General features: G+C 46.8%; 3 protein-coding genes and 1 pseudogene across 14 annotated transcripts; 3 read left to right on the top strand and 1 right to left on the bottom strand.

Moving 5' to 3' along the window:
* The first annotated feature begins 2500 nt into the window (after positions 1-2500).
* LOC109248127 (E3 ubiquitin-protein ligase RNF138-like) lies at positions 2501-3914 on the top strand (annotated as a pseudogene).
* Positions 3915-5459: 1545 nt separating this feature from the next.
* LOC109248059 (protein SSX1-like) lies at positions 5460-12997 on the top strand. Its single transcript, XM_019417354.2, has 7 exons — positions 5460-5592; positions 6028-6142; positions 6751-6849; positions 9230-9279; positions 10881-11016; positions 11876-11977; positions 12456-12997. Exons 1-6 carry the CDS (start codon positions 5491-5493, stop codon positions 11971-11973), a joined length of 600 nt encoding a protein of 199 aa, XP_019272899.1. The 5' UTR covers positions 5460-5490; the 3' UTR covers positions 11974-11977; positions 12456-12997.
* Positions 12998-26789: 13792 nt separating this feature from the next.
* Positions 26790-39983, bottom strand: SLC38A5 (solute carrier family 38 member 5). 5 transcript variants are annotated; one of them, XM_019417357.2, is made up of 16 exons: positions 39927-39983; positions 34434-34487; positions 34278-34353; positions 33741-33856; positions 33563-33636; positions 32841-32933; positions 32638-32716; positions 30846-30928; positions 30495-30553; positions 30260-30397; positions 29971-30050; positions 29228-29328; positions 28851-28966; positions 27902-28046; positions 27704-27807; positions 26790-27239 (listed from the first exon to the last, which is right to left on the bottom strand). In XM_019417357.2, exons 2-16 carry the CDS (start codon positions 34484-34486, stop codon positions 27138-27140), a joined length of 1419 nt encoding a protein of 472 aa, XP_019272902.1. In that variant the 5' UTR covers position 34487; positions 39927-39983; the 3' UTR covers positions 26790-27137. The 5 variants fall into 5 exon arrangements, with proteins under 5 accessions (XP_019272902.1, XP_019272901.1, XP_019272900.1 ...); XM_019417356.1 differs by lacking the exon at positions 39927-39983 and adding an exon at positions 35917-36005; XM_019417355.2 differs by lacking the exon at positions 39927-39983 and adding an exon at positions 34825-34896.
* A 2202-nt stretch (positions 39984-42185) lies between these two features.
* Positions 42186-51862, top strand: FTSJ1 (FtsJ RNA 2'-O-methyltransferase 1). Of its 8 annotated transcripts, XM_053891658.1 has the most exons (14): positions 42186-42465; positions 43374-43494; positions 44273-44431; positions 44686-44755; positions 44860-44950; positions 45282-45360; positions 46964-47016; positions 47102-47155; positions 47242-47344; positions 47448-47531; positions 48221-48324; positions 48411-48608; positions 48814-48855; positions 51278-51862. In XM_053891658.1, the coding sequence occupies exons 3-13, from the start codon at positions 44311-44313 to the stop codon at positions 48844-48846; spliced, it is 990 nt and encodes a 329-aa protein (XP_053747633.1). In that variant the 5' UTR covers positions 42186-42465; positions 43374-43494; positions 44273-44310; the 3' UTR covers positions 48847-48855; positions 51278-51862. The 8 variants fall into 8 exon arrangements, with proteins under 8 accessions (XP_053747633.1, XP_053747634.1, XP_053747632.1 ...); XM_053891659.1 differs by lacking the exon at positions 43374-43494 and having other exon boundaries at positions 44287-44431; XM_053891657.1 differs by lacking the exon at positions 43374-43494.
* Positions 51863-70326: the final 18464 nt, after the last annotated feature.

The raw sequence follows: 70326 nt of genomic DNA, 5'->3' as shown, positions 1-70326 counted from the left end.
AAGCCATTTAAAAACAGAGCCTTGGGGAGCGCCTGGATGGCGCAGTCGGTTAAGCGTCCGACTTCAGCCAGGTCACGATCTCGCGGTCCGTGAGTTCGAGCCCCGCGTCAGGCTCTGGGCTGATGGCTCGGAGCCTGGAGCCTGTTTCCGATTCTGTGTCTCCCTCTCTCTCTGACCCTCCCCCGTTCATGCTCTGTCTCTCTCTCTGTCCCAAAAAATAAATGAAAAACGTTGAAAAAAAAAATTAAAAAAAAAATAAAAACAGAGCCTTGGGGGGCACCTGGATGGCTCAGTTGGTTGGGCATCCGACTTCGGCTCAGGTCATGATCTCACAGTTCGTGAGTTCAAGCCCCATGTCGGGCTCTGTGCTGACAGCTCAGAGCCTGGAGCTCATTTCAGATTCTGTGTCTCCCTCTCTCTCTGCCTGTCCCTCACTCACACTCTGTCTGTCTCTCTCTCTCAAGAATAAATAAACATTTTTAAAAAATTTTTAATAAAAAATTATTAATTTTTTATTAATAATTAATATTTAATAAAATATTAAATATTTTATAATAAATATTTAATTTAATATTATTTAATTTAATATTTTATATTAAATAATAATTAATATTTAATAAAAATTATTTAAAATTTTTTTTAAAACACAGAGCCTTGGTTTCCTACAGTCCACCAGCTCTCCCAGAGTTAAGCCCCACTGATTTTTAAAGCCAAATGTTATGGAGGCTCATCTTCCTGGTGCATATCTTCAGGGCTGGGGGTACCCAATATGGGACTTGAACCCTTTGCTCCTCACAGAGGACCCCCATGTCTATCATATTCCTCCCACTTGTGGATTGTTACACCAGGGCTTTGGTTCCCAACCAGGTTTCATCTCTGCCTTTCTTACCCTTCTTGATAGGACTTTTTCTTCATATCTTTGGCTGTGGAAGAGATTTTCTGCTAGTCTTCAAGTCATTCTCAGAAAGAGTTGCTTTAAATGTAGTTACAACCTTGATGTGTCTCTGGGAGGAGGTGAGTTAAGGATATTTCTACTCTGCCATCTTTCCCTCTAATAATGATTTCTAGTGTCCAAGTCCAAAGAGGAATTTTAACCCAGGATGGATCATGCCAAGAGTTTCATCCATACTTATTTTAAGTGATGAGATTTGGTACTTTTGAGCTGATAATATTAAATGAGATTGTGGACTTGAGTTGATGTATTGAGAAATTTGGGTATTGGTGATGTAGTACATGTGTTTTGCATGTGGGATGGATGTGAATCTTCTGGGATCAGAGGTCAGATTATGGGAGACTGAATAATTTCACCTCTCCCACCAAAGATATTCTATTTCCTGGAATTTATGTGTGTTACCTACAATACCAACAACAAAAAAAAAGACTTTGCCAGTGTGATTAAGTTAAAGATCATGATATAGGGGGATTATCCTAGATTATTTGGGTGGGTTCTAAATGCATCACAAGTGTTCTTATCAGAGGGAGGCACAGGGAATTTTGTCACCAACAGAAGATAAGAGGGGGATGTGACCATGGAGGTAGAGATTTGAATAATGCAGCCACAGCCAAGGAATGCTGGCAGCCACCAGAAGCTGGAAGAGCAGAGAGAAGATTCTCTCCTAGAGCATCTGGAAGGAGTACAGCCTTGCTGACACCCTCTTTTCAGCTTAAAGAAACTAATTTTAGACTCTGGGAAAATAAATTTCTCTTGTTTTATTCCACAAAACTTTTGGTAACTTGTTACAGGAGCCATAGGAAATTTGGGTGATCATTAGAGATTATGTAGATTATGTTGAAAGTCCCTTGTAATTTTAAGATGCATTCATTCATTCAACTAACCAACAAATATTGAAAGCCATATAAAACAGTAATTAAAAGCACAGACTTTGGACTCAATTCAACTTGGCAGTGAATTGTGTGACCTTGATCAGGCAGCCTAACTCTCTGAGCCCCAGTCTCCACATCTACACAATAGGGATAATAACAGTACTTAACTCAAGGTGAGGTTGTGAAAATTATATGGGATAATGCACACATATGGCTTTGTGCTGGGCACAAGGGTCATTGCCCTGTCCCTGTTCTAAGAGACCTATCATTCTGGGAGGAAAAACTTAGAGAGATCAAGACTTTGGACAGAAAGCACAGGAGGAATTGGGAACCTGTTGGAGGCACTGGTGGTAGGGGGTCGGAACAAATTCCTAGAGAAAGTATCTTCTGAGTCCCCTGAGGGACAGAGCAAGCTGTAATTATATGGATACTCTTTTTAATACTAGTACTATTAAAATAGTACTATTAAGGAGGAAAACATTCCTGGTTATCGGGTCTTCTAGAAAAAGCACATCTTTCAAAAACACCTATCAAAAACAGTAAAAAAAAAAAAAAGTTTAAAATAATTCCTGTCCCTCACTGGGTTTGCACAGGGAGTCATGCAGGCCCCCACTGCCACCTTGGCTGCTGACACTGCTACCACCACCATCATTGCCTTGATCCTTTATCCCTCACCATGGCTGAGGACCTGTCTGCGGCCATGTCCTACACCAAAGATAATTTCTACTGCCCCACCTGTTAGGGGGGGCTCCAAACTGCCATGGGGCCATGGCCTATCAGCACATTCTATAAGAAATGTTTTCTGATTGGGGCACCTGGGCGGCTCAGTCAGTTGAGCATTGGAATTCGACTCAGGTCATGCTGACAGCTCACAGCCTGGAGCCTGCTTCCAATTCTGTGTCTCCCTCTCTCTCTTCCCCTCCCCCCACTATCTCTGTCTCTCTCTCTCTCTCAAATAAATAAACATTGAAAAAATTTTTTAAAGAAATGTTTTCTGATTTTAACAAGAGAGAGCAGAATACGTTGTCCCCTCTGTTATGGAAATGTGACTAGACTTAAGACAGAATGTCCCGAACAAGCCTTAGACCTTGAAACTGTCATGATGAAGTTTTCAGGTAGTTGTAGATGCTGTGCAAAACAGATTAAATCCTGTTACTTGAGATATCATTACAAATTTTATTAATAAGTATCAAGATGGGGGGGGCACCTGGTTGACTCAGTTGGTTGAGCATCCAACTCTTGATTTCAGCTCAGATCATAATCTTGCAGTTCGTGCGATCGAGCCCCCCATCAGGCTCTGTGCTGACAGTTCTGGGCCTGCTTGAGGTTCTCTCTCTCTCTCTCTCTCTGCTTCTCCCCTGCTCATACACTCTCTCTCCCTCAAAATAAATAAATAAATAAACTTAAAAAAAAGAAATATCAAGATAAGGACATCTGGGTGGCTCAGTCAGTTGAGCATCCAACTGTTGATTTTGGCTCAGGTCATGATCCCAGGATCATGACTTCAAACCCTGCATCAGGCTCTGCACTGAGCATGGAGCCTGCTTAAGATTCTTTCTTTCTCCCTCTGCCCCTCTCCCCTGCTCTCTCTCTCTCTCTCAAAAAGGAAAGTTTTCAAGATGAATATTGTGTTTCTTCTATCATTCCAAATTTTCAGATCTCTCAAGATTCAGTAGAGAACATTAATAGGAGTGAAACACTCACCTCTAACAACACAGAGATTTGTCAAGAGAATACAAGCTTTTCTGGGCATCCCATCATTAAGTGTCCCTTTTGTCAAGGATCAAATTTTACCTGACAGCGTTTATGGAATCACTGTAACAATGATCACATAGTTCCTATTTCAGACAGTACCGGTGATATGCCCTATTTGTGTGTCTCTTCCTTGGGGAGCTCCTAGCCAAATAACTATAAATTTTGTTAGTCATCTAATCAAAGACATCAGTTTGATTATGGATAATTTGTTAATCTTCATCTAGAATGAGGAAATCCAATATGAGACTGCTGTTGAAGGATTGACTTATAAAGACTGTAGACATCTCTGTAGCTTTGTACCTGCAAATGCTATCTTTAATGGGACAACTACATGAAGTCTCTGTTTCAATAACTTCATACATATATTAATGAAAGGAATTCAATCTTTTAAAAGTTTAAAATTCTGAAGTCACTAGAGTAGTTCTAGAAAAGACCCCCATACCTGAGGAAGTTGGAGATTGATAGCAAGGATTTGAGGTGATGGTTTCATATTTCGCATTTATTAAAACTAAACTACAAATGCACAGAACAGAGCAGTACGCTGAAGAAAAAGGGACCATCTGAGCATGCGCACTTAAGGGCCTACAGAACCTAGAGCGGCCAACTTTGGCAGAGCACAATCCTGCTTCAAGCGTGAAAATCAACCCACTGTGAAAAAACGGTGCTGTCCCTGGAGCTGGACTTACGAGACCCCGTGACTGACTCCCTTGCCTCGCCTACTTTCTTACCCCCTGATTGGCCAGTTCAAGTTCATTCACTGTTCTGATTGGTTGATTGTCCTTGGGCAGTAGAATTGTGGGATATCATCCGTTGGAGCGACTTTTCGCCTCCGCTTCGCCTCTGAGGGAAGCTTTCTTTTCGGACAGTTGCGGACCGGTCAAAGGTGGGCAGGTAAAAAAGTAACGAATCTCCACAGGGCACTCAAGTAGTTTAATTCTCGCTGGGCCTCCCAACATCCTCAATATCCCTAGGACTGAGAAGTGACTTAAAGCCTTTCAGGGCAATCCCCGTCAGGCAAAGATAAAACTAGTTTTTCGTCTGTGAGACTTTCTAATTGGCCTTCCTGAGGAAAGAACTCCCGTCAGCCTGAGAAACCCCCAAACCAGCTAGATGCCCCTAGATTTCTTTAACCAGAGATAATAGCCACTGCCTAAGTGACTCTTTTATTGACTCCTCTAGGATGGAGCAGAAACCTTCTTTGCCTTAGAGACCCCTGAATTTTCTCTCCCTAAGAGATTCCCAGTGTTGAGGAACACCAGATTGCTGCATTGAAACTCTCCACATTCTCAGCCTAAATGATGGCTGATCGAGTAGTCTTGGAGATTCTAGCTGTCTTCACACCAATAATTTTCAAATAACCTAATAATGGGCTCTAAATCCACTTTATGTTAGCAATCCTCATTTATTTTCAACAGAGCAAAACCCCACATCCCTCTGCCTGAAAACCTAAACCCATCTGTCAGAGACACCATATGGTCTCTGGGACTTACCTCCTCACTCTTTTGCCTCAAAACATGCCCCCTCCCCCCTCATAAAACTAGATGCTCACTTCACTTCTTGCCCAACAAGGTTGTCTTTATATCTTTCCTTCAGGATAAGCCAAACTTCAGGCAAACTACTATCAACAGTAACAAATCCCTTCTCAAAGTCTCAAGGATGCATTAATGCTTACAGAAAACCTGTCATTCCTAACCAGTACTTCTCCCAAAGGTCTCCAGCCAAAGATCTCATTTGACTCTGCCTCCCCCCCAACCCACACCCCCACAGCCATGTCCTTTTTCATGGGCAGATAAGCCCAGGATGGAGAAAAGTAGAACCTAGAACTCTAGGTAACTGACGAAATGTAGCCTACCCTCAGTGCTATCTCCCTTCCTCAGGTCCTTTGGATACATGACTGGAGAGATTTAAGTTATGTCCCTTCAAGATCAAACCATCTCCAGTGCTATGAACAAAGGCAACTCCTTTGCAAAGAAGCCCAAAGAGGTTACCCAGAAATCAGAGAAGAAATGCAAGGTGAGGTGATCTGGAGGGGGCAGAGGAGTGGCCCAGGGGACACTGTAGAGTGACTAGATTTCTGAGAAGGTGAGGTAAGAGGTACTGGAGAAAAGGAGCAGGGTGTCAGGGGGAGATCCAGAGACTCAGGAGCTTCCCATCCTCACTCTCTCCTCACCCACCATCCCTGGAGACAACAGATCTGTGACTTTGCACTGCATTTGGTGACTCTCAGTCCATTCTGGAAGGTGAAAGAGCATGCTACCAGCATTAAGCATCTACTGCATGCCTGGGGAAAGGCTAGGGAATGTTACCCATGACATTAACTGCGAAGGATTATTATCCCCAGTTCACAGATCCAACATTGAGATCCTGTGGCAGAGGAAGAGACCCCAACTGAAGACCAGACATGTTTAGCTGAGTTGCTGTTAGGATTTACTTATTTTTCTTTCCTAGGAATTCGAGGCTATTTCCAAGTTCTTCTCTAAGGAAGAGTGGGCAAAACTTGGATACTCAGATAAAATCACCTATGTGTACATGAAGAGAAACTATGACATCATGACTGGTCTAGGTAACAGGAAGTTCTGGGTACAGACAAGCCTGGGAACACATCACTATCCCCTCAGTCCCTTTACATGCTACGGCTTCTTCCTAGGCTGCAAGTGTCCCACACCTGCCCTTTGTGCAGGGAGAAATCCTAGGGCAACTTCGGGGCATTCTTTTCTTTTTTTTCTTTTCTTTTCTTTTCTTTCCTTTCCTTTCCTTTTTTTTTTTTTTTTAGTGTTTTATTTATTTTTGAGAGAGCTAGCATGAGCGGGGGAGGGGCAGAGAGACAAGGAGACAGAGAATCTGAAGCAGGCTCCACGCTGACACCAGCAAGCCTGATGCAGGGCTCGAGCTCACCAACTGTGAGATCGCAACCTGAGCTGAAGTTGAACGCTCAACCAACTGAGCCACCCAGGCGCCCCTCTGCTCTTTTCTATTCTGTGCAGGGCTGAGGGCCTGGGGTGGCCACAAAGATGCTCAAACATAGATCCCACATGTTTCTCTTCTGCTCACCCTTGTTGGGATTCCCCCAGCTGATGAACTTTACTTTTCCTGCTGCTTCCCAGGATCCCACCCCACATTCCTCTCCTCTCAGGTTGTCTCTTAAAGAACAAATATTTTGCTTCTTTCTAGGTCTCAAGACCACCCTCCCAGCCTTCATGTGTCCTAAAAAATGTGCCACAAAGTCCAGTGGGCATGATTCTGATGAAGACCAGGACTCCGGGAATGAGAGTAAGTGGACAGGAAGGGCCTGGAAAGGGTCTCCTAAAGCCCAACTGCTTTGGGTCCAGCTGCTTGGGAAGGATTCTCAGGAGTTTGCTCTCTCAAAAGTATCATGGCTGAGTGAGAAAAGTAGGATGTAGAAGGTTAAGTAGAGTCAGAGGCCACTCATATAAAATCCTAAAACATGCAAAATGAGAGTATATATTTTTATGGATAATAAGCAAATGGTAAATGTATAAAACCTGAATGAGAATAAAACCCATCAAATTCAGGAATGCAGAAAGAGGGAGGGCAGGGATCAGTGAGGACTGTACAGATGACTTCAGCTGTTACTTGTTTATTGTGTTTTGTTATATATATTTTTAAGTTTTATTTATTTATTTTGAGACAGTGTGTGTGTGAGAGAGAGCAGGGAAGGGGCAGAGAGTGAGAGAGAGTGAGAGAGAATCACAAGCAGGCTCTGCAGCGTCAGCATGGAGCCCGATGTGGGGCTCGAACTCACAAACCATGACATCATGACCTGAGCCAAAATCCAGTCAGACGCTTAACCGACTGAGTCACCCAGGTGCCCCATGTTTTCTTATATTTTGAATAAAGATCTCAGAACAATCTGAAGCAGTTGTGGGATAATGGTAATATCTGACTAGACTCAGTGATAGATGTTCACGTGTTTCCCATATTATTCTCCATAATTTTCTGTACATTTGAAACATTTCTTTTTTTTTAATGTGTTACTGTTCTTGCTCAACACAGTTAATGAATCACAAGACAATTAAGAAAAATATAATTAAAGTGTAAATCCATGTGGAGCACCTGGCTGGCTGTTGGTAGAGCATGCGACTCTTGACCTCGGTGTCATGAGTTTAGGCCCCACATTGGGCATAGAAATTACTTTTTTAGTATATGTGTTGCCAAAGCGAGCACAGAAGTTACTTTTTAAAAAAAAGTATAACTCCACAAAAAACTTCAAGAGTCAATTTCATAATAGGGCCGAGGTATTGGGTAAATATCTTAAGAGAGAGTGATTAATGCATTATATAATATACATATGTGTGTGTGTGTGTATAACGCATTATATGGATTATATAATGACATACAGCTATTTGGTGTTTTTACCCAAACCAAGTAGTCTTTTTGCTCCTAATCCAACCTGATTCTAGGTGTTGAGCTTGGGAGAGAGTTTGAGAGAGCGATTCTCCACACATCGAGCTTTTCTAGTTGTCAGCACAGGTAACACACAGTGAAAAAGGTAGCAGATTCTAGAAATCTGTGTGCATTTGAGCAGTGTGTGTACTCGCTGTAAAGAGGATGAGATATACTCACGTGGTCTCCGCTCTGACGGCACAGTTGTAAGCAGACAGAGTCAGAATGTTCAAACCATCTCCAACAGACCTGTGACTCTCCAGGAAGACAGACCAGATTCCACAAGTTCCCAAAACTACTGTAAGAGGGCTGAAAATCTAGTGCTTGAAAATCTACAAAATTTTTGACACTAAGGGAGTATCTTTTTATTATTATCATTTATTTATTTTTAGGGAGAGAGTGTGTGAATGGGGGAGGGACAGGGAGAATCCCAAGCAGGCCCCGCACCAGGACCACGACATGGGGCTCGAACCTACCAGCTGTGAGATCATGACCTGAGCCAAAACCAAGAGGTGGATGTTTAACTGACTGAGCCACCCAGGCACCCCTGACACTAAAGGAGTATCTTTTTACTGGAAACATTCCAGAACCACTGCTAAATCATCCATGGTTCATCATACACCTAATGACTTGGTTAAAGTATAACTGGCATATTATAAAATTCACCAGGTTTAAGTAGACAGTGATTTTAGTTGTCACACATCTTTAAATGAATGCAATCAATTTAGTTTAATTAATTCAGTTTAATTGGGGGGAGAAGCAAGAAATATGTAGTAGAATAGGATGAGGTAGTGATGGAGTTTAGTTCACATTTTACAAATCATCAGAAGGAAAATTATGAATTATGATGCCATGAATAAGTGTATAATCACAATTTAAAGATAATTCAGGGACACCTGGCTGGCTCAGTTGGTGAAGCGTCCACTTCGGCTCAGGTCATGATCTCACAGTTTGTGGGTTCAAGCTCCACGTCGGGTTCTGTGCTGACAGTGCAGAGTCTGGAGACTGCTTCGGATTCTGTGTCTCCCTGTCTCTGTCTTTCCCTCACCCACTTGTGCTCTGTCTCTTTCTCTCTCTCAAAAATAAATAAACATCAAAAAAAAATTTTTAAGCCAGTCTCAAAATAACTCCTTGACAATAAGTGGATTCATAACCCTTTCCTCAGAATTCCCTGATACTACAGGAGTCTCTGGTGTTTGGGAATGTTTGTCAGCAGAGAAAAACTTCCACTTATCATTTCTTTTAGATGAACCTCTTCAGGAGGATTCTGATGTGCAACAGAGAAAACGCCTGAAGGTGAGTATTTCCCAAATCTAAAGAACCAGAGACTCTTTCTTCCTCCACAGATACGAATATCGGTAAGAGCGGGGGAATATTGAATATTGCCTGACCCTTGCTGCCTCCCTTTCATGATCTGTTTATCACAATTCCTGATGTAGCATCAATAACTTAATAATTAGAGATTGTGATAGCTGATACTTCTGTTGTTTTCATACTGATGTCAGATACTATTTTAAGCAATTCACAAGGATTAATTTCGTTAATCCTCAGAAAACCTCTATGATGTTTTCCTATCATTATTCTCAGATAATAATGAGGATATTAGTAATAAAAACTAATCATAAATATGAGGATGTTGTGGTGCAGATATGTTAAGTAATTTGCCTGAGACCACAGAGGTAGTGGTAGTAGTCTGTACATTTGAAACATTTCTTTTTTTAAAGGGGTGATTGTTCTTGCTAAACACTGTTAATGAATCACAGGACAATTAAGAAAAGCCCCCAAAGGATTTCCAAGCTCAAGAAACTTTTCATGTGTTTATGAAGTTCGAGGGTTTCCCCCAAAGCTTTACCCCACAGAAGCTGATCATGCTTCTGTTTAGACACCCACTCTCGCAAAATGAAATACCAGCGTCCCTCTGCTCTGTGGCAGGGACACTTTCATGTGGCTTGAGAATGGCCTGAGCTGTCAGCCCCTCCCTACTGTGATCTCCTTTGGGGCCTTGTCAGCATCTGAGGCATCTCTGAAGCCTTGATCCCAGCCCAGGGAGTCCCTCAGAGGTACCTGAATGTTCACTGAATAAGTGATTCCACAATTGTAGAATAAACTCTACTTTAGAGGGTAAAGGCATCTGGGACAGTTGAGACGTTTGGAGACAGTTGAGAGAATTCAAAGAAGGATCAAAAAAGAAAGTATTCATTTTCATTATTACCACATTAAAGTGTTTGCAAGCTCAGTACTTTCACTTAGCTTCTTTTACTTTTATTGTTCACTATTTCATAAACGAGGGAACTGAATGAAAGGTAACTTAAGATTGTTGGTCAGTGACACATCCTGATGCAGGCAGAACTGGTATGAGAGCCACCTTGCCTAATTCCACATTCAATGTTCTTGCCAGCATAGGATAGTAGGTGACATCTGGTGCTGCTTTCTTTGCTGTCTATATTAATTTCTGTGAACTATTCCTTTCCTCTCCCTTCCCTGTACTCCTCTCCTCTATACCTTTTTCCAGCAGTGTTTTGTCTCTGTGCATTTTTACATTTATTCTCCTTGCAGCTCTCTACTAGCTTCTATGCAAGAAAGGAGCCCCTCATGGGGATTCTTAGAATGCTATTCTACCCCAACTCTTCTGTCTACAACACTCCACTTACATGGAGCATTTTGCTGTTTGCAAGAAGGTGAAGACAAACGTTCTAGCCCTGGAGACATCCTCATTTAGGCCATTCCTTTTTGTTCTAATCTCCCAGGCTCTTCATAATTTAGGTACAGGTGATATAATGATCTTCCAGGGTTTTAAGACATTAATCAAAGTACTGCATGTGAAGACACTTTGTAAGCTCTAAAGCACTAGAGAAATGCTGTTGATACTGTTTATGTATGACCTTCACATTAAAAAGGTGATGCACAAGAAACCAAAGGAAAAAGATGATTCAGACCCAGTGCCAGTAGCACTTGGCTCTAAGCAGGTTCAGGAACAACAGCGCTGCCCAGGAAAAGCGAGTGCCCCTGGTAAAAAGAGTAAGAAGAAACCAGGTAAGAGGTAGCTATGTGGGAACGACTCCTCTGTTTCCTGGCTATGTTCAAGTATGTGGTCTAGGTATGGGGGATGGATCCTGGACAGGGTTGTAGCCAGACTGGACTGAGGAGCTCACCCAGCTCCAGCTGAGATGTTAGAACATGACTTCCAGGGTCATAGACCTGACTTGTCATTGATATAAAAGCTAAGTAACTAGGGGTGCCTGAGTGGCTCAGTTGGTTGTGTCTGACTCTTGATCTCAGCTCAGGTCATCTCAGGGTTGTGAGTTCAAACCCCATGTTGGGCTCCATGCTGAGTGTGGAGCCTACTTTAAAAAAATAAGAATTAAAAATAAAAGCCAAGTGACTATAGGCAAGTCTTCTAAATTCTTTGAACTCCAGATTCTTAGTCCATAAAATGGAAATAAAGAATCATAGTTCACAAATTGTTCAAGGGCGTTAAATCTAGAAAGCTTGACAATATGAAATGTGGTCAAGTAATTCCATCTGTGATAACCTGGGAATGCATCTTACAGTTGTATCCCCAGCCCTCAGCCTGACACACAATATGCCCTTAACACAAATATGCTGAATGAAAGAAGGTCTGAATGAATGTTCTGGTAAGTAAAGAGGTTGGAAATCTAAGTCTGACAATGGGAAGAGCCAGAAGCTAAAACTGTGGGCATTTGGTGTGTATTGGTCTAACGTCTCAACCTCTCTGAGCCAGAAGATGTGGAAAACAGACTATGTCGAATGCTTGTGGGCACTTGGGAGGGAGGAGGCATCTCCTTATCTGAAAAAAACAAAACAAAACAAAACAGAGACTTATACTCTCCAACCCAACCAACTCTCATTTACCAACTCTTCTCCACCATAGGATCCAAGAAAGGGAAGAATATTTGGGCCAATAGACTGCGCCAAAGAAAGAACCTGATAGCATATGAAGAGATCAGTGATCCCGAGGAAGATGACTAATCCTGTAAGTAACCCTTCAGTCCATACCCACAGCCCTGCAAAATGTACTTGTCTGTTGTAGAACTGGTATCCCATCTTGTCACTTATTCCCCAAGCCATTCCTTTCTCCTAGTCCCTTGGGGGTGCAGCATTGAAGCTAAATGATGAGGTTTCCCATGCTCTTTCTGCTCCCTGCTCAGTATACCCAGGGATCCTCCCTACCTAGAATGATGTGGGCTCCCAAACCCCTGGTCAGCTCCTGATGTGTAGGCCACACTTTCCTGTAGTCTGGGAAAACTCACAAGACAGGTAAGGGGGTCACTATGGCATGAGCATAAGGTTCACTTTGAGGAGCAGTGGGAGATGCATGCAGATGATGAAGTAGGGTAGAATCAGAGTGCTCACGGCCAAGCAGGTGTGGATGAGGAGTTTGGTATTGATTTATCAGACAATAGGAGCTCACTGCCACTGATTCTCCTTCTCTTTCCTTGCCTCAACCTCAGGGATGTACAAGTGCCCATGATAAGAAGCAGAACCTGGTGGCCTTTCATGAACATGGGCATGGCTGTGAATTCCTAGCCATCAGGTGTATAGCAAGTAAAAGAAAGAGTTCACAATAGTGAAAAGCATGATTTTTGTTACTGTGCGCCAAATATTCTGTTAGATATAAGAGTTTTGTTGATGAGTAAAACATATACCTAATACATATTTCTTTCTGTGTATCCATGCACTTATCTTAGAAAATAAGTATTGTATTCTCAGGTAATTCTCTGCATAGAACAGCACTACACTCCTCCCCAGATGTGCAGATGTGACTGCTGAGGGCAGTTTTGGGTGTTTGATTTCACATGTTTTCCTCTGCATTTACACACACACATACGGTACTACTATAAGCATTTCCCACATGCTTTTTCCCCACTACCAGCGTGTCCTGGACAAGTACCATTCATTTTGTTCCTGTTCAGCAGGTGCTCCGTGTTGTAAATCCCCATTATTAATTTACGTTGTATTAGTCATTGACAGTTAATAAACATGTACAAGCTTTTCTCAGTTGTTTGCTCCTTTCGTTCTTCTGCACAGAGCCTTGTGCATATGTGTGAGTGTTTCTTTAGCACGCAGTCTTAGAAGTGTAATTGTCGTGTCAAAGGGCTCATTCATTCAACAAACACCTATTGAACATGTACTGTGTACTGAACACTGCTCTAGGTGCTGGAAAGACATCAGGGAACAAGACAGACAAATGTCCCAGCCCAAATGGAGCTAACATTCTAATGGGTGATGTTTCCAGTTTTTATTTTGATGGACACTATACACCCCAAATTCTGGGGCAGGTGCTGGTTGGACACCTTGGCCTTTGCTCTCTGTAGGATCTCCTTAGTAAGGGGCTGGGATGGTCCATTTGGAAGTCTGTGAGAGGAGACAGAGATAAAACCATCAACTGGGGAATGTAGAAGAATAGAAAAAGGAGTGGTCCCCTGGAGAGCATATGGTGCGCAGGAATGGAAGAGTCTGCTAGTCATGATGCAGGAGAGCAGCAGATGGAAAAATCCACTGGACAAAAGTATGAAATTGCCCATCAAGGGTCTCATGACCAAAGTTTTGAGGGCTGGGGAGGGGATGAAGAGTTGAGAATGGGAGAGTCTCCTCCTATACATACCATTGCAGACCACATAATCAGCTCTGGGAAAAGGAAGAGGGGAGTCTTTGGGGGAACAAACCATTGTGTGGTACATTAAGGGATATTAAGGTTGCCAACAGAGGTCACCAAGGTGACTTGCATTGGACATCAAATACCAGCCCCAGATGGAAGCAGGGTTGGTGCTATTGTAACCATCCACTGCCCATCACCTCAGCCTCCCAGCAACCACCCAGCCTTGGCAGGTCTCTACTCTTCCGCTGAGGCTTCCATTTCCCCTACCTCTGCCTTTGTTCCACCTCTGGACCTGTCTCCTCATCCCAATAGATTTGGATCCAAAGCAGGGAGAAGCCATAAAGCCACAGATGATTGGGTCCTGAGGAGACAGACAAGAATTAAAGGCTCTCCTGGGGGTCTGACTGATCATTATGACTCGAGGCTAAGTCCACATTTGCTGGGCCGGAGTTGGGTCTGCCCTCTCCCATGTACACACTATGACAGCTGCAGGGTTGCTGTCCTCACATCAGCCCTGGGGCTGGGTCTCCTAAAGCCCTGGGAGTTGGTGGACCCTACTCCGGAGGACTTTGCCCTGAGAGATTGAGAAAACCTCAAAGAATCACCATTCATTGGAGCTCTAGACAAGACAGACAGGTGAGGAATAAAGCATGGCCAAGGGTATAGACAGATAGGGATACATACATGAACTCTTTCTGACCAGCATGTTCCCCATGATACAGCCTTCTTCACAGGGGTGACCCTCCCCACAAAGTCAGCTCCTGGGGAATGTGTATTGAGGGCATCCTTGTTTACCTGCTTCTTTGAGAATATTATCCTGTCACTTGTCACACCTCTGGGTGGGACAAGTCCCAAATCCAGGACTTCACATCCCAGGACAAGAACACCATCTGCAGGAATGGGGGAGGTCTGGTTCACTGGGGTCTTCTCAGCCCACCTTCCATAATAACCATATAAAGTGCAATTAATATTCACCATGCATTTAATAGATGTTATATACAAATAGACAGAGATTATACACAGAGACACTGGCAGATGTCAGACTTCTTGCCAGAGTTCCTGTAAATTGCATGTGTGGGATGGATGGGCTTAGAACTCACTGAGACTTCAGACATTAAGGAGAATAGGTGTGGGGGTACCTGGTGGCTCAGTTGGTTAAGCTTCTGACTCTTGATTTAGGCTTAGGTCATAATCTCACCGTCTGTGGGATTGAGCCCCGCTTTGGGCTCCGCACTACTGACAATGCAAAGCCTGATTGGGATTCTCTCTCTCTCTCTCTCTCTCTCTCTCTCTTTCTCTGCCCCTCCCTGCCCTCTCTCTCAAAATAAATAAATAGGTAAACTTTTCAAAAAAGGAGAACAGGTGTGTATTGGAGGGGGAACATGAATAAGCTTCAGGTTCTGTCCCAAGTCTCAGAGTAGAGGACAACATGGATGGCCTTGAGGGGATAATGCTAACTGAAATAAGACAGAGGAAGACAAATAGCATGATTTTACTCATACATGGAATCTAAAACAAAACATAACAAAAAACAAACAACACAAAAACAACCTAATAGAGAACAGATTGATAGTTACCAGGGGGGGAAAGGTGTCGGAGGGTGGGCAAAATGAGTAAAGGAGCTCGATTGTATGGTGATGTATGGTAACTAGACTTTTGGTGGTGATCACTTTGTAGTGTATACAGATATTGAATCATAATATTGGTACACCAGAAACTTATGTGATGTTATATACTAATTTTACCTCAATAAAAAGATTTATTCTCCTTAGGGAGACACATGTACTTGTGGGAACAGTTTTTCAGCCAGTGAAATAGGCCAATGATGCCTTTGACAACATTTTATGTGTTTTACCGTTTTATCTAAATATTACTATCATAAAATGCATGAAAGTTTCATTGTAGGTTGCCTGGTTCAGACTCTCTGTAAGCAGGTAGGGCATGCTGAATATTCCTCTTTGCTTTGGCATGACTAGCCATGGAGCAGACAGACTAGAAATGGTCCCTTCTCACGGAATCTGGCTGGCTCAGCCAGTGGAGCACGCGACTCCTGACCTCAAGGTTGTGAATTCAAGCCCCACGTTAGGGGTAGAGATTACTTAAAAATAAAATTTTTAAAAATGGTTCCCTCTCTACAAATGCATTTCTCTCCTTCATTATTACTATGGAGGGCTGAAGGTACCCCAGGCTCTGATATGCTTCTTTCTCAGCATTCCCTACATGCATCCTAGGGGACTTTCCCATGTAGGAGGTAGGGAGTTCATGGTCATTAGTGTGCCATCTGCCCAGTGTAAGTAAGGGTGTTGAAGGTCCAACTAGCCGTTTAGCTGTGAGTGTAGTTCTTGATTTTTTATCCATTTTACCCTGTTTGAAGTTTCTCCGGATATATTCTTCTCTTCTTGGTTGTTTCCTCCTGCTCATTTTGGCTTCTGGCTCCCTTCCCCCTTGAAACTTTCATCTGAGCTACTTTCTGTTTTTAAGGAATCCTTCACAATTTCTGGTCCCCAAATGGCATCCTTTCTTGTTTCCTGGTACTCTATACAATTTTTTTCTGTTATTTCAGTGGAGAGGTAGACAAGTTTGCTCAAGCAGCCATCTTCAGAACATCTTTAAGGGTGTTTTTTAAACTTCCGAGTAGAAACCGTTGTTTTACTTTTATTGTGTTCAGAGAATGTCCCTTGCATTTTCTACATTTTGAGGGGCAGCTTCAAGATTTATTTGTGGCCTATTACATGGTCAAATGTATTAATGTTCATGGGTATTATACAGAAAGTTGGGCAGATTCCTGATTATTTACTTTCTTTAATGAACAGTTATTGGAGTTGCACCTTAGAGGCAGAAAGGGCTACTGCCAGCCAATCTATGTAAGTGTTGGAGGGGAATCTACCAATGAACTTTTCAATGAACTCACCTGATGATTATCCTAAGCCCCCCCCCCCCCCCTGCTCTTTGTCCTTTTTGACTCTGAGTTTGGACTTTTTCGGAGGCTTTGTTACAAAGAACAGCTCTTGCCTCTGGTGATTTGAGGTGTGATCTTGTCTCCTTGGACTTCTCTCTCAGTCTGATCCCACCTTGTTTCTATCTTCCAGGAGTGTTTCAGCATTTCTGGTGGCCCACCAGCACCTTTTCCCTGTACTGTTAAGAATGTATCCTGGGACACCTGGGTGGCTCAGTTGGTTAAGCGTTTGACTCTTGATTTCAGCTCAAGTCATGATCTCATGGTTTGTGAGTTCAAGGCCCACATCAGGCTCTGCACTGTCAGTGCAGAGCCTGCTTGGGATTCTCTCTGTACCTCTGTCTCTGCCCCTCCCCTGCTTGCAGTCTCTTCTCTCTCTCTCTCTCTCTCTCTCAATTAATAAACTTAAAAAAATAATTTATCCCTGGCATGCCTGGCTGGTTCAGTCAGTAGAGCATGCAACCCTTGATCTAGGGCTCATGAGTTCGAGCCTTGCATTGACAGTGGAGTTTACTTTAAAAAAAAAAAGAATTTATCCTTAAAAACACTTCCCAAATCAATATAATGTTGGGTGGGATGGGAGAGAGACGTACAGGCTCTATTTGCCATCCTCCTCCGATCATCTGTTTGTAGATGTAATGAATTTTTGTCACTATATGAGTGTAATTTTCCTCCATTTTTTAAGGTTTCACACCCAGCATGGAGCCCAAAGCAGGGCTTACTTATGACCCTGAGATCAAGACCTGAGCTGAAATCAAGAGTCAGATACTTAACCAACTGAGCCACTCAGGCGCCCCAATTTTCCTCCATTTTATTCTCTAAATGGCATTTTATTCTCTAAATGGTTCTTGAAACCTATCAATTATTGTGTATAAGGGGCGCCTGTCTGACTTCATCAGTAGAGCACACAACTCTAAATCTCAGGGTTGTGAGTTCAAGCCCCACATTGGGTGTGGAGCCTACTTCAAAATTTTTTTTAAATTATTGTATATAATATTTTGTAACCTGGCTATGTGCAGGTTCCATTGGGGATATGCTTTTGGGTTGTTTTGTTTTGTTTTGTTTGGCTTATAACAGCAAACATTTTATATGCTCAGGATCTTATGGGTTAGCTCTTTGGGTTGGGCCAGGTGGTTCTTCTGCTGGTCTTGCCTGGGATCACTCATTCGACTGCAGTCAGTTTGCAGGTTGGTAGGGTGCTCAGCTAGCCTGAGTCTTTTTGCTTCCTGTGGTCTAATCCTCAAACAGGCCAGCCTGGGCTTCTTCACATGGCAGGCTTAGGTCCTCTGAGACCTGCTCCTTCCCCAGGCTCTGCTCTGCAGTCTCTCTTGCACCAATGCTAGCACAGGACTCAATGTGTTTTATTCCCCAAAGGAAAATTCATTTCACAAGGCAATATCATTATAAAAGGACAATTTATTGAAGATTTCATAGAGAAGACTAGTGGAGGTGAAGGAAGTATATATTTTACAGAGCTGAGCAGTTCATTGCAAAAATCACCTAAACTGCCTTCCTTACCCCCAAAAAAATCACCCTTAAAGGGTGCCTGGATGGCTCAGTCAGTTAAGTGCCCAACTTCAGCTCATGTCATGATCTCACAGTTTGTGGGTTCGAGCCCCACATCAGGCTCTGTGGAGCCTGGAGCCTGCTTCAGATTCTGTGTCTCCCCCTCCCTCTGCCCCTGCCCAGCTTGCATTCTGTCTCTATCTGTCTCAAAAATATATTAACATTAACTTTTTAAAACTTGCCTTTAAGCTATTCTACTACTGTTTCTGTAGCTGGGGTATTGTGGTACAAGAGTACCTGGCTCCAGGCATCCTAAACAGACCAGGTTCGGCCACTCGCCACTGACAAAACCCAATGCCTGAGAAACGAGTGGTAGTGGAACAAGAATGGAAATGATTTCAATGAAGCCAACACCGGGAAGACAGCAGACTAGTGTCTCAAAGACTGCCTCCAAAATGCCAGAAAGTTCCAAGTTATATAAAGAAAATGTGGGGTAAAGGCGAGTGGGTAAGTGCAGGTGGGCAATGAAGGTCAAACTGATCGTTGTCTTGGGGTCAGTCACATGGGGTCTTGCTGGCTCAGGGCAGTCCCTATTGCTTGGGGAGTGTACTTGCAGTTCCCATCAGGGGATGCTTTTGCCCTGGGGTCTTCCACCTGAGCTAAGAGACAAACAGGAAAGAACCCAACTAGAAAGCTCAAGGTCAAAATAGAGGCATCTAAAGTCCTCTTTCCATTCTTCTATTCCTTCTAAGACAGGGAAACTGAAGGGGCCCCATAATATACTGCTTTATTCCTGCCTCTGTTCTTGCTAGGACCTATACCCCCTCCTTACACATGCCTTATAGAAAACGGTGTATGTACTCCTTGTAAAGGTCATGGAGTTAATGATTTCTTTGGAGTCTTCCAGTACAGTACCTTTCCAGACCACTGACTCCAGGCCTCTGCCCCCAGGGCATAAGTGACTTATAGAGGACACCTGAGCACTTATCCCTGGGTTTTTTCGGTATTTTATTTTATTTTATTTATTTTATTTTATTTTGAGAGAGAGAAAGAGCACAAGTGGGGAAGGGACAGAGAGAGACAGAGGATTTGAAGCAGACCCTGGGCTGACAGCAGTGAGCCTGCTGTGGGGCTCCAACTCATGAACGGCAAGATCATGACCTGAGCCAAAGTTGGACACTCAGCTGACTGAGCCACCCAGGGGCCCCGCATTCATCCTTGTTTTGACTAGTTCTGGATGCCTGAGAGGACAACATACACCAGATCTCCATCCTCAATAAAAACCTCAGACCCCAGGGGCAACTGGCAGACTCAGTCGGTAAAGCATGCCAACTCTTGGCCTTGGGGTCATGAGTTTGAGCCCCACGTTGTGGGTAGAGCTTACTTTTAAAATAAAATAAGATCTCTTCCTTAAAAAAAACTGCAGACCCCAAGCAAAAATGAGACTCTCTCTCTTTTCCTTTCTAGTCTCCAGACAGTCTACTGTACTCTATCACTTCTACTAATCAATAAACTCTGCCATCACTTCCTCTTCAGTTCTCCATTTCTATTCTTGTGTGAAGCCAAGGACCCTCTTGGCTGGTCCTGTGGGATCCCCTCTGGGTCCTCGGCCCCAGCCAACATTCATCACCTCCATCTATCCCGAATCCTCATATTTGCCCTTTTTCTCCTTTGGACAATTTTACTCTGCTCAGACTTGGGTTCTCCACAATCAACACTTAACATGGCCTTCACAAGTTCCAATGACCATTGTTTAAGGCCAGATTCCCAAAGAAACAGACTTTGGGCATATAGGATGTCTCCAGGCAGATTATACAAAGAAATGCAGCTCAGAACTTTGCATGAAGAGAGGGAGGAAGGAGAGACTTGATCTGCCCAGCTCACTCCCGGATCCTTTTCTTATTGGTCAAAATGCACCCCACAGGCATGAAGGCATGAACTCCCCACATTTCCAGATTGCACCACCTGACCCCTTTGACAGACGTTTGGGAAGCCAGATTACACACTTTTGAGACCCAGCATTTCATACAATCAGAAGTGATGGGAGGAGCCAAAAAGCCCAGGCGTGCAGCTCACTGGCCTGGCTTTAGAGCAGCATCCAAGGGTGAGCGCTAAGTACTCCCAGACAAGTCCTAAGTTCACCTGGTAGTTGTACTAGCCATCTGTGCTAGCTAATTGCCTTTATCCACTATCTCTATGATAAGCAGGTGCTTACAGCTTGGAGCCAAGCACCTAGGTGAAACTCCCAGGTGACAGGTAAATGGGAGGCTTATCTTCTTTGACAACCACATTTCAAAGAGATGGCTCAAATGCTCTTATTAAGAAAGGCATTCCTGGGTTATAGGCTGGCAACAGGCTTATTTAGCTCTTAAAAAGATGTACAGACATATCAAAGAGGCAGAGAAAGATTCAAAATCCTAGGTTTCTCAAGGAAATGCTTGAAGAAAAGTGAAGGAGGGGAAGTCTCTTTCCCTTTTTTGGCAACAGGGAAAATTCAGTTTTGTGTTTATTTACCCTAACAATGTTCCTCTTTGGTTATTCTTTTATAGTGACACTACCATTTTTATTTTTTAAAATGTATTGATTTATTTTGAGAGAGAGAGAAAGCACACAAGTCAGGGAGGGGGGGGAGAGAGAGAGAGAGAGAGAGAGAGAGAGAGAGAGAACCAAGCAGCCTCCTCACTGTTAGCACAGAGCCAGATGCAGGGCTTGAACCCACGAGCTGTGAGATCATGACCTGAGCTGAAGTCCAACATTTAACCGACTGAGCCACCCAGGCGCCCCAACACTATTAAATGGAGATATTTAAAATATCTCCATTGCCATTTCTGCCTTTCTCGGGGAGTTTGTAGCCACCAAAATATTCAGTAAACCCATAGTAAGAGGCAAAGGAAAGCAACCATCATAATTACAATAGAATGAATTTAAAAGTTCAATAAATGGGGGTGCCTGGGTGGCTCAGTCAGTTGAGCATCCGACCTCAGCTCAGGTCATGATCTCACAGTCCATGAGTTCGGGCCCCGCATCGGGCTCTGCACTGATAGCTCAGAGCCTGGAGCCTGCTCGGATTCTGTGTCTCCCTCTCTCTTTGCCCCTCCCCCACTCGCGCTCTGTCTCTCTGTCTCTCTGTCTCTCTCTCTCTCTCTCTGCCTCTCAAAAATAATAAAAGAAAACTAATAAAAAATTTTTTCAAAGTTCAATAAATGTATTTAGCTAGTATATTGAAAGTGAAAAAAAATAAAATAAAAAATAAAAGTTCAATATAATACTCACCCTTGGTGATGGAAGGGAAACCTTTATGCCATACCAGTGATGAATGGTTAAAGCAGATTCTTGCTTAGTATTGTGCAAAAATTATCCTTCCTCGCACATTCATTTTACTGCTGTGTGGTTGCCTTTATTGCTTGGACTTTCTCTCTGTCTTTAAACTTCTGACAATCTGTATGCCTGAAACTGTCTCTATTCCACCTTATATAAAAGTTCCTTTCTTTCAACACTTTGGAGTTATTACACCCTAGTCTGCTTGCATCCGGTATGGTATTTGAGAAATCTGATGTCAGTTAAATTACTTTTGCTTTGTAAGTAAACTTCTATTTCTCTGTAGATGTTTTAAAAATCATTTTGGGGGGGCACCTGACTGGCTCAGTCAGTGGAGCACGTGACTATTGATCTCAGGGTTGTGAGTTTGAGCCCCATGCTGGGTGTAGAGATGACTTACAAATAAACTCTTTAATAAAATAAAATGAAAATAATTTTTGTTATCTTTCATAATCTGGAATTTTACTGTGTCTAGGGGAGTGTATATATGTGCATGTCTTTATCTATTCTGTTCAGCATACTATGATCCCTTTAAATCTGAAGTCATCTAAGTCTGAGATATTCTCACTCATTTTTTTAATTTAAGCATTCTGTCCTTACGAGGCTACTATTAGATGGGTCTTGACATGTATACATCTATCCTCCATATTAATTAGCATTTCTTTCATTTACTCCATCTCTATCCATTCCTCATCACGTTTCTTGCCTTTTCAAATGCATCTGTTTTAATATCCAACCTAGCCCACTGAATTATTTATTTGAGAAATTAATATCTAGTATTCCTAATAGTTCTGTAAGCAGAAAGAGCTGGGGTCCCCAGAAAAAGAAAAACAGACACAGCTTTCTTGACATAAGAAGTTATTTTAGGCCCCCAGTCGACTTGTAAAAGAATATAACAAACAGTCACTATCAGTCCAGGAGATAGTCTAATCCCACTCAAAAGTGAAGACTGACCAGATGCATGCTGAGTTATCTTTGCAGGATCTAAACCCCTTTAAGCACTCAGAGGCTGGATGATCTGGAGCCAGAGAACTGATGATGCTGGCCCTTGCTGGCCCTTGTGACTTTGACCTGGACTCAGTCACCTTAAAATGACTTTTGCCCCAGTTCCGTGCTGTAATTCCCTATTGTGCAAGCCCCTTCATAAATATGTATGCACTCTTAGCTTAAAACTAACCTGGTTTTAGGGGCACCTGGGTGGCTCAGTCAGTTGAGCATCCGACTCTTGATTTTGGCTCAGGTCATGATCTCAAGGGTTCGTGAGTTCGAGCCCTGCATTGGGCTCTGTGCTGACAGCATGGAGCCTGGTTGGGATTCTCTGTCTCTGTCTCTCTTTCTCTCTCTCTCTCTGCCCCTCCCCCATACTCAAAATAAATAAATAAGCTTAAAAAAATTAACCTGGCTTTAGTTGTTGGAGGAGACACTGCTTTGGGAAATATCTCTGGTGTTCTCCTATACCTGTTGCAAGTAAAACCCTTCCTTTTCTTATTCTTTGGCTTAGTTTTGTCTTTTAGCTAGACACCTACCAAAAGGTGAACTCGGGTTCAGGTAAAAGTTCTATATAACCTTCTGGGAAGATATGTAGCCTGGACATTCCTTGTGGGTTTGAGGGTTTGGAGGTTGGTATGTCAGGGTAGAGAACTTCTAGAGTTGTCCTCTGGGCTCAGCTAATCCTTCTTTTCCCTCCCCAGCCTGTGACTCCCCAAAGAAACTTCCAGGACTTCTGCACCAAGTGAGAATGTAGAGGGGCTTCGGTGGGGGGGGGGGGTGTTATTTGTTGTAGTTTCCTAGCCCAGAGGGTGAAGGGAAGAATGCCTGCCTATATACTGGCTAGCCTGACTGCACATTTTCTATGAGCTTTCCAACCCCACTCTGCCCCGATGTAACCATGCCTCCTCAGACTGGCACTGGGCCAGCCCTGCCACTTTTCTGCTTTGTGGTGCTTACAGGACAGGTAATGAGCCTTCCAAAAAATATAAGGAGACAAAAGGACACAGAGAGCTCCACCTCAGCTTATCCTCCATCGATGACCTCTGACCTTTTCCCACTCTGGGCCATCGCATCCCCGACTGGGGACCAAACCATCAAGAGTTTTGTGACTGGGAAGTATTCTGAAACCTGACCAGCTCCTTACCTCTTCTGTGGTATCTGCTTTTGCTTGTTCAACATCTTCATCTATAGCTACATTTACATTTTATTTATTTGCTTACTTACTTATTTATGAGTTTGTTTATTTTGAGGGGGGAGGGGCAGAGAGAGAGGGACAGAGAGAATCCCAACCAGGCTCCATGCTGTCAGCACAGAGCCCGACACAGGGCTTGATCCCACACACTATGAGATCATGACCCGAGCCAAAATCAAGAGCCGGACACTCAACTGACTGAGTCACCCAGGTACCCTGCCTTTACATTTTAGCAGACATTTGAAGTCATTACTTAAGACAACAACAACAATAGCTGAAATAGATATACCAATTACCATGTGACAGGGGCTATTCTAAGTGCTTTACATATATTAACTCACGTAATCATCATAACCATCCAGTGAGTTCAATAACTATCCCCAGTTTACTCTTGAGTAGACTGAGGCACAGAAAGATTATGTGACTTACACAAGGTCACACTGCCAGTAAATTGAGAAGCCAGAATTTGACCATGTGCAGTTTGACTCCAGAGTTTACACTTTAAAAAGCAACTGTTCTACAATTCTACCATTAATTTGCATCTACAGTCATCCCTTAAACAACATAAGAACTCTCTTTTCTTTCCTCTTCCTCCCCTCATCTCCCATGTTTATATTACCTGGAATTTTAGTTCAAGATGGTGATCTTTAAATTTTACAATCAAAACTTATTTAGACTTTTCAATGAATGTTACTATTTTTCCCCTCACCATTGCTTACCAGAACCCCCTTCTGGCTCCTTAATCCAGTTTTCTTCTGCTGGATCACATACCCTAATAATCCTTTAAGAAGGGGTAGGTGTGTGATGAATTTTCTGAAATATTTTTGCTCTCATCTGGATTATCTTGTCTAGATACAGGTTTTTTGAAATATAGGTTCAAAGTTATTTTTCATCAGCTCTTTGAAGAACTCCTCCACTGTATTCTTTCTTCTCTCTTTTCTCCCTGGGGCCCTTCAGGATTTTGTTATCGTTTAGGATTTTATTTTTAACCTAGAAATTTTATTTCTATGGTGTGTGTGTGTGTGTGTGTGTGTGTGTGTGTGTGTAAATCATGCTTAGAATTTAGTGGCTCTTTTCAGTTTGATGATTGTCTTTTTTCAGCTCAGAAAATTCTAGAACATTATTTCTTCAAGTATTGCCTTCTCCCCACTGTCTATTTTCTGTGTCTGAAGCTCCTATTTGATGAATGTTGAAACTTCTGGGGCCTATCCTCCATTTCCTCTATTTCTTTCATACTATCTACTTCTTAATCCTTTGTGCTGTAATGTGAAGTAATGCCATTGCATGAACACATTTTTTTTTTCATTGAGCTACTCCAGTTTCTCTTATTGATCTGCAAAAGCTTGTTTACACATTAGGGATAATTACTTTTAATTTGTCGCATATTGTAGGAGACCAGAATATGCCACCCCAAAACATGCCTCTTTGGCATAAGGATGGCTTTGAGCTGATCATTCTGAGAAACAGCAGATAGAAGCTCAGGTCATGATCTCGCAGTTTGTGGGTTCGAGTCCTGCGCCAGGCTCCATGCTGACAGTGTGGAGCCTGCTTGGGATTCTCTCTCTCTTCCTCTCTGCCCCTTCCTGACTCGCATTTTCTTTCTCTCTCAAAATAAGTGAATGAACTTTTTTAAAAAATAATAAATAAGCTTTTTAAAAAAGCCAGCTTGTTGAGCTTTAGTGTTGAGCCTAGTGGCAGTAAGGAATGAAGAGTGAAATAAGAAGGATACCATATTCAACTACAGTCAACTGCCCTATTTCTAAATATAGAGACGAGAAAGATTATTATCTGTGGTGGCTTGCACATGCATTAAAAATTATCTGGGAAGATAAACAAAAAGTCTCTTAAACATCCAGAAACTTCTCTCATAAAGAAACACATGCGAATTTTAACAGCAATACCATTTTCACCTAGTAGGTTGGCAAAAAATCCATGTCTCATGACTCAGGATGTTGGCAAGGCTGTGGTGAAATTGGCACTCATACACATTGCCAGTGGGAGAGCAAAATGGCCATGCTGGCTCCTGTTGGACCTGCCATGCTTGTTTCTACCTCAGGGCCTTTGCACTTGCTGGGGCCTCAGCCAAGAACACTTTGTCTAAATAAGCATGGGACTCACTCCTTCTTGCCAATCTAGGACTGACTCAGCTCCTTGTCTGCTCGACAGTGAGGCCTCCCTGACTACCTCCTCACTGCCCCCTGCACACCACACTCACATCACTTATTTTCCTCACAGTGTGCATCTTTTTTTAAGCTTATTTATTTATTTTGAGAGAGCCAGAGACAGCTTGAGAGGGGGAGGGATAGAGAGAGAGGGAGAGAGAATCCCAAGCAGGCTCTGCACTCCCAGCACAGAGCCTGACGTGGGGCTTGAAACCACGAAACTGTGAGATCATGACCTGAGCAGAAACCAAGAGTTGGACGCTTAACTGACTGAGCCACCCAGGCTCCCCTCTAAGATTTTATTTTTAAGTAATCTCTACACCTCACGTGAGGCTTGAACTCACAACCCTGAGATCAAGAGTCGCATGCTCCACTGATGGAGCCAGCCAGGAGTCCCTCATAGTGCTCATCTTTATCAGAAATAATTAATCTCTTTTCCTCTCTTCTGCTAGATCAGGGATCAGCAAATTTTTTTTTCTGAAAAGGGCCAGATAATAAATAGCTTAGGCTTTGTGGGCCATGTGGTCTCTGTTGCAACTCGTCAGCCCTGCTGTTGTAGCAATAAATAACCATAAACAATATGTAAGTGAGCAAGCATTATTGTGTTCCAATAAAAGATTTGCAGACACTGAAATTTAAATTTCATACTTGTCAGGTGTCACAAATTATTCCTCTTCTTATTTTTTTTTCAAGCACTTAGAAATGTGCAAACTATTCTTGGCTCAGGCCATACAAAAAGAGGCAGCAGGCTGCTGAATTTGGCCTGTAGGTCATAGTTTGCCTACTCTTTTGCTAGAACACCAACTATAGGGATTATTGTCTGCTTGATTCAACCCCAGCACCTAGAACAGTGCTCTCAAGAGGCTCTCAAGAGGTTTCTTGAGTGAGGAAGTGAATGGAACAATGAGTTGAGGAGTAGCAAGTTTCTGAAGGAGTGGAGAAGTGAGTGAATACTTGAGAGCCAGTTCAGTCCTACTCTCAGGGCCTTAGTTTACCCCTGTCTGAACCTAGGCAGACTCCCCCAAGAAGACTTAGAAAGAGATGAGAAGGCTGAGACCAGAGTTGCAATGCAGCATCTTTATTCTTCCCCTTTAGCTCGAGGGTGATCCTGACAAACAGCTTCTGCCAAGAGAGGCAGAAAGGACTGGGCTGGGCAAGGATTCCCCAAAGACCTGGTCTCCTCCTCCTCCCATGGTGTTGGGCTTAGGGCCATGATCCAAGCTCAGCATCCCTGGGGAGGAGGGAAGTGGACCACTCTACAACCTCCGCAGCCCCCTACCTCCAACAGCCATGATAATGGGAACCAGCCACCTCTACACACCAGGCAGGAGGGACCCAGGAGAGGGGCCCCATCTTCCTCCACGTGCACAGGAGCATGCACATGGGGGCCCAGGGAGGAGCAGGGCATGGTCAGTGTCCAGACACAGGGCTCTGGACTGTGGCCCAGTTGGCAAACATAAAGCCTAGACTGATTGCCATGAAGAGGACCCCCAGGAGACCAAAACACAGAGCCTGTGGATGAGAGGGAGACAAGATGCAGTTGGTTGGGTCTCCACACCAGAGCTCCTCCTGAGAATGTCCCTCAAGCCCTCCATCCCCTCCAGAGTGCCCCCATGCATTCCAGACCCTCCTGCTCCCTCCCCTTCCTCAAAACCAGCCCCTTCCTAAGAATTCTTCTTTCATCCTTCTAGAACACTTCAGAGAGTACTCTCTTTTATCCTCATTGAAAGTGCTCCTGACCCTCTTCAAATAGTACTCCTTCTGTTGTCTGTAGAATGCTCCCTCTGTCTTTGCAGACCCTGCTGGTACTCTGTCTGCTCAGCCCCTTTCTAAGACAATCTCCTTCATTCTTCCAGACCACCTGCTCCCTTCCCCCCAGCCCCCTCTTGAAAATTTTCTTTTTATCTCTGGCCATCCAGGAGTGCTCTCTCCTCAGAATTCTCCCTCTTCCCCCAACCCTTTCCTGGAATGCTCACCTGGATCTTAGGCCAGGAGTAGAGGGGCTCCACCTCAGTTGGTACAATGCGGAGGTAGAAGATGCTAGGAAGGATGAAGATGAGGCTAGGGGCTGAAGTGGACCCTGAAGGACAAGCAGGAGGGACAGAAGCCAATGTAAGTTTGGGGTACCAGGCCCGTATTAGGTGGGGTCTGGGATTGGGGTTAGGGGTACTAACCAATAACCCCAAAGATATCCCGGATGGTTGGCACACAAATGACAAGAACATTGACCAAGACAAGCAGGATCAGGGCTATGGCCACGTGTCGTGGCCAGCTGAAGTCTCTGCTTGGGAAGAACAGCTGCTGCAGGGCCCGGCGGATCTGTGGTCAGAGTAGGGCAGGACACCAGTCAGGGCCCACGTGCTGCCTCCCCACTCCATGCGGTCATCTGACTTTAACTCCACCCTCCATCTGAGCACCCATCGTGCCTCCACCCTGTGTGAGATGCCTGATTCCCCCTCCATCTGACTATCTACATGTCCCCCTTGTCTGACCACCCATCGGTGCCTCCACCTTCTGAATGAGCATCCCGCCGCCCTTCTGACAATCCATGTGTCTTCCTTCTGTCTGATCACCCATCGATGCTTCTACCCACTATCTGAAATCTCTGCCTCCCTGTCTGACCACCCTCTTGTCCTTCCATTCTGTCTTAGATCCCTGCCTCTCTTTTGCCATCTGACTACCTCAGCCTCCCTCCTCTGTCTAGTCATCCCACCTCCCCATCTGAGAGCCTTGGCCCCCCTTATACCTCACTACTTCTGCCTCCGCTCTTTTTCTGTCCATCCCTGTTTCTTCATTCTGAGTGTCCATCTCTATGCCTCTACCCTGTCTGAGTATTCCTGCCTCCCTCTTCTGTCTGGCCAGACATCTGTGCCCCCTCCCTCCAACTGACTACCCCTCTCCCTCTCATTCTCTCTGCCCTGACATCTATCCCCCATCTGTGTGACCATCTATTTTTGCGTTCTCTGTCCATCTGCCAACTTTGCCTTCCCTATCTGTCCATCCCTGCCTCCTCCATCCATAAATCCACTCCTATCTCCACCCCCCAGTCAGACATCCATGCCTATGCCTTCTACATCCATCCACATCCCTCCACTCCATGGGCCCACCCTCAACCCCACGCACAGGGAACAGCACAACTGGCACAGTGAGAGTCACGGCGAGCAGCACGGCCAGGCGCACACAAAGGATGAGCAGGTCCCGCTGGCTGTACATGTGCAGCATCTCCGCCTCCATGCTATCTGGGATGTGGGACATGGGACATGGGATGCAGGATGTAGTGGGAGCACTAGGACCAGTGTCCCAGAAACACAAACACACACACACACACACACACACACACACACACACACACCCAACAAAATCTACATGTGTGATGTGCACCCTCTGTTTGGAAACTGATGGGTCCAGGGCACGGAGGAAAAGCACTCAGGTTCCTGCCCCAGCAGTCTGCCCACTCCCCACTCCAGCCCCCACCCAACCCTGGCCCCAGCCCCACTTACTGTAAAAGGTGAGGTATCCAAAGGTCGCAGTAAGCCCATACATGCAGAACATGGCCCCAATGGACACGTTGGCCACAGCCTGCATTCTGTGCTTGGAGGGCCTGAGTCATAGAGGTTATGGAACTGTCATGCCCAGACCCCTGGACTTGGTACAGGCGCTTCCAAAGTAGCCTGCACTCTCCAGAGTCCCCTTGTTCCTGAGCTGACGTTCAGCTGGTACATGCTGGGATGCCCATCTCTACCTCCCCTGTGTGATTAGCCAGGCCTCCCTCTGTCCAGCCATCTCACCCCATATGACCATCTTTGTCCATCTCCTCTGTCTGCCCATCTCTGCCTTTCCCTCACAACTGACCATCCATGCTGTGCCCCCATCTGATCATCCACACATCCCCCTACCGTATAATCCCTGCTCCCTCTTTTGTTCACCCATCCCCCATTCTATCTCCCCATCCCCATCTCCTCATCCCCATCCACGCATGTTACACCCTCCTTCTGATCATTCCTGCCTCCCCACTCTGTCCATTCACACTTGTACAGGATGTTAAAAGTAGAATATTTAAGCCCTAATCAGTAAAAAGTCACCGCCCTGCATTCCCCAAGGCCACTTCAACCGCCCCCCACCACCGGCACCAACTAGCCACCATCAAGCTACAGTACAAGGACCACTTGAAGGGCTGTCAGACATTATGACTCTCCTACCAGTTGCTGGCCCATCACATATGCCCACTTGCCTGCCCACTCACCGGCAGAGCTCTGTGTAGATGGGCAGCACCTCAGGGTGACAGACGAAAGCAAAAGCCATAATGGGCACCGTGTAGAACATCTAGGGGAATGGCCCAAGTACATGAGGTTAGAGCCTACAGGGTTATATCCCCTCCTCATCCGCCTGACCCCACCATTGCACTCCATATAAGACACATGGAAGCCCCCCGATATCTGATGCCCAGCTCCACTGTGAACAGAGTGCACCATGTGATGGGACCAGAGGGCCTAAGTGTGGTGCAAGCTCCAAACACATGCCTGCACACCCACCTGTGAGTCAACTGTGAACATATGGGCCTCACAGCTTCTGTTGAGTCCCTGGATGGGAAGGGCCGTAGGGTTCTTGCTCTCCACTTCCGTCTCATTGAGACCTACAGGACAGTCAAGCTGGAACTTCTTATAGATGACCTGGGGGAGGGTGGGGAAGCGAGGTCATGGGGAAGGCTATGACCCAATGTTCCAAACTCTTGCTTCACTTTTTCATGTTCTTCTCTTTCAGACTCACCGAGATGAGAAAAAACAGCATACAGGTCAAAGAGAGACCGCTGGTATATCCCAGGTAGCCTGCAAGAGGTAATATAGAGAGCCTCAGAAATCCAGGGACTCCCTACAGCAAATATCAAGCCCCAGTTTGGCCTTCAAGGCTACCTCACCCCAGTTAGGCCACATGTTGCACAAGCTTTTACTTCTTCCTGAACCAGCCTCCTCTCCACAGCAAACTCCTATTTATCTGTTAAAACCCACATCAAATAAGCTCACCCCTGGTATTCCATAGCCCTTGAAAATGGGGATTTTCTCAATCTGGCTCCCTTTTTCTGACTCCACTATCCAATGAACAACACAGGAAGCCTCTTACCCAAGTGTCTCATGAGGGCCAGTGGCAGGATGATTAACACACTGACAATGATGATGAGGAGGTTTCCCTTCAAGAACCAGCCCCTAGGGAGACAGGCAAACACAGTGACTAGCTGCCTGCCAAAGAAAACTGTCAGGCAGACAGTCATAAACGACAGCCGGACACACAGATTTCTACCTGCAGTCAGGGGAGGTGAGCTGACATCTCAGCTGTGAGAAGCCATTCAGGTGGTCACAGTGACAAATGGCACAATAGGATTGACAGAAACAACCAGACTGATTATCAGACTGTCAGTCAGACACTGTCAGAGGGACACAGCTGAGAAAGAACACACGCACAGCTGGACAAAACTGTGCCATCAGACTCGCCAGCAGACATACAACCAGATGGGCAGAAAATGCCCCAAATCAGTGAGACTCACACAGTCCAACACAGAGTACCAGACACAGAGTGAGTCATGACCCTGGTGTGTCTGACAGGCAGAACAACAGTCTGATGATCTGGTAGTCAGGCAATGATGCAAAGTCAGACAAGAAGTCAGGAACACACACATGTGGTTTTTTTAACAGGTCAAGGTTTGTCGAATATCTAAAAGTAGCCAGGCCAACTTGGCCATATAGCCAAAGACCGAACTAGAGACAAAATCAGCCAGCTGGCTATACTGTTGGAACCAAGTTCAAAAAAAGAGTGGAAACTGTACAGATATTGGAGGGAGGTACCCAGGTAAGACAGTTACACAAAATCAGGTGAAAAACTGCTCATTTGTTCAAAGGAATTTTATTAATTGCCTGCTATGTTCCAGGCATTCACACACTATCTCATACACACAGTTACACAGAAATAAACCAACAAAGCACCATTGGCCATATATATACAGTGGGAGATAATTATAATAATTAGACACACCTAGTCACACAGATTGTCAGATACCTAAATGGCTTCAGAATGAAACCAAAGATCTAACAGGATACACAGAGTCAGCCATTATATACAAACAACTGAACAGATTTAGCTAGCAGATGGATCCAAAATCAAACATACAGTCAACTAGACGCATACGTAGAACATCAGTCAAACACACACGGCTGGAACCATAGTACAGAGGACATATAGTCAGAGTAGAGGATCACACATACTCAGCCAGAGAGAATTTGCCAGAAAAAAATGGTTGCCAAATTAAACACACAGGTGGGATTCTACTGGAGCATACAGTTGGAGCAAATCACATATACGTAGTTGGCACCACAGTTCGCTGCACACACACGGTTGCAGTTAGTGACCGTGCACTTCGAGCTAGACAGATTTCCGCCAGCCTGATGGACCTTGAATCAAACAGAATCTGCTGGACAGGGAAAGTCAGAGTAAGCAAATGTCAAACACACATGGTTGGGATCGCAGCATTCAGAACACAGCTGTAGTCAGTTGTCATACAGCTGGCCACAGAATCTGCCAGTACAGCAGTCCAGAACCAAATCCACAGAGTTTAGGTCTACTTGATATGTACAGTCGCCTGGTCAGTATCAGAGTGTACTGGACATATGGAGTCGGCTACCTGACAGAATCAGCCAGAACAAGTCACAAAAATCGTGTGGTCTGCTGTATAGTCAGATCAACGGTCACACTTTCTGTCGGCATCATAATATGTTAAGAATTACAGTCTGACCAGACTGGCCAGCCCAACAATCTCTGAACACCTAGAAGTCAGCTGAGCACAGAGTTGAAGATGGCAGCCAGACCGCACAGGTAGAGTCAGTGGCCTGCAGGCCAGAGCTAAGGGGTGTTTCTCACTCACCCCTCAGGGTCCATGTCCAAGAAGGTGCCGATAACCAGAGGGAGTTCGGATTTGATGATGAACAGGTAACTGGACATGGCTGGTGCAGGTGGGGGGAGGTATAAGCAGAAGGATTCCCTTCATCCTCCCAGCCCAGCCTGAGGAAGCCCACCCCACCTCACCCTCTTCCCCCAAGCTGATCCCCTCCATCCCAGAGTCCTCACCCCCAACATTGTGCAGACAGATCACCGCAGCCACCACTACTTTCCCTGCAGGCCCCAGCGCCCTCTGTCCCAGCTGCTCATAGGCTCGGATGCCTGGGGTAGGGAGACAGAAAGGAATGCACTGTGGGTCCAGGAGGCTAGGCAAGGGCTAAGGAACTGGGGGGGGGGGGGTGGAGGGAAGCAGCTGAGGGTCAGGGAGCTGAGGAACTGGGGCTTGGGGTAATTGGATCTGATTGATGGAAGCTGGAGATGAGGGTTAAGCAGTTAACTTGGGCTGGGCTTGCAGTGGAGCCTGGGAGGTGGGACTCTGTGACCAGAGAAAAGGTTGGGGACCAAATGTGGGTAGTGGGTCGTGGGATTCTTGGGTTGTGAAGCTGGCTTCCACAATTAGGGGGAGCTGGAGACTGAGGAATGGAGGTGAGAGGTGGAGTAATCTGGGTGTGGGGAGGGTCTGAGAAATGAGGTTTGACGCCAGACTGAGGGTGAGGGGTGAGGATTGAGAAGAGGAGATCTGGGAGCCCAGATAAGTTCTGAAGGCCAAGGTGCGGTTTGAGGTCTGGAGTCCAGGGAGTTAAGTATGGGGTCTGGGGTCCTGGGTCCAGGATCTGGGGTTCATGTGGTACTTTCAGAATCTAGGGTTTGGGTTAAGGTCTAGGGTCTCAGGTCAGTGGGGTAGATCCAGAGTCTGGGGTCCAAGATCTGCGTTGAGCTCTGGGCCTTACCTACAACACCGGCACAGGTCAGCAGGAGATGGATGGAATATGAAGATAGAAACGCAATGCATAGCAGCAGGGCCCTGTGGCAGATGGCACAGCTCAGACTTGGCCCCCAGGCCTCCTGCATGTCCCACACAGCACCCCTGCTCCCTGGCCCAGGCCACCCCGGCCGCCCAAGACTCACAAGAAGAAGAGGACCCCTGTGTGAGCCATGGCATAGGCCAGTCCCAGGATGCCACTGCCCATGATGGCGTTGCTGAGATTGAACACGGACATTCCAAACGATGTCTTCCCTTCGAACTGCGGGTAAGGGCCAGGCCGGGCACACATGGGGAAGGAGATCAGGTAACGGGACCAGCGCTGGGGCCCAGGAAAGACTAGAGGAGAAGTGACCAGGGCGGGGAGAAGCCCAGAAAGGACTATAGGATGGAAACTAGGAAGGAAAAAAAAAGTGGAAGCCAGGGAGAAGCTGGGGAAGCAAGAGCTAGGAAGGAAGAACTAGGAGGAACTTTGGAGGAGAGCAGCTGGAAATGGAGAGGAACAGGGGAGGAGGGCGGAGCAGCCACCAGAGGCAAAACAGCGAGGGAGGAAAGTGGCTGGGGGACCTGAGCGGCTGGGGACAGGAAATAGCCAGGCAGGGAACCCCTGGGAAGAGGGAACAGTAGGGGAAGAGATGAGCTGGGCAAGGTGAAGCCAGGACAGATCCTGTGAGGTCACTCACATCCATGAACTCGACTGGCTTCCTCCCAGGAGCAGGAGGATGGCTGGGCAGGAAGCCCTCGCGTTCCTGCCTGTAGCTGGAGAAGGCAGGGAAATTGGGGCTGGTGAGAGGGTAATCCTGACCTCTAACCTTTGTCCCCCTGGGCCCCCGACTCACCCCAGAGCATCCGCAGGGAGGGCTCCGTTCATCTTTGGGTCCTGAAGTTCCATCCTGTGGGCAGAGAAATGGGGGTGGGGATCAGAGATGGGGGAGCTACAAAGTAGGAAGAGCTAGAAGAATAGGGTAGGGGGTCAGACAGAGACAGATGGAGAAACAGAAACAGAGGTGAGGCAAGAGGAACAGGAACAGAGGGATGAGAGAGACTGAGAGATAAATGGAGAGACTCGAAGACAACAGTGAGAGGACGACAGAAAGAGATGGGAGGCAGAGAAGGGAATCGGAGGGGGAGGGATGACAACAGTTACTCAGACAGGCAGAAAAAGAGGGCAGCGAGAGACAAATAGAGGGGGAGAGGGGCAGAGACTGAGAGAAAGAGAGAGAGACCGACCCCACAGCAGACGAGATGGCCATTTGGAGCTGGGATAGCCTGTCCTTCCAGAACCCACACTCACTCTGTTTCTCTTACTGTCTCTTTCCTTGCCACCTCCCCCAGCTGCCCCTTCCCTCCACCCTCACCGCTTGGCCAAGCCTCTTACTCCTTACAGGGACACGTGTCGGCCCAGCTGCCCCACCCCTCCTAACGCCCCCCTACCCCGCCCCCTCCCGGCCTGGGCCCCGAGCCGGATCCCAGAGCTGATGCAAGCTGTTGCAGGAGCTGGAGGTGGGGGGCCAACTTGGTGACCTTAACCCCCCACCCCCACCCCATGCTGCAAACTGCCCTCCGCCACAATTCTGAATATCCTCACTAGAGGCTAAAGACAATTCTCCAATCGGAGCCTCCTTCCAGGGATAGAAGTGACCCAGGGACCCCCACTTAATCCCCCTTTTAGAGATTAGATTAGCATTTTTCTCAGACCCCTGTCAAGTCCTAAACACTCGTTCTTCTGGCAGAAATAACTTTAGAGACACTTCCAGACTTAAGATCCTTCTTGGTCTTGGGGTGTCTCAGGAACCTGCTCTGAGCCCTAATTTCCCCCTCCTGACGATGAGCTATCTCAGAAACCTGCATCAAAAGCCCCATCCCAAGGCCTGATGTGTTTCCTGGGGTAGAGGTGCTCCAGGAGGGGCCCCTGTCTTCTGGATGGAGTGTCTCTGAAGATACCCCCTCACCCCGCGCGCGCGCGCGCCCAGAGCTCACTTCCTGGGAGTGCAGTATCTCAGAAACTCCCTCCCATTCAAGGTCCCCATCATTGCTAAAAGTGCCTCTGGGAAATCCCCTCCCCAAGCCCCTAATCCCCTTCCTGGGAAGGGGAGGGCTCTCAAGGAGTCCCATCCTCAGTCGCGAGCACTCTCTGGAGACTCTCAATCACTTCTGAATTCACTTCCTGGGAGCTAGGTACCATTCAATTCTCCACTAGGGCTAAAAATGTCTCCAGGGGAACCCCCCTCCCCGCAGGTTCCCCCAGAGAACCTCTCCCAGGATCCCCACTCATGCCTCGGGGTCTCCGGAGCCCCAACCCGGCCAGTATCCCCTCCTCACCTCCCTGCTCCTCTCAGCTCCTGAAGCCACCGTAACTCACTAGGGCTCTGGGACCCCACGGCCCCGGCAAGGCTCCCCTTCAGCGGACCCTGCCCCCGCCCCGCCCCGTAGCCAATCAGCTCCTCCGCGCTTGCTAGGTGGCTAATCAGCGCAGCTCGCGCCGCATCTGGCCCGCGAATTATTTTTTTTTTTCTAGGAAGAACTTTTAATTTTAATTCAGTTTCCCTCCATCTGGCTCTCGGCTGAGGACAGGGGGTGGGGGAGGAGGGCGCCCTCCTTCACCTGCACCCACGTGGAGAGAGACAGAGGTGTGTGGGGGCCTTGGGTAGGGGGAGGTGGACAGAAAGATTGAGGGGGTAGATCCACACTTAGAAGGACACGCAGGCAGAGGCAACTGACTCAGGGATCAGCACACGGAGGATGCAGAGAGGAGAGACAGACATCGTAAGGGAAACGATCACAAATAGAGAAAGGCAGGCAGGTGACACAACACAAGGACAGACAACAGAGAGGGCAGAAAGACAGCCATGTTGAGTGGTCGATAGGCAGAGGGGCAGCCATGGGGAGAAAGAGAGGTGCAGACAGACTCAGAAGCAGACGGGGGGCGGGGGGAGGCCTCCTCAGAAGCATCTGGAGGAAGGCGACAGGCAGTCAGGCCCAGTAATAAACAGGAGACGCAACTGGCAGACAGACAGGTGGACACAGCCAGACACATCCCCAGAGGCTGGGAACAGACACACCAGCAGAGAGAGACAAGGGGAAAGAGGGAGTGGTTGAGGTAGGGAGACACCTAGAGGGACAGATGACGACAGGCAGAGGGAGAGTCAGATTCAGGCAGAGGGACAGACAGGGTAGATGGACAGACCTGGGAGCGGCAGTGCGACAGGTGCAGGAAGACACAGCCAGGCCACTATGGGCTGACCTCAGAGAGAGAGCCTAGCTTAGGCAAAAAAAAGTGCTGGACCCCAGCCCAGGCATTGGGTGGGGATTGTCCACACCCTAACTGAGGAGCCCCACTGTCTGTCTGTCTGCCTTCTATGTGGGTCTGTCTGTTCACTCTCATCCAAGCATGTGACAGGCATGTCTGTCCCAGGCAAGGCATGTGTCTCCTGCACAGAGTCAGGCGGATCGGACTTGGGGTCCGGGCCCAACTCCACTGGGCTGCTTGAGGCCCTGGTGGACAAGAGGCCTCTGTCTGGGCCTCTTCACCCTCCTGCCCATCCCCCACAGGGAGCACAGAATTCCCGGAAAGGCCAGGGGCTGGCTGGGGCTTCAAAGCTAGCCTAGATGCCCCCACCCTACCCGCAGTCGGAGGAGGGTGAGGGATGGGGCGGTTACTTCCCCCACAGCAGGAGAAAACACTCAGGGGTCACAACCCCACCCAGGGGCTCAGAGGTAGAGGCCGCCTCACCCATCACCCACAGAAGTACAAACTTGCACGCAGACTCACAGCCACACACAGAGAATATGGGCTGACATAAGAGCACTCACAGACTGCGCATCGAGAGCCCAGGCCGTAGTACAGTCACACACTCAACAGCCATATCAAAAGACTCACTATTCCAGGTGTCATCACCCCCAGCCTCAGCGTCGGGTCCAGAGAACACAGACTGACACGCTATGGGCTCGTGCTGATTTACAGCCCCTCTAGACTCATGGACATCATCACCCAGGGACTCAACAGCCATACCCTAGGGAGCTGACAGTCAAATCGCGCACAGACTCACAGCTGCACACAGAGTACACAAATATGATTTCCTACAGCCGACAACATCATGCGTGGGCCCAGTGTCTCACAAATCAAATCAGAAGAAACACATATAGGGGTGCACAAACAGGGAAAGCAGGGAGGCAGAGAGTACACTTACTGTCATTACAAAGGGGGAAATCCAGAAAATACATCTCAAACTGCATGAAGAGGAAACAAAGGAACCAGAGAGTACACAAACAGCAGCACCAAAAGAAACACCCAGAGGGCACACACACCTACACTAGCTCACCACAGACAGACACAAACAGGGTGGCAGAGAAGAAAGGCACACAGACACAGGAGACACACGCCTACGGGCAAGACAAACACACTCAGCGCCCATCAGCATTACGAAGGAGACACGTAAACACCCAAGGAACATACACACGACCCCATAGAGACGAACTGCGTAAACAGACCACCGTTGCCATAGTGACACACCCAGTTGCCATAAAGGGAACACAGGAGTTGGACAGGCAGCCATAGTCACAAGATACACCCAGGCAAGTTGCATAGGAAGACACAAGTGGAGCTCACATACGTGTGTTTGTGGCTGAGAACATGTACAGGCAGATGAGATACATTGAGGGTATTCAAATACACACCCACACACCCACACAGATACACACCACAGAGTCTCCCCTTGTCTATCCCAGCCTACTCTGATGTCTCTCTCCTCTCATGGTCCTCCTCCCCCTAGAGCCATTACACATCTGTGCTAGAGGCTGGCCAGGGAAAGAGACACCTGTTGGCAGAGGCCTTGGCCTACATGGCTATGGTATGTGTGGCGGGTGGGGTTGTGGGGGGGGGGTGGAGGCTAGGCAGATGTCTAGATTTCAAGAGAAGTCTGAAGCGTCCTGCCCAAAAAAACTAGTGTACCTTGGACAACAAACAGATGCCCCCCATCCACCACCTCCCAGCCCCAATGTCCTGCCCTGATCATTCCCTGGCCCTCCAACATTGCCCAGTGCAGGACCGCCAGGCACACAGCAGGTGCTCAATAAATGCCACTTATCAAGCGCCATATTATCATCATTCTTATTTTTATTTCTTCCAAGCGAACTCTTCTCCGGGAGGGACGAACCTGCACCCAGCTCCGCACCCTATAGTTTAGCTAAGTTTCAGGGCACTGAAAATGGCAAGTGTTCAACATATGCTGGTAGGAGGGAAAACAAAGGGAAAGGGAAATCTGGCTGCGGAGGGAGGGCAGCTTGCTTTAGAAGGAACAGATGTCTTTAAGCTTGACCGAGGCCTTGAGACTGTGCCAGGGATAAGAATGCTTTGTTAATTCACCGAAGTAAGGTCCTTTCTCGGGGTCATTTAAGGCTTTTGTTGGTTCAGTAAAGCAGACCCTTGTGTGACGTTTTGGATTCCTATCGAGTCTATTAAAAGTCGGCTTGGGTTCCTGTCGCTTCTTATAAGCAGATCCCTGCTTTTCATTAAAACAGGTCACTGCTCAGCAGCCTTCAGGGGAGGGAGCCACAGAGCAAAGCAGTTAACGGCAAGAGCTTTCCCCGCTCTGCCACTTACTAGCTGTGTGGCCTGGAGCATGTTCTGAAACCTCTCTGTCTCAGCTTCCCCCCGCGGCATAGTAACACCTAACTCTTAGGACCCCTGGGAAAACCCGAGTGAATTAACACAGGTAAAGCGCTGAGAACAATGCCTGACACACAGTAATTGCTCAATAACATATTTGTGAAAGGAATTAATGAATTCTTCTCCGCCTGTGAATGCAACCCCCTACTGGGCTGCATTTAGGATTCTAATCTCCCCTTTCAGGCAGGCTCCCCACTGAGAGACTCTTCCGTCCCTCAAAGCAGCCCCGGGGCAGCAAGGCTTTTTTGAGTCTGTGTCTAGTCCCCTGCACCTGGACCACCCCCGTCTTTCCCTCCCCCGGTTAGATGCCCTCCGGTACAGAACTGGCCTGGCAGCTCCCAGCTCCTTGACCTCTTCAGGAGGCTGAGGGGAGGACACCTTTACACTCAGTGGGGTGCCGGGTGGGAGCTGCAGGCCGACACCCTACTTCGGGAAAAGCCTGGGGAGTTCAGAGCCTAGATCCTGTCCCCCAATTCCCCTGGGCCCTGCTGGAGGAAGCAAGTTTCTTTGCAAAAAATTAAACATCCTCTTTGTGAGAGTCAAGAAAACAGGACGTGGGAAGCATCCCACAGGGTGAACATGGGCCCCCAATGCCTGGCACCCCCTCCTCTCTGTGGAGCAGAGGCCAGGTGGCTTGAACCCTTGCTTTCTCACACTTGCTCACCTCTGCAGGGGAGCCGTTGTTCCCACCGCCCCCACAAGGCCCTGGAGCGCTGCCACCAGCTCTTGCTTCCTCCCTGGCTCTCGGGAATCCTCCAGGAAGTGCTTTCTCCGTGTCTCTGCTTGTCTGTCCACAACTCCCAGGGCCTGGCATAAATGCAGAGCGCACCACTGAGGAAAGAATAAAGGACCAAAGCAACAAAAGCGTGGATTCAACAAACATCTACTGCATGCCACCTGTATGCCAGGCCCTGTTCCAGGGTCGGGAGGCAGCGGTGAAAGGGACAGAACAAAATTCCCACCTAGTGAAGCTCATATTTCTAAGGAATGATGAATCAATCGTTCAGTTCTTTGAATACTCACCAAGCTTGTTCTCACTTCAGGGTCTTTGCATTCGGTGTTGCCTGTGCCTGGAATGCTCTTCCTCCAAGTATTCCTAGGGTGCGTTTCCCTTTAGGTCTCAGCTCAAATGCCACCTCCTCAGAGAAGCCCTCCCTGACTATGCTGTCTAAAAGAAAAATTCAGGGCACCTGGGTGGCTCCGTCGGTTAAGCGTCCGACTGTTGGTTTCGGCTCAGGTCATGATCTCACAGTTCGTGAGTCTGAGCCCTCCATGGGGCTCTGTGCTGACAGTGCGGAGCCTGCTTGGGATTCTCTGTCTACCCCTCCCTCCGTCCCTCCCCGCTTGCTGTCCATCTCCCTCTCAAAATAAATAAATAAACTTTAGAAAATAAATAAAATAAAAGAGCAACTCAAATCCTCTGCTACTCTCCATCGCTTTCACCCTACTTTATTATTCATCATGGATTTTATCACCACCTGACAAACATTATATATTTACATACACAATAGTATGTTTAATTTAGTACAGTTATTTTACTAAGTAAATGTATATAGATACCAGCATATTTATATATATCAGCATACACATTTACATATTATATGCATAAGATGTGTATTATATGTACATGATACAAAATGCATAAATAGGTTATATATTTTCTTATATTTACATGTAACAGTATATTTATATTTATTATATTTCTTACTAACATATAACCTATATACTAGTGGATGTTATACGTCACTATATTTCTATATAATCACATACATATCAAGCAGCACATATGTTTATATACCTAATGTAATCTATATTCTCGCTATATATCTACAACCTGGGGATAATTACAGTAACTTCTTCATATGGTTGTTATAAGGATTAAAATGAGTTCAAGGAAAGAATTCAGCAGTGCACTGGAGCCAAGCACAGGTTTGCAGACTGCTTGTTCCATTTTCAGGAATCCTGTCAACCCGTTGGTAAAGAGCTATTGTTTAAAATGAAATAATATAAACTTACAATTAAATAAATTAGTTTTTTTAAAAGGTGATATTCAAAACTCGTCACTTCCTGATTATTTTACTACATTTCATTCTTTATGCTCTTGAGGAAATTTACCCCTATTTGAACTGTATGGTAGAAATATTACATAATGGTGCACTACCGCCATCTCTTCCGAACTCTGTGTTCCGTGACTACACTTTGGTAATTTAAAATCTGACAAGACGATACTATGGAAACCATGTAAACCTGGCAAATGTGAGAAATCAGGGCTTCCCCCCCCTTTCCCCCCGCCCAGAGAATCGCTTGTTAGCCATTTACCAGCACATCACTGAGAGCACTTTAGGTGCTTTGGCACATTGTAAACGCTATAATGAATGTTTCCATTATTCTATTTGCTTGTGCACTGGGTCGCATGATCTTTTTTTGTGGGTTGAAGTTCAAAACGTTTGAAGAACACAGAATTACAAAAGGACAGACGCTGTGCTAAAGTACACGCATTTAATCCTCCCAATAACTCTGTGAAGCCTATATTAGTGATCCCCATTTTACAGAGGGAGAAACTGAAGTTCTGAAAGGGTACAACTGAAGCAGCGCTATGAATTGGCTGACGTGGATTCGAATTTTGGCGCACAGCGGCTTCAGCGATTTCGCGCACTAAATTAACGCACTTTGCTCACTCTCACGTTTGCGACCCTAGCAGTAACTTCACCTCGCGCCACGCCTAAAAGGAATGGGTGCCGTCGTGCTCGTTGCATCTTGGGAAATGTAGTCCCCAGTGAACCCGATGGTCCAAAAACACGAGGGGCGGGGAGTAAAGCGATCTTAGCCTTGGAACACAAGAAGGGTCCGTTCTTGAGCCTCGCGACATTTCGGCGTCCCGGTGCGCGATTTCAGCGGCTTGGGTCTTGCCCGTTGCATGCTGGGAACGGCAGTCCGCGAGACCGGCTACGTCGACACAAGATGACGGGGCTCACGTCGTACGTTCAGGTTGGCCCCGCGTCGCGCCGGAGCCTTCGCGTTCCGCGATGACAGGCCCCCCACGCTGTGGGGGCCCTTAGGCATGCGCGACAGGCATTCGGGTTGACTGAGAACACAAATTGAATCAGCCTTGCGACTTCTGGCCGGTGTGCGCTCTCGCCGAGGCTCGGGCTGCTCACGGACCGGTCTCCTTCGTCCCCCTTCTCCCCACTCCGAAAGCTAAGGTAGGCCCTGGGGTGCGGAGGATGGGGGTCCAGGCCGAGACGGTTGAGGCACACCTGCTCTGTCCCGCCGACGAGGGAAAGAGAGAAGTTCGCCTTCCGTGCTGCAGCCGCGTAGTCTGGGCGCCTGGTGCCGGGTGGGCTCCAGACCCAAGGTTTGTCTTTAGAAGGGAACCGCTGTGCGGGGTGGACGGAGGGGTGAGGGTGGGGGCTCAGGGGTCCAGATATCGGCGGAGCCTCCTTGAGTGGCGTCCGGTGGTCCCAATGGGGACATGGACATTGAGGTAATGATGCGAGATCCGGAGTGTGGCCAGAGGACTGTTTAACGGAGGGGGCGGGTAGGTCGCATGAGAGTAATGAAGGTCTGATGGGCGTGTTACCGGGGAATCAGTGGGGGGCTAATAGGAGTGTTTTAGTCAACATGCTCACGGGGGCAGGGGTGTGTTCATTGATTAACGAAGGGATGGTAGAATGGACAACTAGAAAGAAATTGGATAATTGGAGGTAGATGGGGTGTGATCTGTGATCCCTGAGGGATTGCTGGACGTGTGGTATTAAACAGGTTCATGAAGAGCGGCAGGCGATAGTAATCAAAAGGATAATGGTGAAGCAGTGGAGGGATAATAGAGGCCAGTGGGAGTCATGATCAAGGAACTAATGGGGTCAGTGATCAAAGAAAAGTGAATGAGAGGTTGAAGGTGGGTTGTAGTCACGGGCTTTAGGTAACCACGGCATGATAATTGTGGAATTAATGGGAACAGAGTGAGCAAAGGGAGGGTAATAGTAAGCTGCTGGGTGTGGTCATCAAGTGATGATTGATTGGGCGCTTGGGTGGCTCAGTTGGTTAAGCATCTGACTCTTAGTTTTGGCTCACATGATCTCACAGTTCATGGGTTCGGGCCCCACGACAGGTTCTTCACTGACAGCGGGGAGCCTGCTTGTGAATCTCTGTCTCCCTCCCTCTCTGACCCTCCCTGGCTTGTGCGCTCGCTCGCTCTCAAAAAAAGAAATAAAAATTTAAAACTTAAAAAAGTGATTATTTGAGGGGGCAAGGTGGGCATTGAGGGAGAATGGGGAACTGATGGATGGTCATCAGGGATTAACGTGGTAATGAAGGGATTACAGGTGACTAATGGTGTGATGTATGAGGGATCAATTGGAGGGCTGAGTTAATGGGAGCTGATAAATCATAGTCACCGAGAGCTTAATGGGGAGTTAATAGGCCATGATCCTCTATGTATTAATGGAGGTTGATAAAGATGTAGTAATAAAGGAGTTACTGGGGACCTAATCATTTTGGGATTAATGGGGAATGGTGTGGAGAGAGATTAAGGGGGTGAGGAGTACAAGGAGGTAGTATTAGGATAACGAGGGCGAAAGCAAGGGATTGACAGCGGGATGATAGGGCTGTGTGAATCTAGGGGCCATGAAGACAGCTGGGGAGATGGTCAGTGAGATGTTAATGGTGGGTGGAGAAGGGTTCAAAATGAGAGTTGTGGGGCTAAGTGTGTGCAGCATGGGTGGCAGCAGTGGGAGGTCAACAGGGTCAGTAATGGGTCATCTAGAAGTGTTGGGTTTGGGGGATCTGTGAGGTGAGTGGGGGGATCTTTGAGGGAGGAGTAGAGCCTTAGAATTCAGTGATGGGGTCCCTCGGGCCTTGTGAGGTCAGTGGGGTCAGTGACAGGGCTCCACTTTTCCCATCTGCTGAGTGATTTGTCATGGGGCTCATGGGGAGTTTGTGTGGTTCTCACTGCCCTGCAGAAATAGGTGGTAGCCCACTCACCCAGTTACTGATATAGGGTGGCATCAGCTTACTGTTGGCAGGTCCCTGGGCAAACAGCGTGTGAGATGGGACGGACATCAAAGGACAAGCGGGATGTCTACTACCGCCTGGCCAAGGAGAATGGCTGGCGTGCCCGCAGTGCCTTCAAGCTGCTACAACTTGATGAGGAATTCCAACTCTTCCAAGGTCCCCACCTGGCGGGCGAGTCACCGGGGGATGGGGTGGGCAAAGGGAATGGACAAGTGGGCCATGTCTGCAGAGCTTCCTGTGGTAGGTGGGCTGACGTGGAGAGTCTGTGGGACAGGGGACAGGTAGGAAGAGGGACAGGTGCTTGAAAGGAGTTGGGCATGGATAGAATGTGGGAGAGGGGTGAACTTAGCAGGGCTCGGGGTTGGGGAGGTGGGTGCAACTGACCACTACACCTTCCTGTGTGTGCTCAGGCGTGACACGGGCAGTTGACCTGTGTGCAGCCCCGGGCAGCTGGAGCCAGGTGCTGAGCCAGAAAATTGGGTGAGTGTGGAGTCCCAGATGGGGTGGCCGGGAGGGGAGGGTAGGCCAGGTCAGGGATGAGCCAGGAGTGAAAACCGGGTTGACATGGGCCATGCTGTCTGCAGGGGTCAGGGCTCCGGCCATGTGGTGGCTGTGGACCTTCAGGCGATGGCTCCATTACCAGGTGTGTTACAGATCCAAGGGGACATCACCCAGGTAAGAGCATGGCTGGGGGTGTTGGGGTATATCTGGGGCGAGAGCCCCTCCAACCTGGGGGCTATGGAGAGTGGAAAAGAAAGAGCAAGAGAGCATAACCTGAGAGAACCCAGAGAGAGCGTAACAGTGGAGAAACAAGATCCGGCAGCTCGTCATCGCAGAGACAGCCAGAAATGACAGTACTAGGTGCCGAGAGATGGAGCCCAGTCTTAGACCGGCAAAGCCTGAGGGTCTGGCTGACCCAGGGTTGCTGGCTAGGGCCGTGGGCAGGTGGGGTAAGAGGGCTGCGGACAGGGGGCCTGGGACCACTCATCCTCCCTCTCTTCCATAGCTGTCCACTGCCAAGGAGATCATCCAGCACTTTGAGGGCTGCCCCGCGGACCTAGTGGTGTGCGACGGGGCTCCCGATGGTAAACAGCAGGGGTTGGGAGGCCAGGCGGGGGCCCTGTGTGTGTCCTCCTCTGTGGCTCCCACCTCTGTTGGCTTCTTCACTATTTCAGCTACTCCCTGCCTCTCCCCTCTACTCTCAGCTGTTCCCTGCATCTAGTAATTTCTCCCTACCCCTGCTTCCTGGTCTCTGCCTCTCTCTCTACACCGTACCATTTTGGTTTTGTCTGTTATCTCCCCTTCCCTTTGCTCATCTCTCACCTGCAATTGTCTATTTCTATTGTACTATGTGTCCATTCATTTTTTTTTCAATCAGCCATTCATTCAGTGCACATTTATTGAGCGCCCGTTGTGTGTCGGGCACTGTTCTACACGTGGGAAAAATATTTGTGAATAAAATTCTACTAATCTGATCTCATAGACCTGATGTTCTAGTGGAAGCAGATGGAAAACAAACAAATGATAGCCATGTAGCATGTGAAGAGGTGAGTGGTACCATGAGGAAATCAATGAAAAGGAGGAGGAGACAGGAAGTGCCTGTTGGAATTTTAAGTAAGGTGGATGGGAAGGCCCCCCCACCCTGACTTTAACACAGAGACCTAAAGGAGGTGAGAGTATGTCAAGGGCATATCTGGAGAAAGAACAATCTGGGCAAGAGGACCAGTCAGTGCAGAGTCCCCAAGGTAGGAGCGTGTTGGGCATGTATGAGGAATAGCAAGGATATCAGTGTGGTTGGATCAGAGTGAGGGGAGAGTGGTAGGAGGTGAGGTCAGAGAGGTGACGGAGGGCAAGATCCCGTGTGGGTCCTTGTGGGCCACAGTGAGGACTGTGGCTTTTTCACTGAGATGAGAGCTCGGAGGAAACCAGGAGAGGGTTGTGAGCAGAGGAGGGCCATGCCTGACTCAGGTTGTAACAGGATCCCTTTGGCTGCTGTGAACAGTGTGAGGGTCGAGGGTGCAAGGAGGAGGCCACAGCAGTAGTCCAGGGAAGCGATGACAGTGGTAGCGGTGGCGGAGACGGGAAGAGGGTTGATCCAGGAGATCTTTTGAAAGTACAGCCGACCAGACTTGCTAATATTTGAACGTGGATGTGAGGAGAGAATGGAAGGTGTATGGTACTAAGGCTTTTGGCTGGAACAGCTGGAAGGATTGGATGAGATGGGGAAGATGGTGTAAGGAGTGGAGTTTGAGCAGGCAGGTCAGGAGTCTGGTCTTGGACATGTTGAGTCTGATCTATAGTCAGGCGTTCAGGGGAGCAGTCTGGGTTGGAGGTAGAAGTGATGGTAATGGTACTCGTGTAGGAGTGCCTGGCTGGCTCAGGCAGTAGGGCGTGCGACTCTTGATCTCGGGGTTGTAAGTTCGAACCCCATGTTGGATGTGGAGATTACTTTAAAAAATAAAATCTTTGAAAACAAATTAATGATACTTATGTGTAAGGTTGTTTTGAAAATTAAAATGAGTAAGGGTTGGGAGGTCAAAATAAGCCTCCAATTGGCAGATATTACTTTGCAAGCAGAACCTTAGCAGTGAAAGAGCCTGGGATATGCTTTTAGCATTCTGACTTCTCTGGGACAGGAAGATGGCCAGAACTGGATGGCTCCCCCTAACACTGTTCCTCTTGCCGCAGTAACTGGCCTCCACGATGTTGATGAGTATATGCAGGCCCAGCTCCTCCTAGCTGTGAGTAACCTTGGCTGCCCCTGCCTCAGTTTGGACCCCTCATGCCCGTCTCCACCTCAGCCTTAGCCATTTGTCCCACCCACAGGCTCTGAACATTGCTACACACGTCTTGAAGCCAGGGGGCTGCTTTGTAGCCAAGGTAAGTCTCAGAGAACCTGGTGAGGGGTCAAGAGAGGTCCTCGAGGGCCGCCCTCGTGCCTTCATCTCTGCCTCCTCCCCCTACAGATCTTCCGAGGCCGGGATGTGACCCTGATCTACAGCCAGCTGCGTGTCTTCTTCTCCAGTGTGCTGTGTGCCAAGCCCAGGAGCAGCCGCAACTCCAGCATAGGTCAGTGGGGTGGAAAGGCCGGGCAGGTGGATTCGCGTCTTGGGGACACATCCTGTGCAGGGCAGAGGCAGCAGTCTCCCCTCACTCCACCTTCCACCCACAGAGGCCTTCGCTGTCTGTCAGGGTTATGACCCCCCTGCGGGCTTCCTTCCGGACCTGACAAAGCCCCTGCTGGACCACTCATACGGTGAGAGCCAGAGCCCTGGGCCTCTCCCGGGGGAGTCTTCTGCCCCCTTATGGAATTTCTATCTCAGGAGGGCCCTCAGCCCCACCCCTTGGTGGAAACTTACCCTTTGTTGAAATTCTGTCCCAAGATGATCCTTAGCCCCACTGTGTGGTAGAAATTCCACCCCTGTATGGATGTTTTGTCCTAGGAGGACCTTCATCCTGGTCCTCTAAGGGTTACTCTCAGGTCTGGTGAACATTCTGTCCTGAGTCCTGCCCCAGTGGAGATTCCTCCTACCTCAGATTCTAGCCTAGGAAGACTCGGTCATGCCCACAGGTGGATACTGCACCCCTGCATAAGAATTTTGCCCCGAGAGAGTCTTTAGCCTGGTCCACAGTGGGAAAAGGCACAGAGTCTGCTCTTAACTTAAGCACACTTGAGTGAGACAGAGTTCAGGCAGCGTATGGTAGAATGGCAGGTGGATATAAGTGCAGTGTGAGGAAAGCAGGGGAAGGTGATATTTTAGAACAGGTGATCATGGAGGGCTTTCCTAAGGAGGTAATCTGAACCAAATGAAGTATTCCTGGTGAAGGAGTGTGAGAGTAGCTGGTAGATACGTGGGGAAGACTCCGTACCCTTGCTGCAGCCCAAGTCCTAACTGGTCCCAGGCATCCCAGCCCTGTCCTGTCTTATTTCTCCCTGCTTGTCAGATCCAGACTTCAACCAATTAGATGGACCCACTCGCATCATTGTGCCATTTGTGACCTGTGGGGACCTGAGCTCCTATGATTCAGACCGCAGTTACCCACTGGACGTGAGTGCCTGACCAACAGTAGGTGGATGGGGGCTCTGTCCTAGGTTCCCAGGTCCTCACTGTCCCCCCACCATGTGTCCCTGCAGCTGGAGGACGGCTCAGAGTACAAGTACACTCCACCCACGCAGCCCCCCATCTCACCACCGTACCAGGAGGCCTGCACGTTGAAGAAGAAAGGGCGGCTGGCCAAGGAGATCCGCCCCCAGGACTGCCCCATCAGCACTGTAGACTCGATGCCCCAGCCCCTGGCTGCTCCACAGCGCCACACCCTGCTGCCCTCTGAGGTCTGGAAACACGTGTCCCTGAGCCCAGTGACACCCCCCCCCCAGCTTTACCTGCACCTTGTTCTACGCCCAGATCACATGGTTTCTGGGGCCAAAACACTCCTCCCTGCCTCCTAAGAGCTATAAAAATCAGTGGGTAAGACCAAGTCTACTGAATGGAAAAGCTTAGGCAAGTATCTGAGTCCTTTTTCTTTTTCTTGGGTAGGTGGAAGACAATGGAATGAATTGTTCGCCTTAATACATTCAGGTAAATTTGCCTTTTTATCTAAGAGTTTGAGTAAAGGGCACCTTCAAGAAAAAGCTCAGTAAAATTTCACCTTTGAAATTTTTACTTCGATTGGTAAGATTTCAGTCAGCCAGCCTTTACAAAGTACCTGATGCTGTGTGCCAGGAACTGCTTTAAGCATTTTACATATTGAGGCATTGAGTAAACATTTATTAAGCACATGCTGTTTGCTGGGCATTGTTCCAGGTTGGGAGATAAAGCAGGGAACAAAACAGGCAAAACTCCTGGCCCTCGTGAATCTTCTAGATTGGGAAAGAGGTAATAAAAACAGCTTATGAGTGCAGGAGTTTCTACACATGCATACACATGGACACACCCACTACATACACACATATATACATACATACACACATATATACATACATACACATTTATAGCTCACATTTCCCTGTAGCTTGAATTGTAACATTGTATATATACACAGGTGTATTATACACACACACACACACACACACACATATGAAGGTAATATGGGATATGAAATTTTTTTTAAGTTTTTTTATTTTGAGAGAGCATGAGCAGGGGAGAGGCAGAGAGAGGGAGAGAGAGAATCCCAAGCAGGCTCCACACTGTCAGCACAGAGCCCGACACGGGGTTTGAATGAGTCAGATGCTTATCCAACTGAGCCACCCAGGCACCCCTGAATATGTTTTTAAATAAAGTAGGGTAAAGAGAATCAGGAATTCTAGGAGTGCCAGTTTGCAGCTTTTAAAAGGGTTGCCACGGAAGGGCTCGCTGAGGTAATGTCTGAACAAAGACCTGAAGGAAGGTGAGGCAGGGGATCTGTGTGTTTATCTAGGGGAAGAGCGTTCCACGGAGAGGGAATAGCACATCCAAAGACCCTGAGGTGGAACCATGCCTGGTGTGTGAGGCAGCAGTGAGGGGCCAGTTTGCCTGTAGCAGAGTGGACTAAACCTGTCTGTGCTGGAGGACTTCTCATCCTCGGGAAGTCATGTTAGAGGAAGTCCCTTTCTGACACTGGCATAGCAGGTTTTTAGACCAAGTCTTCTGTTAAAAAAAAGAAATGAGAGGTGCCTGGGTGGCTCAGTCACTTAAGCGTCCAACTCTTGATTTCAGCTCAGGTCATGATCTCATGGTGCATGAGCTCGAGCCCCACCTCAGGCTCCGCACTAATGGGCTCTAATTTAATGACACAGAGCCTGCTTGGGATATTCATTCATTCTCTCTCTCTCTCTCTCTCTCTCTCTCTCTCTCTCTCTCTCTCTCTCTCTCTCAAAAATAAATAAATGAAATTTAGAATCCTTTTTTAAAAAAAGAAGCAAAAAGGATACCTTTTTAAAAATGAAACAGTGAATCACAGTGGGAAAACATTATTTACCATCCCTATATATAATATCCTCTATATTAAAAAGCTCCTATAGGGGCACCTGGGTGGCTCGGTGGCTTAAGCGTCTGACTTCAGCTTAGGTCATGATCTCACAGTTCACAAGTATAAGCCCCACATGGGGCTCTGTGCTGACAGCTCAGAGCCTGGAGCCTTCTTCGGATTCTGTGTCTCCCTCTCTCTCTGTCTCTCCCCCACTCACTCTCATAAAATTTCTCTGTCTCTCTTTCTCTCTCTCTCAAAAATAAAATATTTAAAAAAATTTTTTTGAAGAAAATAGAATAGCTAACAAGCACATCAAAAGCTGTCTCTCAGGGAAATGCAAGCTAAAACTAAGATGATTGGCAATACTAAGTGTCTGGAAGAACATGCAACAATGGAAACCCTCATATATACCAGTGGCAGCATAAAATGGTATGGCCACCATGGGAAATTGTTAGCCATTGTCTAAAGCTACATGTGTGCTAGTTCCACTCCTGAGAAATAAGTACTGGAATTCCTAGCGGGCACTATTTGTACCCCCAGACTAGATAGAGCCCAAACATCCATTGACTATAGAATGGATCATTAAATCATAGTATATTCAGGAGCCCCTGGGTGGCTCAGTCAGTTAAGCAGCTGACTTCAGCTCGGGTCATGATCTTGCGGCTCATGAGTTGGAGCCCCACATCAGGCTCTGTGCTGACAGCTTGGAGACTGGAGCCTGCTTTGGATTCTGGGTCTCCCTCCCTCTCTGCCCCTCTCCCACTCACACTCTGTCTCTCTCTTTCAAAAATAAATAAACATTAAAAAAATAAATCATGGTATATTCACAGCAGAGAAGTACACAGCAATGAAAATGAACATTCTACAGCTATAAAAAAATAACACCATGTCACTCATTAAACTGAACGTATATAAAACATTTGTGTATTTGTTAAGGTTCACAATAGAAATGGGGGAAAAGTCACAAAACTGTTAGTACCTGCACGAACGATCATTACAGCAGAAGAAAGTGGGAAATGTACTTTTTAAAACTTTCTTTCTCCTTGGTTTTAGTTAGCTGGCAATCTGATATATAACTCGGAAGCTGTTTGCTGTCAGGAAAATGAGAACTGGCATTGATGAACTTGTTTTCAAAAATCTCATCATCGGGTCCTGAGCATCCGAGTGGGAACCTGCAACAACCACCATGAACACAGCAAGGAAAGAAACATCACGGAACGCCTGTCTGTGCTGCAGAGGGGATTCTTGAGCCAGGTCTTGCCTCCTCTCTCAGTCTTTCCAGGGGAATCCTGGTTACGTCCAGAATTCACCCCCAAAACAGGGATTCTTAACCCGGATAGAAATCAGGGGTATCTGTAAACATAACGGTGGAAAATATTACATCTTTATTTTCACTAATACTGAACTGAAATTTCACTAATATAACTGAAATGTAGCTTTACCCCCAAATACAAATGCTGGCAACAATTCACAATACTAAAAGCAGTGCCTGTACCTTCCCACCAATACAAATCAGTTCCTTTTTAATGTTGAGGTTTTTGCAGGCATCTTGAAATCCTGTTCACGTTTATCACTACTTTGAATTATAGAAGATCTTATAATTTGATGTTCTAATAAAAAAGTCAATATATTACTGTATCCCAGTATTGTTTCATTTGAATATATATAGTAATATTTTCCCATTGAGGTATAGTTGACAATAACATTATATAAATTTAAAGTATACAACTGAATTTGATACATACCTAACAGTAAGTTAACATGCATCACCTCATGGTTACAAATTATTTTCTTGTGATAGGAGCTTTTAAGATCTACTCTCTTAGTGGCCAAAATGAACAAATCAGGAGACTATAGATGCTGGAGAGGATGTGGAGAAACGGGAACCCTCTTGCACTGTTGGTGGGAATGCAAATTGGTGCAGCCGCTCTGGAGAGCAGTGTGGAGGTTCCTCAGAAAATTAAAAATAGACCTACCCTATGACCCAGCAATAGCACTGCTAGGAATTTATCCAAGGGATACAGGAGTACTGATGCATAGGGGCACTTGTACCCCAATGTTTATAGCAGCACTCTCAACAATGGCCAAATGATGGAAAGAGCCTAAATGTCCATCAACTGATGAGTGGATAAAGAAATTGTGGTTTATATACACAATGGAGTACTACGTGGCAATGAGAAAGAACGAAATATGGCCCTTTGTAGCAACGTGGATGGAACTGGAGAGTGTGATGCTAAGTGAAATAAGCCATACAGAGAAAGACAGATACCATATGTTTTCACTCTTATGTGGATCCTGAGAAACTTAACAGAAACCCATGGGGGAGGGGAAGGAAAAAAAAAAAAAAAGAGGTTAGAGTAGAAGAGAGCCAAAGCATAAGAGACTGTTAAAAACTGAGAACAAACTGAGGGTTGATGGGGGGTGGGAGGGAGGGGAGGGTGGGTGATGGGTATTGAGGAGGGCACCTTTTGGGATGAGCACTGGGTGTTGTATGGAAACCAATTTGACAATAAATTTCATATATTGAAAAAATAAAAGATCTACTCTCTTAGAACCTTTCACATATACAATATTGATAATTCTAGTCACTATGAAGTACATTATATCCCTGAACTTATATGTATAACTCCAAGTTTGTACCTTTTTTGACTACCTTCACCCATTTTGCCCCCTGTCCCTGGTGACCACTGATTTGTTGTATGTTTCCTTGAGTTTGGTTTTTTTAGATTCCACATGTAAGTGAGATCTTCACTTCCCAGTATTTGTCTTTCTCTGACTTACTTCACTTAGCACAATGCCCTCCAGGTCCATCTGTGTTGTCACAAATGGCAGGATTTCTTTCCTTTTTATGGCTAGATAATATTCCATTGTATATATAAATACATACACCACACTTTCTTTATCCATTCATCTGTCCACAGACACCTAGGTTGTTTCCATAATTTGGTTATAAGATCCCCTATTAAAGATGTCAGAAAGGGGGCACCTGGGTGGCCCAGTCGTTTAAGCATCCGATTTTGGCTGAGGTCATGATTTCACAGTTCATGGATTCGAGCCCCACGTCTGGCTGTCTGCTGTCAGTGTAGAGCCTGCTTCGGATCCTCTGTCTCCCTCTCTGCCCCTACCCTGCTCACTCTCTTTCTCTCAGAAATAAACATTTAAAAAAAAAAAGATGTCAGAAAGCCTTGATTGCAGTGCTGAATTTCTACAATTTAGCAAACAGGAGCTGACAAACTCACCAGCTACAAACTCACCAGAGCCTGGTTCTGCCTGTATCTTTACTCCTGTATCTTCAGAAACACGTTCTCTGTCCATGCCTCCGTTCAGTGGCCTCAGGACCACGCACATCCCAGTCGGTGACCCTAGATGTTTCTGTGTGACCCTAAGGATGTCCATACTGAGTCTATAATGCCAGATGTCGGGGGTGGGGGACACACTATGGAATGTTAACCCAGGAGTTTTGTCACCTAAGCAGTGTGACCCCAGAAGTGTATGACAAAAGTGTCCTCACAACAGCCTATGTGACCACAGCAATATCCACACCCATTACCGCACAAATTCAACATGTCTACACTAGAATCTGAGGCCCCAGGAGTGCAAACCTATCCCCATCGCCCCAAGAGTATCCATCTAATCCAGGGGTATAGGGACACCTGGGTGACTCAATCGGTTAAGCATCCAACTTCAGCTGAGGTCACAATCTCGTGGTTCATGGGTTCGAGTCCTGCGTCGGGCTCTGTGCTGACAGCTCGGAGCCTGGAGCCAGTTTCAGATTCTGTGTCTCCCTCTCTCTCTGTCCCTTCCCTGCTTGCACTCTGTCTCACTCTCTCAAAAATAAATAAACATTTAAAAAAATTAAATTTCCAGGAGTGTAAACACACCAGCCTTTGGGACCTGGCGGGTATCTGCATCTCAGGCTCTGTGTCCCTAGTTGTGTCCACCCCCATCTGTGTGACATCCAACATATACACACGCAAGTTCCTGTGATGAGAGCAATGCCCAGTCCCCAGAATGTGTGACCCAGCGATTTCCACACCCCTGAGTGTGTGGCTCAGGAAGGACCAGCCTGACCCAGGCCCGGTCTCTGCCTTCGAGAGCACCCCGTCTGGCCCTGAGTGCGGATACCCTAGCCTTACAACTCCAGGGCTGTCCATGCCCGTCGATGTGACCAAAGCCAGTTTATTCACAGAGGTATGTGTACCCCATGCCACGTGTCCCCAGTTGAGCCTTTACCTTAATCTGACTCTTGGAGTATTTCCACCCCAGTCTGTGATGATAGTTTATTTTCCAGTCTGTGAACCTAGGCTTGCCATGACCCAATCTGTGTCGCCCCAAAAGGGCACACACCCCAGTCTGACCACTAGTTTGTCAGTTCCTTGGACTGTGTGACAACAATGGATATCCGTTCCCCAGTCTATGTCACCTCAGGGGTCACCACACTTCAGTCATCGTCTCCCCAGGGGCGTCTACAACGCAGTTCATGTCACCACAAGGTTATGTGCACTCCAGTCCGTATGATACCCGGAGTAATCAAAAACAGTCTCTGTGACCCTCTAAGTGTCCAGATCCCAGAGCTCGTGACCACAGAGTTGTGAAAACTCCAATCTATTTGACCACAGATGTGCCCCCTGCCGAGTATGTCAGTCCGTGGTAGTGCCCACACCCCAGTGACCTCACCAATGGTCATATGTCAGCCTTTGTCACCACAGGAGTGTTCCTCCACATGTGATCCCGGGAATCCCCAGACCCCAGTGTGTGTCCTCAGGAACATACCCCCATCTGTGTTACTGCAGAATTGTTCACACCCCAGCCTGTCACCATGGGCTTTCCACCTCCCGGTCAGTGTCCCCTAGGAGTGATCATTCCCCAGACCTTGAAATGCCAGAAGTGTCCACACCCCAGTCTGTGTCACCCCAGGAGGGCCCACAGCCAGCCTGTTTCTCTGGAAATGTCCACACAATAGCCTGTCTGTGTAACCCCAGGATGATCAACTTTCTGTGTGACCACAAGAGTAGCCACCACCCAGTCTTCGTGTTCCAAGGGTGGCATACTCTTACCTGTGTGACTCCCAGGGTTTTTACACCCTAGGCTGTATGGTCAAACAAGTCTCCACGCCCCAAACTCTGACACCGGGGAGTCACTCCCTGGTCTACAACTCTAGGATCGTTTCCACACGTCAGTCTCTGTGGCCCCAAATTCATTCACTATATTGTGTGTGTGGCCACAGGAGTGTCCATTTCCCAGTCTGTGTGACTCTGGGAGTAGCCAAGCTCCAGTCTGTATGATTCCAGGAGTGTCCACATCCCAAACAATGTGAGCAAGGGGGTGTCTACACCCCAGTACGTGGAACCACGAACATGTTCTCTTCCGTGTCTCTATGACCACGGATGAGTCCCGGTCGTGTCCACATCCCAATGTTTGACTACAGAAACCTCCACAGCCCAGCCCGTGTGACCCCAGGACTGTCTACCCACTCAGTGTGAATCCAGAAGTGGCAACAGCTTTGCCTTATGTGACCAAAGGTGTTTCCACACTGCAGTCTCAGTGGCACCATGAGTGTGTTCATGTCAAACTGTGATCACAGAGGTGTCCACACTTCAGCCTGGGGGACACCACAGGTGTCTGCAGCCCAGCCTGGGATGTTCCAGGAGTGGTTTTGCCCCAGTCCAGCCACTTGAGGAGTGTCTCCCCGCCCCAGTCTCCATGACCTGAGTGTGTCCACACCTAAGTTTCTGTGACAGAAGCTATGTCCAATCCTGAGTGTATTTGACTCCAGTGTTGTCCAAACTGCACAGCGTCCAGCACAGTGTTGTGCACGCCCCAGTCTGTGTGGCCTCGTGAAGGTGTGCTCCCATCAGGACGACCACAGGCGTATGAAATTCCTCCCACCAGGATGACCAACCTGTAATGACTGGTGGGTCCACACTCCAGTCTAGGTGACCCAGAGAGGACACCCCCCCCCCCAATCTGGGGGACCAAAGAAGTCTCCACATCCCAGTATGTGTGGCCACAGGGGTGACGATCTCCCATTCAGTGTGACCAGAGGAGTACCCACGCAAAATTCTGTGTGACCACAGGGGTGCCCACCCCCCATCTGTGTGTCTCGAGAGACATCTCTGCTCCAGTTAGTGTGATCCCAATAGAGTCCACACCACAAGCTGTGTGACCACAAGAGTGTCCATGGCCAAGCCTATGATAATCCAGGAGTATCCATGCCACAGCCATTTGGCCACAGTGGCAGCTACCTCCCAGTTCATGCATCTTCAGCAATGTCCTCGTCCTAGTTTGTGACCCTAGGCATCTCCAGAGCCCAGAATTTGTGTTTTTTTTTTTAGTTTATTTATTTTCAGAGGGGGCGCACAGAGAGAGGGGGACAGAGGATATGAAGCGGGCTCCACAGACAGCAGAGAGCCTGATGTGGGGCTTGCACTCACGAACTGGGAGATCATGAGCAGAGCAGAAGTCAGTCGTTCAACCAACTGAGCCACCCAGGTGCCCCAGACCCCACAATTTGTGATTGAGTGTGTCCAAAGTTGTGATTGAGTGTGTCCAGAAGATACCAGATCATAGTCCATGTGACCCCAGGAGTGTCCACACCCCTAACGAGGTGATCTGAGAGGTGTCCAAACTCATCTGTGTGATGCCAATGTTGTCCACACGCCACTCTGTATGGCACCAAAAATGTCCACATACCAATCCCTAGACTCTAAGAGAACACATCTCAGTCTGTGACACTTGAGGAATAGCCACACCCCATTCTGTGTGACTTTAGCCATGTCCACATCCCAGTCTGGGTGACCCCTAAAGCCTCCACATCCTAATGTGTGACCCCAGGAGGGACCAAATCTAGTCTCTGTGACCCTAGGAGGTCCACACTCCAATCAGTATGTCCCCAGGGTTGCTTACACCCAAATCTAGTGACTTCATGAGTGTTTACACCGCCATATGTTTGATCCTGGGAGGGTCCCCCCACGACTGTGTGACCCTGAGAGGATCCATACACAAATCAGTGTGACCCTAGAAGGAGTCATGTCTGGAGGAAGAGTGATCCAAACAAAGGGAAAAGCCCGTGCAAAGGCCCTGAGGTGGGAGCATTCTAGGTACATTAGAGGAACAGAGAGGAGACCAGTGTGGTGGGAGCAGAGTGAGTGCAGGGGCCAGTGGCAGGAGGTGAAGTTGGAGAAGTGACAAGGGCTGGGACTGGAGAGCCTTGTAGGCCACAAAAAGGACTTTTGCTTTTTCTCAGAGAGATGGAAACACAGCAAAGGTCTGAGCAGAGGAGAGCTGAGGGCTGACTTGGGTTGTAACAGAAGCCTCTGGCTGCTGTGAGGACGGACTGAAGCCCCCGAATCAGATCAGAGATGAGGCTGATCTGTGAAGGGCAGTGGCCCCAGGGGCCAGCACCAGAACCACTTGACAGGTTTCGCCAGGTTTCTGTGTAGTAGAGTTCCAGCCCTCCTCCTGTCCTCCAGAAATGGGAGAAGCCATGGGGACTGAGTGAAGATGACCTCAGTATAAGACCTTAGGTCAGTCCTGCCTTTCCCCAGGTCCCGGGTTTTCCCCTTTGGCAGATGAGTATAAATCTTTCCTTCCCTGCCAGTCTCTCCTGAGAGTCTCTACTCACCAATTCTCTCCAACCACACCAGCCTCCTTGACGTTCCTCAAATACACCAAGCACTATTCCCACCTCAGGGCCTTTGCACCTGTCATTGCCCCTGTACCTGGACACTTTTTCCAAGATATATAGGTAGTTCACATTTACATGGCTGCCCCCTTCATTTTCTTTTCTTTGCTTAAAGATCATCTCGGGAAGCCTTCCCTGACTATGCAGAACAGCACCCCATCCCTCTCTAACCCTGCATCTTGCCTTGTTTTCTTCACAGCACTTAGCACTTCCTAATAATAAACATCTACTTGTCAAGTCAGCCAGGGCCCTGAGTGTAGCCACCAGGGAGGCGGGGTACACAGGGCATACACAGGTGGAATTTTGAAGGGACCATTTACGGAGGTACAAGGAGGGTTCAAGAAACCAATCGCGCTGCTGAGCTGCCTCAAGACTGGCAGTGGAGGAGTGCTGTGACCATTCCTAGGCTTGAGAGGGCAGGAAAGGAAACAGTGTTCCTGAACCCTAGGGGAAGCTGGAGCCCAGCGCTGACTGGTGAGCACCTGGCTTTCTGTGTCCTCCCACTGTCCAGTTACCTGCCAAGGCCTCTCAGGCCAACTCAGTTGGAAGCCAGCTATGGCAGACTCCAGCTGATAAAGTTCACACAGTCAACCTCTTGGGACACAGAGCAGGGGAAGGAGGGAGAATGGACTGGGAGACAAATGGAATATCCAGCAGCTTAATTTAGTGTTTTCTATCATCTATCAAATAATACCGAGTGGGGCGCCTGAGTGGCTCAGTTGGTTAAGCGTCTGACTTCGGCTGAGGTCATGATCTCGAGGTTCGTGAGTTTGAGTCCCGCATCGGGCTCTGTGCTGATGGCTCGGAGCCTGGAGCCTGCTTTGGATTCTGGGTCTCCCTCTCTCTCTGCCCCTCCCCCACTCGCAGTCTGTCTCTCTATCTCTCAAAAATAAATAAACATTAAAAGAATTATATAAATAATAATAATAATAATAATACCGAGTATGGGAAGTCCCTGAAGGACTGGGGTTTGTATGTGTTGTCTTTCCTTCTGTGTTTTTAGTACCTAGAGCTGTACCAGGCACATAGTAGGTTCTTTTATTTTTAATTATTTTTTTAATTTTATGTTTATTTTTGACAAAGAGAGAGAGAGTGTGAGTGGGGGAGGGGCAGAGGAAGAGGGAGACACAGAATCCCAAACAGGCTCCAGGCTCTGAGTTGTCAGCACAGAACCTGATGCGGGGCTCAAACTCATGGACCACGAGATCATGACCTGAGCCAAAGTCGGCCACTCAACCGACTGAGCCACACAGATGCCCCATTTTTTTTTTTTTTAGTTTTTTAAATGTTTATTTATTTTTGAGAAAGAGTGAGTGGGTGAGGGGCAGAGAGAGAGGGAGACAAAGGATCCAAGCAGACTCCTCACTGTCAGCACAGAGTCCGATGCTGGCCTCGAACTCAAGAACCATGAGATCATGACCTGAGCAGAAGTCGGACGCTTAACCAACTGAGCCACCCCAGTGCTCCCATAGTAGGTTCTTAATAAATACTCACTGAAAGAATAAATGACATAAAATAATAGATATAAAAGTACAATGCAAAAGCGAAAAGGTAAACCCCAGACAGGGAGAAAATATTTTCAAAATGCAGTTCTTGGCAAAGGACCAGTATCCAGAATATATAAAGAATTCCCACAGTTGTATAAATTGGTACAGCCACTGTGGAAGACAGTACAGAGTTTCCTCAAAAAATGAAAAATGGAAATACTATACACTGTAGTAATTCCGCTACTGGCTCTTTACCCAAAGAAAACAAAAACCTAAACTCTAAGAGATACACGCACCCCTATGATTACTGCAACATTATTTACAATAGCCAAGACACGGAAGCAGCCCAAGTGTCCATCCACAGATGAATGAATAAAGAAGATGCGGTGTATATGTACAATGGAATATATGCAGCCATAGAAAAGAATGAGATCTTGCCATTTGTGACAACACGGATGGACCTAGAGGGTATTATGCTAAGTGAAATAAGTCAGGGAAAGAAAAGTGCCATATAATTTCACTTATATGTGGAACCTTACAACAAAAGAAATCAACAACAAACACAAAGCAGAAGCAGACCCGTAAATACAGACAAAAAACAGGTTGGTTGCCAGAGGGGTGGGGGTGGGAGGAAGGGCTAAATGGGTGAAAGGCAGTGGGAGGTACAGGCTTCCAGTTATGGAATGAATCACAGAAATGAAAGGCACAGCGTAGGGAATATAGTCAATGGCATTATAATAGCACTGTATGGTGACAGACTGTAGCTACCCTTGTGGTGAGCAGAGCATAACACGATCATTATGTTGCACACCTGAAATTAATGTTGCAATTTGTGTCAACTATACTACAATGCAAAAAGTAAATAAGGGGCTCCTGGCTGGCTCAGTCTGTACAGCATGCAACCCTTAATCTCGGGATCATGAGTTCAAGCCCCACGTTGGGCATGAGGCCTACTTAATAAAGAAATAAATACATAAATAGAAAATAATAAAAACAGAATTCCCACAATTCAATAAGAAAACCAAAAACCCAAGGGCGCCTGGGTGGCTGTCGATTGAGCATCCTACTTTGGCTCAGGTCATGATCTCATGGTTTGTGAGTTTGAGCCCTGCATCAGGCTCTGTACTGATAGCTCAGAGCCTGGAGCCTGCTTCAGATTCTGTGTCTCCCTCTCCCTCTGCCCTTCCCTTGCTCATGCTCTGTCTCTCTCTCCCTCTCAAAAATAAATAAAAACATTAAAAAAAAAAAAGAAAACCAACAACCCAATTTTTGAAATGTCCAAAGATTTGACCAGACACTGCACCAAAGAGGAAATACACATGACATTAACCTGTGAGAAGATGCTCTACATCATTAACCATTAGGGAAATGAAAAATAAAAACCACAGTGAGATACATTGCACACTTATTAGAAGGACTAGACTGAAAAAAGCCTGACCATGCTAAGTGTTGAGGAAGATGAAACTCACCTACAGTGCTGGTGGGAATGTTAAATGGTACAGACACCTTGCAAAAACAGTTTGGTGGTTTCTCATAAAGTGAAACATACATTTTCCACATGATGCAGCAGTCCAACCCCTTGGTATTTATCCAAGAGAAATGAAAACATGTTCACACAAAAAACTGCACACCAGTAATTATAGTAGCTTTATTTGTAATCACTCCAAACTGAAACAACCCAAATATCCTTCTTTTTTCCATTTTTTAAAGTTTTATTTATTTAAGTAATCTCCACACCCAGTGTGGGGCTATAACTCATGACCCCAAGATCAGGAGTCACATGCTCAAGGCTCCTGAGAGGCTCAGTCGGTTAAGCATACGACTCTTGGTTTGGGCTCAGGTCATGAGCTCACGGTTTTGTGGGTTCAAGCCTCGCATCAAGCTCTGGGCTGGCAGCACAGAGCCTGCTTGGGATTCTCTCTCTCTCCCTCTCCCTGCTCCTCCCCCACTCACGCTGTCTCAGTCTCTCTCAAATAATTTAATAAACTAAGGGGAAAAAAAAGAGTCGCATGCCCTTCTGACTCAAAGTAGCCAAGTGTCCCATCAAATCTCTTTCAATTGGCCAATAAACTAACAAATGGATACATCCTTACTTAGTACTCAGCAATGAAAAAACAGACTACTGATGCATACAACATAGAGGAATCTCAAATGCACTATGCTAAGTGAGGGAAGCCTGAATAATAAGGTTACGTACTGTGTGATTCCACTTACACGGCATGCTGGCAAAGCCAGAACTATGAGAATAGCACCCAAAGCAGGGGTTTTAGGGTGGAGGGAGGGGCTGACTTCAACATGGTCACACAAGGAACTGTTCAGAGGGGAGAGAACTGCTCTGTGTCCCACTTGTGGTGCCAGTCAACTGACCATTTTTGTTTGTCAAGCCTCAGAGAATGGTATGGTACAAAGGGGGAAATTTTGCTGTATGTAAAATATACCTCAATTAGGGCGCCTGGGTGGCTCAGTCAGTTGAGTGTCTGACTCTTGATTTCGGCTCAGGTCATGATCCCAGAGTCGTGGGATCAAGCCCCACATCAAGCTCTGCATCGAGCATGGAGCCTCCTTGGGATTCTCTCTCTCTTTCTGTCTCTCTCTCTCTCTCTCTTTCTCTCTTTCTCTCTCAACACCTGGGTGGCTCAGTCGGTTAAACCTCTGACTCTTGGTTTTGGCTCAGGTCACGATCTTGCAGGTCATGAGTTTCAGCCCTGCATCAGGCTCTGCACTGGTAGTGAGTAGGGAAAGGGTTACATTAGGCAGGGAGAGAAAAGGGGCCTTGAGGGAGGCAGAATGCAGCTACACGTGGGAAGCTGAGAAAGTAGCAGCAGCAGCAGCAGCAGCAGCAGCAGCTGAGTTTGGGGAAGAAGAGGATGAGATAAATGTGTTCCCATTCCGCCCGGGCTAGGTGCCATGCATGGAGTCTCACAAACTTTCTGATAAGGTCCCAAAAGCCAGGGACAGAAATCCCCAGCAGTTATTATAAAGTCAGGACCCCTCCCGCTCTTGAGAGCTTTGTACTTTCCCTCAATAAACTCTATGGCTCTGCTCACTCTCTGTTGTCATCCATCTGTGAGATTCACCCTTCGATTCCATGAGACAAGGACCAGTGTCCCTCCCACCCTCCAGTAACATTTTGGTGCCGAGACCCTGGGACCGCCAGAGGGTAACAGTGGACTCTTTCCTTTCCTTTTCTGAACGCAGGATGTCCTTACCAAGACTCTCAAAACAAGGCACCTGTCGGCTAGTTAAAAGCAGGTCGTGTGGCCGCCAGTCTCGAGTCTCAGGCTTCTGGGTAAAGGTTGGTCAATCCCCCCTTGTGAAAGGGGAACGTTGGCCTAACCCTAACCAGTTCCCCTTTCTGCTCTTGGTTTATTCTTCCTTCCCCTGTCCTTCTTAAATGCCTTCTAAAACCTCTCCAACCCCGATGATCAATATGCTCCAGCAATTAGGGGCTCGTCTCACGATCTGGAATCCCTCGTTATAACCGTGGCTCGTTCTCCACCAAACACCTGGGGATCTCTTGGGTGCAGCAGTTTCATAGGGGGCCCTACTGATTTTGTCACTTAGGGAGGAAATGCTGTTTGTGTAGCTGTCAGGACCTCCCCTTTAAAAGTGTCTCTCGTGAGAGTCTCGATGAAGCAGAGAGATCTTTCCCGTTTTTCTGTTGTTTGGGGAGACAAATGTTTTATTGTCAGATATGACTCAGTCTTCCGTGTGGTCAGTGCTCTAGGCTTGAATGCGAGCAGACAACATTTGGGTCATTTCCCCTCATGACAAGCTAGAAGCAGCTTACTATCGTCAAGTGTTTTGTATTCCCTTGGTGTTGAACATTAAGAATGGGACGAGAGATCTACCATCAGTGCCTTCTCTGTGGGCAGCACCAGCGGGAACCTTAACAATCGGGACCCATCTGCTGATAGGATGTGAGGCATATAGGAAGGAAGGATGCTTGGGGGGGGGGAGGTGAGGAAATAATGACTGTGTGGACTAGATTCCATGGGTTGGGGGTGCAAGCAAATTGGTACGACCGCGAGATGAGGGCCCTGTCAAGGGGCCTCCAAAGACGGAGGTCGTCAGAGACCCTCTCGGTTATGGGAAAGGTTCATCCAGGGGCACACATAAGGACTGGCGATCCAGCACTCCAAACCTGCCCTGTGGCTCCCATTGGGCACCCGAGACACGTAAAAGGATGAAGACCGGCCCTGGGGGTCACGGCCCAGGGAAGCCTCCTCCGTACGCAGCACATGCCTCCCCGTAACCGCCCCAGCTGTTTGCTCACACCCATAAGCTTTACAGATAACAAACCTTGAATCACTAAGCTCGCCAAACTCCTTAAGACATTTAGAAGGATCCAGAGGAAGGAAGGCAGGGTTGGGTGGGGGCTAAAGCAGCGGGTCACAATGGCTACCCCGCTCGTCCAATCCTTCTTAGACCCAGGGTTCGAGGCCATCCTCTCACCTTGGGGAGGGCGGGTCAGGGACGCCTTGATTCTACAGGGGAGAGCTGATATGCTGGGATGCTTCATAGTCACTCTATAATATAATAGGTACGGAGATTCTTGACGTTCTCGACTCCTACCCGGATGGCCAGATGGGTCACAAACCCTCTGCAATGGGGAACTCCTCTGGAATGTGTTCTGAGAAGTTGGGAAAGATTTGATCCACAAATGCTCAAAAGGGAGAGCATGAAGGTTTTTTTTTTGTTCCCAGGCTTGGCCTCAATATGGCCTGGGGGATGGAGAGTCCTGGCCTCCTGAGGGAAGTATTCAGTACAGTACTATCTTACAGTTAGATCTATATCGTAGAAGAGAGGGCGAATGGTCAGAAGTTCCTTATGTAAGACCTGTAAGTTAGGTGCCGACCTCCCGGCCCCTGTAAGGAGCCCAGAAGGGCAAGTACTTGCAGACTTGCCTGCTGAGGCCTCTTCTCAGGAAAAGCCACCTGTTAGACCTTCATGTCTTCCTTATCCAGGATTGGCAGGGATGAGAGATCCTCCCCCTGAAAGGAAGGCACATTCAATGAATCCATTGACCGAAAAGCCTCCTGGTGAATTTGGCCCCATGACGTTTCCATTTTTCCTTGCAAGATTCTAAGCAAATAAAAAGAACCTGTGCAAATTTGCAGACAACTATGATCGATATATAGAAGTGTTCCAAAACCTGACCCAGGTTGCTGAAGAAAACACAGGCCATCCCTAATGAAGGGGACTCTGACCCTCTCTTGCTGTTTCTCCTAATACACTCTGGTTACGCTAACTGTATATGGGGGCTTATCCCTCATTCATTTCCTGGGTCAATGACCATGATGATTAGGGCCAACTGTCTCTGGTTGGTGTACCTTGGGATAGAGACACAAAGCAATATTCCCAAGCATCTGCCCAAACTCCTTTTCTTTCAGGGAAGTTCCCGGTCTTCTCTGGCCTGAAATGGACTGCCTAATTCCACTTGTTGGTAGAAGAAAATCTGTATCTGCTCATCTGTCCGAGCTGACAAGCTCTGGGACCAGGAGACCTTTTTCTCTGCCCTCTGGCCTTTTATCAGCCTCCAGACCTCTTGGTGGCACCTCACCTCTTCTGCCTTCCCCTCCCCACCCTATTTCTGTACCACGTGGGTGCAGCTTCCATAACGGACTCCTAGACCATCTGGGTGCCTCTGGCACCATGGGTTCCTCCTCCTCCCCTCGCTGTCAAGGAGCCAAGAACACCCCCTTAGACTCACACCGTCCACTTCAGACCTCCTCACTGGTGCCCCAGGTAAAAATTGACAATGGGGAACTTTTTAATGGACACAGGTGGAGAGTAATTAAGACAGACGTGTTTTTTGAATTATCAGAGATAAGTATATAAAACTTTTTCTACGTAGGTTTACTGAAGGTCATATAAGCTCATAAATATCTCTGTTGCAATTTGTCAACAAAAAATGGCTTAAAATGATGGTTAATTTTGTCTGTCTCAAAGTCTTCATGCGTAACTGTTAAGGTAGCTTTCAGGGTCTTTGGCTACGTAAAACATTAAAGGTTCACTTAGATAATAAACTGGATTGAATCCATTGGACATTTAGGCCTTTTCCAAATCAAATGGAATATGAACGCATTGCTTCCTAAACATAGGTTTGTGCTTTTGGCTAAGAGGCAGAAAAACTAAGGATATTTAAATCTGTTGAAAAAAAACATGGTTTGTGCTTAATTGATTCATACATTTGCTATCTACAAAAATATTCTGATGTCACGGACAGTTCACAATTGGTCACTACTGGAGACTAAGGTTTCTAAGAGTTAAAACTCTGCTAAATGTAATTAAGCAATGCTCCACATTTGTATTGTTTCTATTTAGCAAAGGAAAGGGTGCCTGTGCCTTACGAGGAATGGATAATATATGATGGGCTTCTACCGGGATACATGGGAGCCATTTTGCTACACTTACCCCGCGGTATGCTGATTTGTAACCAGGTAGATACTGTAAAGTGGACATCCACATGGCTGGAACATATTTATGTGGGCACTGCTGAAAAAAGCAAGGGAATAAACCTCGACTTTGGCCCTTTTAGCCCCCTCGACGGCTGATTTTATCCTTACAAAAATGGTTTTTGCCAGCCTTTTGAAATATATTTGTAAAGAGGATTACTGTTGGGACAAAATAAAATTAGCGCATCCTTCCACAACCGGGGAAGTCTTCCACCTCAACCTCCTCCTCTTCGGGTCCTCGATCTATATATCCAGACTTAAAAATGTGAACTTCTGCTCCCTGCTGCCCACTTTACCCAGGCCCTTCCCATAATGTAACAGGCTTGTTGCCCCTACAAGAAGCTAGAGTGACAGAAGGGGGGACGCAAGGAGGCACCACCATAATAACATTACAGGTAGCTTTTTCATTGTAAGATTTAAGACAGGTAAAAGGATATCTAGGTAAATTTTCTGATGATCTAGATAAATATACAGAGGCTTTTCAGAATATTACATATGTTTTTAAATTGACCTAGAAAGATATGAATGATGGTGTTGTTAAAACAGTTGCTTAAGGAGACAGAGAAGCATGAGGTTCTGGCAGCGGCTGAAAGACGTGGGAATGGGAAACTAATGAATTATCATGGGGCTGGAGTTCTTATAGGGAATTTCCTGTTTCCTACTGGGGCCCAGGTAGATCCATCCCAAGATCCTAATTGGGACTATGACCATCCCATTGAGGAAGGATATCGCCGCCACTTCCAAGCTTGTGTTTTGGAGACATTAAGGAGGTCTAAATTTAAGCCCTTAAATTGTGCTAAATTAGCCACTATTTTATAAACACAGAATGAGAGCCTGATGGCCTTCCTGGAGAGGTAGAGGGAGGCTCTCATTAAACATTTGGCCATCTCCCCTGACACCCCTAAAGCTGAGATGATTTTAAAGGACAAATTTGTCAATCAGCCCTAGATATTCAGAGAAAATGCAAAAATTGGCTGTTGGCCTGGAAGGGACCCTGGGGGAGCTCTTATGAGCTGCCAATCAGGTAGATTACAACTGAGATCAAAATAATAAAAAAAAAAAACAGGAAAGGAGGCTTAAGAAAAACCTGAGGCCTTAGTTGAGGCCTTACACTCTATGTCAGACCAAACTTCCTGAGGTCCTGGCACCAAATGCCATTTATGTGGCCAGTTGGGACACTGGAAACAAGACTGCCCTCTGAAGGGACTGCAGAAGTCAAAGCCCTGTAAGCCATGCTCCTTGTGTGGAGACAATCACTGGAGGTCTGAATGCCCTCGGGGACCTCTATCTGCAAGGGCTCAGATAACCAGTGTCCCTGAAAGGGACTGATGGGTTCTGGGACTTTTCGTGGTGGCTCCCTGGAACCGCCTATTGGAAGCCCAGAGCCTCGGGTAACTCTGGATAGAGAAGGAAAGCCAATTGATTTCCTTCTTAATACCGGAGCCACCTTCTCTGTCCTTTCCTCTCCCGGCCAACTATCCCAACACAGCATAATGATTAGATGCCATCTCCAAAACAACTTATGACTAAATTTTTCCCTCAAGCCCCTGGGATGCATATGGGGAAAGCAAGGGACATTATAACTGAATTAGCGACTATAGTGCTACTAACTCCAGGACAGAAAATCGTGTGAGTTTGGGGGAATTACTGGATATTGTAGGCTGTGGATACCAGGGTTCAGGAAAATAGCTCACCTGCTCTATCCATTATTAAAGGAGACTCAATCCCACCTACTCTCCCAAGGAAATGAACTGGGGCTGACTCCCAGATACTGTCTCCAGCCCTCGGGATGGTTACAAACAGAGCCAGGCAATTACTAATACCGAGCTCCCAGAGCTGGAAGAGCATTAAAGCACTGCATCAGGCCTTTCATTTAGGGAGGGATAAAACTTATCAAATGGCCCAAAGGATGTTTACTGGGAAAAATTTGTCAAGGACAGTTCGGCAAGTAGTAGCGGCCTGTGAAGTCTGTCCTAGAAGCAATCTTCTCAACCACAGACTTGCTCTCCCAGGCAATCAAGGACCTGGAGGCTATCCAGGGAAGACTGACAATTAGATTTCACTCACATGCCAAGGTCAAAAAGGTCCCAACATCTGTTGGTACGGGTTGATACTTTTACTAATTGAGTAGAGACCTTCCCCTGCAAGACAGAAAAGGTGCAAGACGTAATAAAAGCTGTGCTTTATAAAACAAATTTTTAGGCCGGGTTCAGTTTACCTACAAATTTGCAAAGTAATAATGGTAAATGGCTGTCTTGGCTCTTTCTCCGGTAGGACTCCCGGCTTTTGGAAAAGTTTTACACTGCAAAATAGAGCAAACTGTCTGCTTGCTCAGCAGAACACCAAATGACACCTCACAAGCATTAGATGCTTTAAATCAAGAATGAAATGAAGTTAGGGCCAGACTCTTGGAAAATCGAGCCACCACGGATTACTTACTGCTCCTCCATCGCCTGGGTGGTGAGAGATTCCCTGACATGTGTTGTTTCAATATGACCAATAATTCCCGTAATCTCACAGCTGATAGATGACATTTGGACACAATTAGGCAAAGTTAGGGTCTCTCCTGGATTGTTTGACCGGTTTGGGAACTGGGGACATCTTAGAGATGTCATCTTGGTGGTCAGTGTAATCTTTAGTTTGTGTTTTCCTCTTTGTGTCTGCCATTGTTTGTGCCACCTCCTGCCTGCCAGCCTTCCTGTAGATCCACACCGTGGGCCACCCGACATCCCCTTGAGTAGACTCTGACTGCTGTACCCCCACACTGTCCCTTGTCAGCTTGAAGAAGCCAGAGCAGTCATCATCCCTGTTCTCTAATGGCAGTTAGGGACCCTATTCCAGGGGGGAGAAACAAGTAGGGAAAGGGTCACATTAGGCAGGGGGAGGTAAGGGGCCTTCAGGGAGGCAGGCTGCAGCTACAGGTGGGAGGCTGAGGAAGCAGTGGGGTTTGAAGGGGAAAAAAAAGGAATAAAAGTGTTCTGGACTTGCCTGGGCTAGGTGCCATGCGTGGAGTCTCACTAACTTTCTGATAAGGTCCCAATAAAAAGCCAGGGACAGAAATCCTCAGCGGCTACCCAGTTGGGACCCCTGTCACTCTTGAGAGCTTTATACTTTCTTTCAATAAACTCTACGGCTCTGCTCACTCTCTGTTGTCCGTGAAATTCATTCTTCGACTCTGTGACAGACAAGGACCAGCGTCTCTCCCACCCTCCTGTAACACTATGAGTGGTGCCACTCAGCTGACTATTTTTGTTTGCAAAGCCTCAGAGAACGGTATGGTACAAAGGCGAAATTTTACTGTATGTAAAATATACCTCAATTAGGGCGCCTGGGTGGCTCAGTCAGTTGAGTGTCCAACTCTTGGTTTGGTTCAGGTCATGTCCCAGGGTCGTGGGGTCCAGCCCCACATTGGGCTCTGCACTGACCATGGAGCCTGCTTGAGATTCTCTCTCTCTCTCTGTCTCTCTCTCTCTCTCTCTCAACTTTTTTTATACCACAATCTACACCTCCTCTCTGCCCCTAACTCCTTATCATATAACATGTCGAATCTAACATACCACATAATTCATGTGCATATTTCCTGTTTATTGTCTGTGGGCATGTACACTTCTCTAGGATGGGGATCTCTGTTTTATTCATGAATTATCTCAAGCATGTAGAGCACATAGTAGGTGTTCGATAAGTGCTGTGAATCAATGAATTAAAGACTAGAGAGAATCTACACATTTTCCACAAAACTGATTAGAGGCAAATCTTCAAATGCAGATACCAAAACAGAGATTTATTGTAAGGATCTTCTCTAAAGGCGAAACCAGAAAAGCTAAGCAAATCAAGCAAAACTAGGTCTTTAGGTTGTTACTTTTTAACTCAGAGAAATCCATATTACGACAATTTTTACTTCCAATAAGATTACAGCATAAGAACCAAATTTATAGGTGTGGAATTTTATGGTGCTGATACAAAAAAAACATACATTGACTAAGAACAAGCTTGTATTTGTATTTCTCAGTATTTTATTGCCTTAGCCAGAATGTCAACTAACTATATAAATTTCAAACATTTAAGAGGTACAAATCAACTCACTAAAATATCTGTCAGAGCTTTCTGCATTAATCAAATTTGATGTATTATAACCTACAGGGGAAAAATATGTGTGACAGAAACTCAAAAATAATTGAATGAGCATAATATTCAAAAGCATGTACTTGAATTATTATGCTTAAATGAAGAGAAAAAGAGCAATTTCTTACATGTGGTGAAAGATTTTAATCCAATTGGACACCCTCAAGTTATATTAAAAATATGTTTCAGTCTCTTCCAATTGCTTTAAAGAATAGTTGTAAGTTCAACACTCAATGCTCACTAATTTTTTCAGTATTTATTAATTTTGTAAAAATTATTTTAAGTTTTGACCAAAGATAATTCCTCAATTTGAATAAGCAGTTTCTCTCTTTAGCCAAGAACCAACATTAT

This window comes from Panthera pardus, unplaced genomic scaffold (assembly GCF_024362965.1).
Source record: "Panthera pardus isolate Hobbes unplaced genomic scaffold, ASM2436296v1 HiC_scaffold_27, whole genome shotgun sequence".
Taxonomy (NCBI): domain Eukaryota; kingdom Metazoa; phylum Chordata; class Mammalia; order Carnivora; family Felidae; genus Panthera; species Panthera pardus.
The sequence above is the reverse complement of the archived record's forward strand: the minus strand, read 5'-3'. Positions and strand labels throughout refer to the sequence as shown.

Excerpts from the sequence above, each read along its gene's own strand:
- FTSJ1 (XM_053891659.1), top strand. The coding sequence starts at position 44,311 with ATGGGACGGACATCAAAGGACAAGCGGGATGTCTACTACCGCCTGGCC. Across the intron at positions 47,017-47,101 it reads AGGCCCAGCTCCTCCTAGCT|GCTCTGAACATTGCTACACA; the intron begins GTGAGTAACCTT and ends TCCCACCCACAG. Across the intron at positions 48,325-48,410 it reads ACCGCAGTTACCCACTGGAC|CTGGAGGACGGCTCAGAGTA; the intron begins GTGAGTGCCTGA and ends GTGTCCCTGCAG.
- SLC38A5 (XM_019417355.2), bottom strand. The coding sequence starts at position 34,847 with ATGGCCATCTCGTCTGCTGTGGG. Across the intron at positions 30,929-32,637 it reads TTGGACATGGACCCTGAGGG|GGGCTGGTTCTTGAAGGGAA; the intron begins GTGAGTGAGAAA and ends CTGTCTCCCTAG. Across the intron at positions 27,808-27,901 it reads GGATATCTTTGGGGTTATTG|GGTCCACTTCAGCCCCTAGC; the intron begins GTTAGTACCCCT and ends CTTGTCCTTCAG.
- LOC109248059 (XM_019417354.2), top strand. The coding sequence starts at position 5,491 with ATGTCCCTTCAAGATCAAACCATCTCCAGTGCTATGAACAAAGGCAAC. Across the intron at positions 5,593-6,027 it reads AATCAGAGAAGAAATGCAAG|GAATTCGAGGCTATTTCCAA; the intron begins GTGAGGTGATCT and ends TTTCTTTCCTAG. Across the intron at positions 9,280-10,880 it reads AACAGAGAAAACGCCTGAAG|GTGATGCACAAGAAACCAAA; the intron begins GTGAGTATTTCC and ends CACATTAAAAAG.